The sequence below is a fragment of the Balaenoptera acutorostrata genome, chromosome 8 (genome assembly GCF_949987535.1).
Source record: "Balaenoptera acutorostrata chromosome 8, mBalAcu1.1, whole genome shotgun sequence".
Classification (NCBI taxonomy): Eukaryota; Metazoa; Chordata; class Mammalia; order Artiodactyla; family Balaenopteridae; genus Balaenoptera; species Balaenoptera acutorostrata.
Genome location: NC_080071.1, coordinates 1,622,640 through 1,694,728, shown reverse-complemented (window position 1 = coordinate 1,694,728; position 72,089 = coordinate 1,622,640). Strand labels below are relative to the sequence as shown.

Genomic DNA, 72,089 nt, shown 5'->3' with positions numbered 1-72,089 from the left:
GTTAGGGACATAGTTAGGTCTAGAATCTAGGGCCCCTTCTTTCCAAGTTAGTTTTATCTCCCTGGACCATGGATTCTCAAAGTGTGATCTCTGGACCAGTGGTACTAGCATCATCTGGCACTTGTTAGTAATGAAAATTCTCCAGACCCTTTCCAGATCTACTGAATCAGAAACTTTGGGGGTTGGACTAACAAAGTCCTTTAGGTGGCTTGGATGCCTGCCCAAGTTTGAGAACCACTGCTTTGGATCAGTGTTTTCCAAATTTTTGAAATGGCAGAGACATTTTTTAAAATAGAATAGTGCGTAGGAGCTCAATATATTGATAAATACCGATAAGGGCAACTTACTTTGCTTGAAGTGGAGGCAAGGAGCCCAGAAACCCGCTTGTTCCTGAAGACACATGACAGCGCTTGAGAACATTTCCAAGGAAGCTCTAGGACCTCATGAGTCACAATTCAGACAGAGAAAGATTGGAGAGATGCTATGTTACATCCACCCCAATTCTCATCACTTCAGGGTACTGCCCCATTACCATTTATGCTCAGATTTTCTATAATCCCTGAAGTGCTGTCTTAGGGTGAGCTATTCAAAATCTTTACATAAAAAAGGGGCCTTTTGAATATTTATAGAATCAGAGGGGAAAGCTGGGATTGGGGAGTTCACAGTAACAAAGATCTGCCTTGGGAAGTCCCAGGTCCTGTCCCAGCTCGCCCCAAATCCAAATGTGGACGTAGGAAGTGAAGAGGCAGCAGCTTTTTTTCAAAGAGCTAAAGATCCAAACCTTTGGTGTCTGGAAATGGTGTAGGAAGTGATTTATATTCCCCTCAAACATGGATTGCTGTAAACCTTGCAAATTCAATAGGGCTGCTCCTCGACAAATTTATGAAAAACGGAAATGTGTTACGGAACCTGGCACTCCTTGCCCTGTGCTCGCCCAGCCTTGCCTGGAGGGACTTGGTCTCTTCCAAAGAAAACTGTCTAATCACCCGTGTGTGCTGTGGCCTCAGACACCTGGTGCCCTGCCTCCCAGGGACGTCTGCAGGGGACAGGGCAGTGTTAAACAGAAAGGCAAGCATCTGCCGGGAAATATTTGGGGACAAGGAGATTTTACAGCCCTCCTAGGGACACTGGTAACCGCTTCCGTGTCTTAGCAATGGTTAGTCATTATCCCTGAAATGCCCTGTGATCTTCAACTCAGCCCATTTCCAAAAATTCTTATTATTTTATAAGTTCGATTATAATAAGTTCAATTACCATCTCCCTTATAAAACTATACATGGCTCCCTATCTCCCTGTCTTCCCGACATTCCTTTTTCAATGTTCCCATTGATTCTTGCACATGGCTCTGTTACAACATTCATCATATTATTTTAACACTAACAGCATTTTTTTTTGGTAATAATAGATAACACATTTTATATTTATTACTGTCATTTTGGGGATACATCGCTTCATTACGTGGTAAGAGTAGGGACCATATGGTGTCATCTGTGTATCTCAAGAGCCGGGCACAGCATCTGTCACACCATAGGTGCTCAAAAATATTTTTTCTGTGAAAAAAATAAATTTCTTGCTAGGCTTGTTCTCCCAAGGTCAGCTATGGAGTTCACCAGCTTGAGAACTTAATAACAGCCAGTGTGAATCTAATGCTGAATATAAGCCAGGCCCAGTGCCTGGTGAGTTTCAGATGAGGAAACTTGTGAACTTGTCCAAGATCAAGTAACTCGGGAGTGATGGAGGAGTGACTTAATTCCAGTCTTGTTTGATTCCAAAAGCTTTGCTCTTATCATTATATCTGTCTCGCCCTCTCATTCATCATTCATTCATTCATTTAACTCACGCTTAAGGAGAGCCCCCTTTGCTTCAGCAGTGTGGCTGGATATGTGGATATGCTGAGAGGCTGTCCTCATCCTCAAGGGCCCAGACTTCCATGAGCTCATAGAATGGTGGAGAGAAAGTCCCCAAAACTGCAACAAATAGATGGACAAATACAATCCTGTCTGATAAGGGCTCTTGTCTGGGATATACGTAGTACTTTTCTTCCAAAGAATATAAAACTCTGAGGACATAAGCAGTGAGATCATAAAGAGATTGACCTCGTTTCAATCCTTTCCCCCTATAGAAGTGAAGCCCATTTCTGTACAACATCCTGAGGCTTACAGGCAGACCAGATTAAGCAGGTTATCTTGGTGATGTTCATTATCCCAGGCCTGCCTGCCTGCCCGCCCGCCCGCCCGCCCGCCGGCCTGCCTATCCCCTGCTCTAATTGCTAGCTTTAGAAATATTTCCAAGCTGCGTGCTCTGCACTTTCTCCTCCTTTTTAATATCATCAGATTTGAAATAGACATACACTGCAGTAGCGTTGCTGGAAATATTATAGAAGCCCAGTAGGAGATATGTGCATATTTATGAAAATAGTTTACCTTCTGCTTTGACAATAACAAATGCTCACAGTCTCAGCGGTTTGTTCACTTTGTCCAAGGAAAGAACCAGGAGTATATTAACAATTTGAGGAGAACTTTTGGGGTATGGTTACAAATGATTTTATTTTCCTTAATGTTATTATTCCACGAAGTTTCTGTTTTGGCATAATTTCTCATGCCAAGTACAACCTTCTTCTGGCCATGATAGACATGGAAACTTTTGGAATTCTCCCCAAAATGTGCCAAGAGTTTAGGTCAGACTTTGCCAGACTTACCAACCAGTCTACACTCATTGTTCATCTTTGACAAATATAATTTTGTCAATTTTTATCAGTTTTTTGGATAACTACTTAAGATGGATCTGTTTCGTGAGTCACTTTCACTTTTCTAAAAATCTTTCTGAAGCCATTAAGCAAAGGGGGATGCAAATCTGACTCACTGATAGCTAGTTTTTAGCCTTTTTCCTAGGAAGAGAAGATTCCGGAAGAAATGTTTGAAAACAGAGAGATGAAAATTACAGTGCTTTTAATGACACTGCATCTCTGGCAGCCAGTGTTTGTGTTAGACTATCTCCAGCTACACCACCAGTTTACTGTAATTTTGAAATAGTTTAAAAGAAATGAGCCCCCTGTGGAATAGGCTGAATGACATATTGGAAAGACAAAGGTTTTGACGTTAGACAGACCTGGACACAAATCCCCACTCTCTCACCTACTTTGTCTTGGAAAGACAAAGGTTTTGACATTAGACAGACCTGGACACAAATCCCCACTCTCTCACCTACTCTCTCACTCTCTCCCCTATTAAGTTTCATCAGCTGTATTATGGGGCTGGTCTTGCCCACCTGCATGTTTCTATAAGTTTTCAATGACAAAGAAATATGGGAGAATTCTGAGTACGAAAAGCTCCAAAAATATTAGTAGGTGTTCAGTAAGCTTACTCTTGTTCAATAACCATATTCTTGGAGTATGTATTCCATCTTTTACTGTACTTGTGTTAGAGCTATTGTGTAGTTTCAGTGCCATTACCAATTGCTTTTGTTTCCTATGGCTACTGTGACAGACTACAACAAACTGGGTGGTTTATAACAATAAAAAATGATTGTCTCACAGTTCTGGAGGCCAGAAGTGTCAAATCAAGATGTTGGCAGGGCTGTGCTCTCTTAAGGCTCGAGGGGAAAAGCCTTCCTTGCCTCCTCCAAATTCTGCCAGCTCCATGTGTTCCTCGGCTTATGGCTGCATAACTCCAGTCTCCATCTGTCTTCATATGGCCTTCTTCTCTTTGTCTTCTCCTATTTTGACTACTATAAGGACACTTGTCCTTGGATTTAAGGTGTACCCAGATAATCCAGGATAACATCATCTTGAGATGCAAAGACCTTTTTTCAAAATAAGGTCCCATTCACAGGTTCTGGAGATTAAGGCACGGATGTATCTTTGTAGGGACCACCATTCAGCCCACTACACTAGGATACTGTGGAACTACAGTGAGGCAACTTAAAAGGTAAATTCCCTTAGTTGCATAAGAGGGTGGAGCAAAGCCTTGAAGTGAACTACAACCTGAGTGGACCCATGAAAGGTAATGGATGTGACGAGATGATAATACTGAAAAGTTAGGCAGGAAGACAGAAGAGAATGAATTTAGGTGAGACAGTCCCAGTTGTGAAAAGGCAAGTCTGGCTACTCCGAATGACTCTCTAACTCACCTGCAGTAAGCTCGGTCTTTCTAGAATCTCCCTGGCTCAAATATTTCTGAAATCCCAGAGTAGGAGTAGGGCCATGGCAGTGAGTTAACTAACACAGTGAATCAGTCTTACACTTTTTAAAGAACTGCTAGGGAATTTCCCTGGTGGTCCAATGGTTAAGACTCCTCGCTTCCACTGCCGGAATCAGGGGTTTGATCCCTGGTTGGGGCACTAAGATCCCACATGCTGCGTGGCCCAAATAAATAAATAAACTGTTTGGATCTTAAAAGAGACAGGGGGCTTCCCTGGTGGCGCAGTGGTTGAGAATCTGCCTGCTAATGCAGGAGACACGGGTTCGAGCCCTGCTCTGGGAGGATCCCACATGCCGCGGAGCGGCTGGGCCCGTGAGCCACGGCTGCTGAGCCTGCGCTTCTGGAGCCTGTGCCCCGCGACGGGAGGGGCCGCGATAGTGAGGGGCCCGCGCACCGCGATGAAGAGCGGTCCCCGCACCGCGATGAAGAGTGGCCCCCACTTGCCGCAACTGGAGAAAGCCCTCGCACGAACCGAAGACCCAGCACAGCCAAAAATAAATAAATAAAAAAAAAAAAAAAAAAAAAAAGAGACAGGGAAATTTATAAAAAAATAAATAAAGAACTGCTAGTTAAGCAGGAAATCAGACCCTCTTGAGACTCATTTTCATAGAGAGAGTCCCAAGCAACTAGCAGCTGAACTTCATAAATATTGGCCTCCATTATAGTTCCTTGGGGAAATTGCTAAAACACAATTCCTGTACTCAAGACAGTCTGTTACATCTCTCGATATAGAGCTCCGGCAATCTGATTCCCTTCTTTTTTTTTTTTAAATGATAGCTACTATTTTTTTTTTAAATTTTTAATTGATTAATTAATTTATTTATTTTTGGCTGTGTTGGGTCTTCGTTTCTGTGCTAGGGCTTTCTCTAGTTGTGGCAAGCGGGGGCCACTCTTCATCGCGGTGCGCGGGCGTCTCACTGTCGCGGCCTCTCTTGTTGCGGAGCAGGGGCTCCAGATGCGCAGGCTCAGCAATTGTGGCTCATGGACCTAGTCGCTCCGCGGCATGTGGGATCTTCCCAGACCAGGGCTCGAACCCGTGTCCCCTGCATTGATAGGCAGACTCTCAACCACTGCGCCACCCGGGAAGCCCCCTGATTCCCTTTTGACCAAATCTTTCTCACCCCTTATGCAAAAAGAGGATACAAATAGACATAGAAAAGTTAAATGCCCATGTCTACCCACCAGTATTATCCAAGCTCCAGACATGACCCAGACATGTTGTTAGGATTTTACACCTGAATTTTGGAGCAAGGGGTTTATACCTTCACTTAATGTCATTCTCCCGACCACATGCCCCCCACACAACTTTTATAGGGACAAAAAGGAGTACCAGGATCAGTGGGTGAGGAGCCGGTGGGGAGGTGTACTCAGGGAGAGAGTCAGAGACTAGGCACACAGCCATCACTTCTCCCCTAAATGTAACCTTCTGGAGACCTTTTCTGTGGCAATACTGAAGAAGCTGGGTCTCTGTGATTGTTGTTAGTATAGAGGGGAAACTTACAAACCTTGGAATCAGAGGAACTTGGATAAGAATCCTAATCTACCACTTACTAGCTTTGCTTTCTCAAACAAGTTGTTTAGCTCTCTTAATCATTTGTACCGTGATTAAGTCGAAGAAAATACCACCTAACTTAAAGCACTGCAGGGGAGATTAAATGAGAATTGAGAGCTTTGAGCTTTGTCATCACAAGAATCCATTACTTTATAATTTGTATAAGCTTTAGTAATTTACAGATTAACTGTCCATGATGCCTTTAACTCAGAGCATCTTTGCTGCTGGACCTACCTCTTTGGCTTATCTTTTCATCTTCAGATTCTCAGCCCTGCCATAAACTTTGCTCCCTGATAAGTTAATTGATGGGTGCTGAAGATTTAGATGAAAATACTGTCATTTTCAGAAATCTCTCCTTAAATAAATACATGAAATTCATATTCTTATCTTTCATTTGCCTTTAAAAATAAACTAATATAGGGACTTCCCTGGTGGTGCAGTGCTCAAGAATCTGCCTGCCAATGCAGGGGACGCAGGTTCGAGCCCTGGTCTGGGAAGGTTCCACATGCCGCAGAGCAACTAAGCCCGTGCGCCACAACTACTGAGCCTGTGCTCTAGCGCCCACGAGCCACAACTAGTGAGCCTGCATGCGAAGAACCTGTGCTCTGCAACAAGAGAAGCCACCGCAATGAAAAACCCTCACACTGTAACAAAGAATAGCCCCTGCTCGCCACAACTAGAGAAAGCCTGCACACAGCAACAAAGACCCAACCAAAAATAAATAAATAAATTAATTAATAAATTTATTTAAAAAAACTAATATAGATAGAACTTTCTGGCACACTTAAATGCTAGTTTGAGCTCACTCAGCTCATTTGCATGGATGACCTCTACTTGAATTCATTTCTCTGGAAATAAAAGTTTAGTGCACTACTAATTCAACTTAGTAATTGGAAGACTTCAGCAAATGAGGAAAATTCTAATTTTATAGGGACTGGGGACTTCATTCAAATGAAAAAAGCTTCACTGATGACATGAGTTAATTGTGCAGTTAACATGAAATAACCTTACCTAGCATTACAAAGATTTTAAAAGCATCAGTTTGCAGGTATCAATGATTAAAAGATTCTTTAATGGGAAATGGCATTTCCTGAATTTTCTCTGTGTTGTATATTAAAAGAGACAATCACTGGTCACTCGAGCGTCTAATACTCTCCATAATATTATATAGTAGAGCCCTATTATGTCCCCAAATCTAGGCCTAAAGATAGGGTTTCTTCAGATTCCAAGATACCGTACTCTTTCTTTTGTGGAATCCTTACCTTCTGCCTCTAAATGTTGGCGATCTCAGGGCTCAGTTCCAGACCCTGTTATCTAATTACATACCTGCTTGGAGATTTCATCCATTCCTCTGGCTATGAATACCATTCGTATGCTACTGATGCCCAGATACTCCATCTCTCTGAGGTTGAGACGTATATCAACCTGCCTACTTAACATCACCACTTGGATGCCTCATAGTCATGTCAGATGTAACATGTTCAAAATTAAATTCTCTCTCAGGTTGGGTTCCTTAGAAGCAGAGCCTCAGGCAGGAATTCTCAAGTGATTTATTATATTGATATTGATTTAGTGATATTCAGGTGATTTATTTGGTCAGTGTTCTCAGGAGAACGGGGCGTGGGGGGGAATAGGAGAGGGCTGGAGAAAAGAGCTAAGTGAGACTAGCTTCAGTATCATCCCACAGGGAAGCTCTGGAGTGCAAAGTGTGCACTAGGTTGGTCTCACCTTGAGGCAAGGAGGCTGGCCTTTTATAACCACGTGTCAGGTTTCTGGCTCCCTAGGAGTGGGAGGTTGGAGGACATAAGTTCCCAAGCACCGTTTTACTGGGGAAATTCTCCAGAAAAGGTGGCAGCTGTGAGCAATTAGCATCCAGCACTCATGGCAGCTGGGGAATGGGTGTATCTGCCAGTGGAGAGGGGAAGAACAGGGTAGCAGTAGCATCCACTAAAGATTCTTAATGGACCCCTCAATATGTGGCTCAAATTCTACCTACAACTTTTATCTGAAATCCACCCACTTCTCTTCAACCCTACGTCTAATACCTAGGCCACGCTACTATCATGTCTCACATATCTGGCACCCCTGGGTCTACTCTTACTCACCAGCAATACATTGTCCTAATAGAAGCCAGAGTTGTTTTCTTTGTTTGTGTGTTTGTTTAAAACACCAGTCTGATCACCTTCAAATCCTTTAATGGATTCTTATTGCCTTTGTAATTAATCTTGAACTCAAGGTCAAGATCCAAATTCACCAGAGAGTCAGGCCTCTGCCCCCAATGCCAACCTCAGCAGCGGCCTCTCTCCCTCTGCTGCTTCTGATGCTGCCCTTTGGTCAACTCCTCGATCATTAAAAGCTTCTTCTGCCTTGTGGCCTTCCCTTTTGTTGTTTCCTCTGGTGAGAAAGCTCTTTCCTCATCTCTTCATTTGCTTGGCTTCTCATCATTCAGGTCTCTCAAGTGTTCGAGGACACTTGTCTGAGAGAGGCCTCTCCTGACCTGTTAGCTCATTCACAGCACTAATCTCAGTCTGTGGGGTTATTTATTTGTTCTCTACAAACCTGACTATTGAATGAGCCAGACTGGTGTATGGAAGCAGAAAACAACTTTCTATTAGCCTTGATCTCTTAACTCATTATCCTCCACAATAGATAATCCCATAGCGTCTCCTGTTCCTCTCAGGTATTAAAATTCTAATCGAGGGAGACATCCACACTTCAATTCCTTAGACTTATACTATTTAAAGCTTTTTAGCTTCCCCAACTTGGGCCTGCCTCAGGCTGGAGAGGCTGCATTGGATAAAGAGGGCAAGATCAGCCCTCTTTACTATTTCCCTTAGTTTGCATCCCCCTCTCGCCCTCACTGAAGGGTGTAGGCTTCCTGTGTCTTCTTCAGGTTTGAAGCAAGGGCAGGGCCAGGTGGGGCGTAAAAGGACTTACTTCACTTGGATAATTGTAACCTGGCATCAGGGCTGTCTATGAGTTGTAGGCCTGACTGCTGATTCTCCAGCTGAGACTCCCCCCTCTGCAATTTTCTGATACAGTAAATGCCTTAGGTGCTGGTTGATTACACCTCCTTCAACTCCTGGGTTCCTGTGGCCTATTCCCCCAAGCAGCCATGTTGGTGTCTCCTCACTCCTTTGACCAATCCACTTTTGAGATAACCCAAGTACAGTTCCCTTTTGCAGAGACCATATCTGGAGCAGAGGAAATAATTCAGCTTTGTGTGGCCCACCTCAGGGCATGCAAGACTGTCTCAGTCCATTCAGGCTGCTACAACAAAAATACCATAAACTGGGTATCTTATGAACAACAAACATTTATTTCTCAGTTTTAGAAGCTGGGAAGTCCAAGATCATGGGGCTGGCAGATGCTGTGTCTGATGAGAGCCCACTTCCTCACTGATGGCCATCTTCTCACTGTAACCTTATGTGGCAGAAGGGGTGAGGAATCTCTCTGGGAACTCTTTTATGAGGGCACTAATCCCATTCATGAGGGCTCCACCCTCATGACCTAGTCACCTCGTAAAGGTTCCATTTCCAAATATCACCGCACTGAGGATTAGGTTTCAACGTGTGAATTTTGCGGGGACACGTTGAGTTCATCGCAAAGACTTTCCAATGAAACCTGCTACCAAAGGTTACACAGGGTTGGCTAGAGGCATTCAGCTATGAGTAGTAAGATATCAGAACCTATATCTCCCAGACTTCTGCTTTCTGAGGATTAAACTTTCTGAGGATGAAGGAATCTGCTCCCCTACCCTGGGCTGTATTCTGACAACACCTTGTTCATCACTCCTTACTCCCAGGCTTCTCTTATTTCCTGTTCTTTATAGCCAGGAGGTGAGTGTTAAAACAGTTGGCAGAAGTGATTCTATCCAATCTTCTTGTATAGCCAACATAGAAGATCTAACCCTACATTTAGAGTTTGGAGTACATTACACCTGCTATTCTCAGCTTTAAGGCCTCAGTTAAAACTCCAAGATAGGGAAAGCCCCATTTAACACCCTGTTATTTTTTTCCCTTTTGTCTGTAACTCTCACTAGAATATATATACTATGAAAGCTGATATCCTGTCCATCTGGTACTCTGATGATTCCTCACCACCTAGCCCAGTTCCTGGCACATAGTTTGTGCCCAGTAAATATTTGGTGAGTAAACTAACAGTGCTGTATATATAAACCTTTTTTTCTTAGTTCCTTTATGTGTAAAATCTGTTTAAAACTTAACTCTCAGGAAAAAAAGAGATGAGAAAAAATTATGCAGCACACAGAGAAAAAGTAGGGCACTGATGTTCAGATTATAAACTTTATTTAGGATTTGAAGGGTCCCAGAAGTCAGTATCAGGGATTTACAACCCCCGACGGATTCCCCAGGGGTCTTTTGTTTAAAATGTAGTATTTAAACTGTTTACTACTGTTTTCCTACCCTAGTTCTTGGTAAATTCTTCACATCACTCATCTCCACACCTGTTCTCCCTGGAAGAGCTCTTCAACAACAGTTAGTCTGTGTAGTTTCGCAAGGTAAGAGGCCCTTTCTTCTGCCACGGAGGCATCAATCTCACCAACCGTGTCCCACTTCAGCTGCTCCTGCCTCCTTCCCAAGAGTTCAGAGATCCACATTGAGAGCCCTCTGTCTTTATATGAGGCAGGAAAAAGAGAGTTACCTGGAAAATTTTCTCTATCATTGGGTGATCAACAAATCACAGTTATTGTAATAATTATCACATCATTATTATCATGATATGTTAGTAAGCCATCCTGCCAGAGTCTTTTATGTAGTGAAAGTAATGAACTTCCTTTCATCACCACTTTCCTTTGTCAACATGTATTGTTTCTGCAGCTAATTAAGCAAACCAGTGTGCATTTTCATGGTCAGAGTGAGCAATAAATTCTGCAAAAAAATGTTCAAAAGGAAGGGGTATCTGTCAAGGAGACCTGAGGATTTCACCCTGGAAGGTCAGTTGTCTAATGAGAGGGCATCTAGCTCCCTAAGGGGCTCCTTGTGTGTCAGGTAATGATTTTGCAGGGTCAGTGCAGGTGAAAATGCCGTGAAAGTGAAAGGTAAGTGTTGAGAGCAGAGAGTTGCAGTTTTAAACAGGAAAGTCAGGGAAGGCCTAATGTAGAATGGACTTTAAGTAAAGACCTGAAGGAGGTAAAAGAGTCATGGGGCTTCTGAGTAAAGAACATTCAGGCAGAGAGATGTAAAGGACTAATAGCATTACATCGGGGTGATTAAAGAGGGACTCAAGAAGGAATATAAAGTTTCTGGCCAGAGCTTCTAGAAGGATGGCATTCTTATTCATTGAAATGCAGCAAAGATGAGATGGAGAAGGTTTGCTTGGGGGTGAGTTTGGAGAGATTAGGAGCTTAATGTTTAGGTGTATTAAATTTGTGTAAAGCCTATTACACGTTTAAGAAGAGATTCCACAAAGGCAGTTATGTCTATAAATCTAGAACTCAGAGAGAGAGAAATCTAAGAGTTGTCAGCCTATCAAGAGTACTTAAATAAATTAAATGAAAAGCCCCAAGGTAATAAGAGTAAGCATAGATTAAAAAAATAAAAGACCCAAGATTGAGTCTTTGCCACTCCAAAAGTAAGAGGTCAGGGAGATGAGGAGGACCTCAAAAAGAAGCTGTATTAGTCAGGGTTCCCCAGAGAAACAAAACCAACAGGATTTATGTAGCAATATAGAGATATATAGAAAGAGATATATTATGAGGAACTGGCTCACATAATTATCGTGGCAGAGAAGTCCCATGATCTGCCATCTGTAAGCTGGAGGCCCAGGAAAGCTGGTGGTGTAGTTCCAGTCCAAACCCGAAGGCCTGAGAAACCAGGGGAGCCAATGGTGCAAGTCCTAATCTGAGTCTGAAGACCAGGAGCACGGATGTCTCAGGGCAGGAGAAGATGGATGTCCCTGCTCAAGCAGACAGCAAATTTGCCCTTCATCTGCCTTTTTGTTCTATTCAGGCACTCAATAGATTGGATGATGTCCACCTACATTGGTGAGGTGATGATCTTCTTTACTCAGTCTACCAATTCACATGCTAATCTCTTCCAAAAACAACATCATAGAAATAAAGTTTTGCCATCTATCTGTGAATCCCTTAGCCCATCTATCTGTGAATCCCTCAGTCAGTTGACATGTAAAACTAACCATCACAAAAGCCTTAGAAGGACTTCCTTGGTGGCGCAGTGGTTAAGAATCCGCCTGCCAGTGCAGGGGACACAGGTCTGAGCTCTGGTCCAGGAAGATCCCACGTGCCATGGAGCACCTAAGCCCGGGCGCCACAACTACTGAGCCTGTGCTCTAGAGCCCGTGAACCACAACTACTGAGCCCACATGACACAACTACTGAAGCCTGCTCGCCTAGAGCCCGTGCTCTGCAACAAGAGAAGCCACCGCAATGAGAAGCCGGCACACCGCAGTGAAGAGTAGCCCCTACTTGCCACAACTAGAGAAAGCCCGTGCACAGCAACGAAGACCCAACACAGCCATAAATAAACAAACAAACAAATAAATAAATATTTTAAAAAGGCTTATACTTCCTATTAAAAAAAAAAAGCCTTAGAAGTAGTGGCAAATGAGGTGTGAGGCAAAACCTGAGAGGGGGTGTCCTGAAAGTCACAGGACTGTGTTTCGAGATAGAATGTGACAAATGCTGCTAATAGACAGAATAAGGTGAGGGCTAAGGGTGTACCATTGGATCCAGTCATCTGGAGATCACTGGAGATGCTGAAAAGAGCAGGATCAGTGGAGTAGCATGAAGTAAACAGAATGGGCTCAAGGGAGAATGAAATAACATGAAAATGAATGACAGTGAGTGTAGAGAACACTTTTGAGGAGAGTTTCTGTAGAGGGAAAGACAGAAATTACTGGTAGCTGGAGGAGAAAGTAGAATTAGTTAAGAAATTTTTTATGTAGGAGAATAAACAGTAAATTATAATGTTGATGAGAAAGATCTAACAGAGAAAGGAAAATCATGGTTCAGGAAAAAGAGGGGATAATTGCAATATCTTTGAGCAGACTGGAGGAATTGGCACCCAGGGCACAATGAGAGACATTGGCATTAGCTAAGAGCGTGGACAGTGCATCCAGAGTACCAGGAGAGAAGGCGGAGTGTACAGGGACAGATGCAGGTAGGTCAGCAGATGTGGGGGGAGTTTGCAGAAGTTCTTTTGGTTGCTTGTACTTTCTCAGTAAAATACGAAGTTGAGGAAGATGAACCAAGTCATCAACTAAGAAAGGAGGATGGGGGAAGAGGTAATTGGAGATTTCAAGTATGAAATAGTCCACTGTTAGAGTGGGAGAGAAACAGATATGGAAATATAATTTCCAGTTAGCATGAAGAGCCCATTTGAGATGAGTGGTCATGAATTGAAAATGAGGCCATTTATCATAGTTTATGCTTTTCTTTAATCATGTTGAGTTGCACAGTTGCAGGCATGGAGTAGACAATTGAATTTAACTAGGACTGTGCTTTTCCCTATGATGAAGCTAGAGAGGGGCAAAGAAATCATGAATACCTGCAAGGGAAGGCTTATAATTCTTGGTCACAGAATTAAGGCTGGATGAGAAAGGGAGTGAATCCAGAATGGTCAGGAAAAGTGAAACATTGCTATCATTGATAGATTTTAGGTTCTGATGGGTTCAAAGGGAGGTTGGAGAGAAGATACTGGAAGGAGTGGGCTGGAAAGATAGCAGGTAGTCATCAGAGAGTGCAATGCTGGAAACAGAAAATATGGAGGGGACGTAGTTCAGATAATGACAAGGTCTGTGATATATTCATGAGAGCAAATGGCTGAGGAACACAGAGGAGCAGATCCTAGGAAGAGAGGAGCTCTGGGACTGAGAAGCCGGGTATTAGAAGGATCGTGTTGGACTAGAAGGGCGTTGATATTACCAAGAAGCAGGAGTGGTGCAAAAGAAAGTGACAATGAGCCAGGATCAAAAATCTTCCAAAACTCAGAAGTAGCCTGAGTCTGAGCTGACGACTAGCACAAGGAGCACTGGTGTGTGGAAGCACCTGATCCTCTGAGATTCAAAGTGTTTTTGTGGAGAAGGAAGAGAAAATACAAAGGAAGGAGCAACGAGGGGGTAAGAGGACATCCATCCCTCCTGCAAGCCCAGTGTAGGAGACTGCAGAAGGGCTAACAGATATCATCTGAAAGGGCTTTCTCAAGAGAGAGTCAGGGTCTGAAACATAAGGGGTCTTTAATTATAATAGACCAGGAGTCCTATAAGTCATAGTGGAAAAGTTTTAGGAATTGGGTACAGTTAGAAGATGTGATCAGAAAACAATTTCATGGGGTTTAGCCTATGGAGTACAGAGAATGAAAAGTTCTATGTGATCTCTTTAACGATGGAGACCAGGACTTCTGGGGTGGCTTTCTTTTGTTGAAACTTTGAGTTTCTTTAACTACTGACTGATAGTTTTGTCTAATTACGGAGGGACTAATTTCTTCTCATGGGGCAAGATGCACAGGCGTGAATACATATGTATTGGGCTGTGTTTAAGAGATAATTTTCCCTGTGCTGTGATGCACTGTGCCTAAGAGATAACGTATGGAAATTGGGCGGAAAGCAGAGTTTGGCTCAGGATAGCAAGATCTCTACAGATTAGGAGACATTTGCATGGCAGTGGGAAGAAGGGGTTATTAGAGTGTAAAACAACATATCTGAAATCAAGCCTATCTTATTGTTATGGGAACGTTCCTTCCACTGTCAACAGTATGTCATGCCCTGGTATCGGTAATATAGATTTCAAAGGTGGAAGGAGGAAGAAACTGACTTAAATAGATTTTGAGTCCTTACGTGAGTGATAGATTACATATTTTGAAAGTTACAAAAGCAGAACTTTATTTTTTCACAAATTGGACTTTGTTTTTGTTGCTTTCAATTTCATTTCCACCCAATGGTGGAAAATATAATCGAATTACTTTTAGGTAAATTCAGACAAATGATGGATTACTTAGCCATTTTGAGTAAAAGTTCAAATTCAGAAAGTCTTTCTCTACCCATCCTTCTCTGTAAGTTTCGGGTAGGGAGAGTTTGGCTGTCACTCTAGGGGAGAGCCAGCACTTACATTTGGTCTGTATAGTGAGAGTAAAGTGAACAAACACAGTGCCATGGCCTGTCAGCAATGAACGCTACGTGACCACTGGCATCCACCGTGCTCTCAGTGTCTTCCAGCCCCCTGCCCAAGAAACCCTCTCTGATTGCATCTCCTCATCATGTCTCAAATAGCTGATGAGGACCAGTGGCCATTTCTTGACCCTTGCACACTCATTTGGGTATTAGAGGGCAGAGTGAATAGGGATCTCAGGAATGCTTTTTTGTGCCACTCTGGAGCTTATGAGAACACATCCTGGGGTATGGTGTCCTCTGTTTCCCTCTCTTGCCCTTACAGGTTTAACCATGCTATGCTAGAAGTGACAGTTTTACTTTGCAGTAGCGCCTCATGATTAAAGAAAGATTGCTCTATGAGGTTTGCTGTCTCCCTTGCCGTGGCCCAGGATGGAAGACCCAGATACACTATACTATCAGATCTCCAAATTTAAAATGTATTTTTTTGTGTTACCTCACATATTTGACATAGAGTCGGGCATATGTGTTTCTTCTCCATCCCCCCATAACAAGAATTCTCTCTTATGTCTATCATTCCTTTTTTGCCAATAACCATATTTGCTATTCTGGGTTTAAACCATCTTTAGCTTATGAAGACATGGGAATTTGGTCAGGGCAGAGAGGAAATCATTCCTTACTGAAGTCATATGCTTTATCCTTGGAGTAAGACATTTGATGTCCTTGTTCTTTGGTTCCCCACGAAGAGAAAACTTTGGGCATATCATTGGATATGACACATAGTAGGTTTTTACATTCTCCTGAAATATCCATTTTTATTTTAGTGAGAAGCTTGGGTTGATAAATGAAATAATATACCTGGAAACTGGCAGACTCTTTGCAAGGAAGGTGCTATAGGAATGGGAATAATTGTTTCAGATTCTTGGGGATGGTAAAGAGAGAAAGAGCCGGTGGCTCATCGTGCTTTCATTGGCTTCCAGGTTGGTTCCAAATGGCAAACTATTGCCTGGGCAAATATTTGGAATCAAAATGACCCTACTCCATTTGTTCAGAATATTTCAGTACTCTGTGTACTATGTAAGTCATGTTCACCATTATAAAAGGACATAAAACTTGCTAGGGAAAAAAATGTGATTTATTAGAACACTAGGATGGAGTTTGAAAAGGAAGCAAGTGAAAGAACAGATATCTGTCACCGAATGACAAAGATGCTAACAGAGGAAGTAAAGTCTGAGCACATGGAGAAATTTGAAGTTAAGATGGCAGAACTTTTCTCTAGGAGTGGGGCAAACTCTATGTGCTTCATTGTGATAGAGACCAAAAGTATTTTCAAATGAAAAGTAGATCTTGAATTGTGGATTTTGTTCTAAAAAAGTCAGAGAATATTGTGTAATTTTGATAGAACTAATCATTTTTATTGAGGAAATAACATTATTTATTTATTTATTGCCTTTAGTTAAACATGAAATCACTATATTTTGGAATAGCTCTTGAGAATAAAAGAGCAGAATGATACCATGACTGAGAGCATCAATCAAATTAAGAGAGAGGGAGGAAAGAAGGAAAGAAAGAGAGAGGGAGAGAGAAAGAAAGGAAGGAAGGGAGAGAGGGAGGCAAGAAGGAAGGAAGGAAGAGAAAAGCATAGTTATTAAGTAACATGAATTAAGGTTTGGCGGGTGGAAACTGGCTCTCTGTTGAGCTCTCTCTAGTTTATTTCATGAGATTAATTTTAAAAACAACAATATGGGTGGTATAGAGCTAGTGTGTGGCAGAGTTTATGCTATCAGATAGGCCTTAATCTGAATTCCCACTGTACCACTTAATAGCTGGATATTAGGCAAATCTTAACCTGCCTTAGTTTCCACAACTTACCAAAGTATCAGTTTTTCCCTCTGTAAAATGGAAACATTAAAACGTACTTCATGATTTGCAGGAACGCAGTGAAATACATTGATTGCTTAGCATAGTATCTGGGACATGGGTTTAGGATTTTGCATCTAGTCCTTCTTAGTGCATTTGCTATGCAGAAGACTGCACTGATACCGTCTGAACTATTTGACTTTTCTTTCAAAGACATTTAGGAATAAGTTCAATAAAAGAGCCCATTTGCTCTGCTTTTTCCCACTTAATGACTGACTAAAACTGAAGGCCCAATGTCCCATTGAAAGAGGCTAGAAGGACCTAGATATTAGCGTTTCCTTGAAATAAAAAAGATTTATTCCTTCTGGCTACAGTTTAGTTGCTCACCTGCCCCCCCCCCCACCAAGCAATTGGTACATTCTGGCTCCAAGTTGGACAAGCATAAATTAGTCCGCCCCACCCCAAGCTAATGGTCATTCCGGAAATAGGAATCTATTATTCTCCTCTTGTTGTGACTTACCCCTGAAAAGGACATTGCACTGGGGGATGGGGTAGGGGAGGAGTCTCTAAAGAAAAGGAGGAAAAAAAAAAAGATGTAATTCTTTAAGATCCTTCTCAGGGCTTCCCTGGTGGCGCAGTGGTTGAGAATCTGCCTGCCAATGCAGGGGACACGGGTTCGAGCCCTGGTCTGGGAAGATCCCACATGCCACGGAGCAACTAGGCCCGTGAGCCACAATTACTGAGCCTGCGCGTCTGGAGCCTGTGCTCCGCAACAAGAGAGGCCACGATAGTGAGAGGCCCGCGCACCGCGATGAAGAGTGTGCCCCGTTTGCCGCAACTAGAGAAAGCCCTAGCACAGAAACGGAGACCCAACATAGCAATCAATCAGTCAATTAAAAAAAAAAAAAAATCCTTCTCAAAAGGGTCCTGTCCATGAAATCTGTTTCTTTAATCCTCTAGTGAGAATTGTGTTACATTCCCCCAAGTACTGAGAGTTTCTACAGCTAATTTTGCATTTCTGTCTCACTTTATCATGTATTATATTTTTCTTACTTGTCAGTTCACCGGAGCAGTCAGGAACCGCTGTCAGGGCCAGGCTGAACTTCTCCTTCGCCGTCACTTTCCCATCCTACCTAACTTCCGGTCTTGCGCGCAAGTGTCTAAAGTCAGCCCCTATCAATCACTCCCTCTCTGCAGAACCCCAAGACGTGAGTTTCTTGGCTACTGTGATCGTAGTCATGGAAATGCATGTTCTTAATTTGGGAATTGGGGAGATTTTTCAAGTAACCGTAATTATCTAACACCCCATTTTAAGGTAAGAAAGATCGAAGTTTGTGGAACCAGTTGCCCTTGTAATGCAGAAAGCCCTATTCTGGTCCTGCGGGCTTCCATCTCCTTGGCTGAGAAATATCACAGACTGGTAAAGTTCACCTCCAAGCCAAAGGCACATCTGTTTACACAGTTGTAGCTATTTCTGTTTCAATATTACATTTGCTTCTCCCATGCTCCTCTCCCTTCTCAGTAATGTTTTCTCACTGCTCCATATAAATTCTTCTATTTTTCAAGTTATTAATATGAAAGGGGCAGGAGTGGCGGCTCTTGCATGAAAGGAAAAATCACTTGGTATATGTCGTTAACGTGAATGCCTGACATTTGAGTTTAGTTGTTACCCTCCTAAAAATTAAATAATGTCTTTTTAAGGCACAAAATTGGGACTGCTATAAAGTCTGATCTTAAATAGTCTTAGGTATCTGGGCCAGGTATAAACATATTTTTCTTGGTGGGAAATGATTATGTCTCACAGGTCCCTTCAATACTGTTGTGCACAGGCCAGCAGACCACTGTTCTTTTTGATTGGAAAATGTAAATCATACTTAAGAATTGTTCCAAAAAGACTCTTGAGCTGAGTCCTTGGATGCAGAGTTGCAGCTCACTGCAGATTCTGATAGTTGAGTTACAACTCACTGAAAATCAGGGTTTTAAAATGGAGGCACTGACAAACCTTCAAGCCAGGGCAGCACAAATGGCGCCTTGATAATTTATAATCTACAGGTTTATTATTACAATGACAAATGCACTGTCATTGTTAATAGGATATTTCCCAGCAGGGACTTCTTGTTATGCAAGCCAGGTTCGGTATGTCATGCAGCGCGATAGCAATAAAGTCTACAAGAATTTGTAATGAACTTCAATTACTAATAGATTATGGTTAATGGGAAATATGTGCAGTAAAGATATGGGTTTTTATATGTGCCTTCTGGTATGCTACAAGGCAATGATTTATGCAACAATTTATGTTAACATTTTCCACTATGAAAAGGCCCAATTTGGTAGAAAGCCACTACATCCATAACAAATATTTAAGATAATTTTGCACATAATATAAATGAAGGTGTGAAATTAGATATTAACCTATTTAATTTTAGCATTTTTATCTTTGTTGAAAATGGAGACTTTTTTCTTTCCTGAGAAGTACCGTTGGTTAAAAATTCTTCCTATAAAACAGAAGCATGAGATTTATTGATGTCTTAGAGTTAAATGTAACATTTTGTATGTTAATTTCTTTTTTTAACTTCCTGCTGTAATTAGAGACCCACTTAAGATTTGATATATTCTGGTGTCTTACTTATGTAAGTATTATTTTAAATTAAGAAAACCCACAAGCATACATGTTAAATTAACATGAATTTTTAATCCACATCATGATTCCTCTTTCTACAGAGATTGATAGCTGTAATATGTAGACGTGCATATGTAAATGATTTATGTTTGTGTGTATATGGGCGGGGTGGCATACACACAAACACACACACACATACAGTTTATATACATGTATATACACTGTGACAAAAACTGACAAAACTGAAAAATTCTAACCACAGCTTAGTCAAGTATAGACCAAAAAATATATATATATAATTAAATTACAAAAAATGAAACAATTCACTAAAAGATTTTGAATTAAATGATAGTGAATTTAAAATTATGAAAATAGAGTAAGCACAATCTTCGGAAATCACTGAAAGCATTTTTATATCTATCAAATGTGCATGTAAGTGTGTTAACAGCTAAGATGGATTATAAAAAGCTTGGTGTTTAAAATTAGCACAATATGTTTTAATGCTCTTCCTTTTCTTTTAATTCCTGAATTCATTCTTTTCACGAGTCCTATATGATATCTTGCAAATAGCATTGTAGACTAATGAACACCGATGCACCTACTACTGTCCTTACTTGAATAACCTTTGAAACATGGTTTTTTCTGCCCGATCCATGATAGTGCTAAGAATGAGGAAAGGCCTTAGCATCTCAGAGTTACACTCTTGGACTTTGGAGCAGAGACCCAGTTCTGCCATGTCTTAGCTTAGATACTATGCAAGTCTATCTAAACTTATCAAACGTCATTGTCTTCATCAATAAAATGAGAAAAATTAGTAAAAAATGCCTTTTTATTTTGAAAATTAAATGAAATAACATGTCAAAAATTGTACATGGTGCCTGATACATAATTAGTTCTCACTTCATTTACATATTATTAAATAATAATGCAAATGCAACGTTCAGAGGATACTGGTTCAGATATGTCAGTGAATGATGTAATATTTCTATAATTATTCCTATTATTATTACCAATATTCCATACAAGTTTCCATATCTGGTGAGCCAGAGAATCAACTGGTTGATTCATACAAAGACAGAATCCTGGGCCTCACGCATGGTTCAGACCTAGGGTGGAACCAAGAAATTTGCATGTCTAATAAGGTGCCCAGGTGATTCGTCTGCCCATTGAAATTTTAAAAGTAGTGAGCGACTATGATTTACAGAATTTGTTGAGGTTCGTGTCTCCATAACTTGTTGAAACAGAATTAAATACTATGATGAATGACTAATCTGCTAGGTGGGTATTTGACATCATGCAGATTAAACATCTAGAATTCAGGTGATTGATAAAATAGGTACACTTATCTTGATATTTTAGCACTATTTGGGGAAAAGAAGTTTTTTTCTCAAAAATAGTCACCTACTCTCCTAGACCCAGTATAACATGTGTTGTATTTTTCAAAGTTTTTTCTTATTTTCTCAGTGTTCCTTTTGGCCTGCTTTATACATTAGAAGAAGAAAATAAGATTCTGAAAAAGATGGGAAAGACTTGGTTAAGATTAACCTACTTGTGGTAGGTAGGGCATGGATTCAGCCACTGCTACTTCAAATAAGTCAGCATTGTACATGGAAGGTAGAAAGTTATTTCTGTCTTTTGTAACAATCTGAAGGTAAGCAGTCCACCCCTAATGTGGCAACTCTGCTTCACCAGGTCTAGGGACCCAACTCCTGTTGCTCTGCATTTCCTAGGGCATTGCCACTCTTGTCTGCCTGGTCTGAGATTAACTCACTGTCACATCCACATTCCAGCCATCTAAAAGGAAGAAAAGCAGATGAAGAGAACATACGTCTTCCTTTGTTGGCATATCCCACAATGTTACTTCTCACATCCCATTGGCTAGAACTTAGTCGTGTGACTATATCTGGCACAAAGGGAGTATGGGAAATGTAGTCTTCATCTGGGCAGCTGTATACCTAATTAAAAATTAGATATTACGTTGTCACAGAAGAAGGGGAGAATTGCTACTAGGAAACAGTCTCTGCCATATTACCTTCAACTCTCTGGCCAGCTGGAGCTACACAGGCCTTATGGTTTGCCATTTCAAAGTCTCTTGTGTTATGGATACTCACTAAGTGAAAATATGTGTACACAAGATTAAAATAATAAATCAAGTCACTGGGATTGTCCTTCTCTGCCCAAGAGGGCAGGCCAGTCATACAGGAGCTGCCATTTGAGGATAATACATTGTTGGATCAAAGTTGATTAAGTCAAACAGGTGTTCTTTTTTTTTACCAGAGTCAGCAGTTGAGATCAGTCCCCAGGAAATAGAATGAAAATTCGAAGCTAGGAGATAATTCCTATAAGGAAGCTTGGATAGTTAGGATAGAAAGGAACAGAATCAACAAGGATCACCCTTAGGCAGCAAGATGTGATGGTTAAGAAAATGGTGTCTGTGGTTTATCGCTATGGCTTGGCATTCGCTGTGAGAATGTGGGGAAAGTTACATAAGCAACTTAAACCTCAATTTCCTTCTTTGTGAAATTGGGATAAAAATAATAACTATCCCATAAGCTTGTTACAAGGATTAGATTAAATAATGTGACACAATACCTAGCACATCATGAACACTCAATAAATATGAACTATGATTAAAGTTGAGTCCTTAAAATTCCTTAATGTCTGTTATTTAGCAAAGAATCTCCATGATCAACTATTTTTCAGGCTGGAAATCTATAAACTAGAGAGACCAAAGAAAACACAGGGAAAACAGCTAAGCCTGGAAGCTAATATTTACTCCCCCGTTCTGAGGACACACAGATGGGAAACCCATGGGTCACCAACCTTGCCCAGATAAATCCATCCCGTGAGGTGTCTCCTGAAGCAGTAAGCCCTAGCTAATTTCCTTGTCCCATTTTCTAGGTGTCTTTTATAAAATGAGAAAGAAGTCCAAACTCTTCTCCCAGTCAGACCTGGAGAAATAAAAAACCTAATAGATAATAATAAACCACAAAGACTGTTACACTTCTCCCATTAAAAGCTATTGTAGGGTAGATGAAGCCACTTGGAAAATGTGCAGAATGGTAGCAATCTCTTGATAAATAAGCCACGGTTGCAATGTGCTTGTGCTGATAATAGGTAGCATGGAACAACTGCCTCTTCTACAAAACTCTGGGATTTATGTCCAGTCCGCCTGCATCGGGGACTAGAGAATTAACTCATGAAATCCATCCATCAACATGTAGAATAAGGAATCACAGTATAGAAATGAAATTAGCATAAAATTAGTTAGCTGTAGGACATAAATAGAGGTGCTGACATTTTCCTGCCTCTTCTGTATCAAATGTCTTTGGAGAATTCACGAAGCTTGGACTGTAGTTGATAGCCCCTGTGATTTATTTCAACATTTTCTACCGTAGGTAGGTTGTTTGCAAAGTCCTTCAAGTATCATTAAGACAAATCAGGAAACACAGATAATTCTTCAGGAGAAGAATATGATCATGGGAAGACACTGCTTATATAGGGTAGCCTCCAGGACAGCACATCACTGTATTTATTAACCCATCGCTACAGAGATTACAGCAATCTGACATGGAATCCTAATGAATTTTTGGCACATTTGGAAATTGTGACTGTTGTTGCCCAGGGAGCCTCTTAAATCAACCCCCCTTTTACTGCAGTTGCCTTTTTACGGTGTATATCACGTTGAGAAATGGATTACATGATCCACAGCTTTAACTACCCTGCATTTGTTGATCGCATACTATGAATGCATATCGCACAGTGTATGAATCACGGGGGAGCTAGGATAGGGGTGACAGATAATTTAAACATGAAATGGGTGATGCTTGGGACCTGGTAGGAATAGAGGTAGAGAAATAAAAGCAAAAGTCAAGGCAAATGGATGAGAGAACCCAGGTATTTGGCAATAGATTAAAACTACCTTATTACTGAAGCATAGTGTTCAGAAAGAGTGCCATTTCACCATTCAGTGAGGTAATTTTTTTTTTTTTTACTACCCTTTGACCATCCTATTGCTTTTTCTTTTCTGCAATCAGATCCCTTCAGTTTGCAGATGGACATTTGGGGGCAAAGGCAATTTAGTCTGATGAAGTCTTACTCTTTAAGATAACCTACATCTATGATGACAGAGGATCATAAACTTAATTTTCCCAATGTATAGAGGCACAGTGTGAAGTCAGAATGTGTAAGGGCTAGCTTACCTTCTTTTACAAACTTATTTTGAGAGCGGAGCAAGTCATTTAACTTAGTATCTCAGCTTCATCACCTCCAAAATGGGATAATAATAATCAGTCTTTCAAATTCATTAAGTAAGAATCAAGTGAGATTGTACACGCTATTCTAACAATGACATTTGGGAGGCAAGAGGCAGACACCCACACAGACACCTTGGGGAAAGGGGTACTTGTTTTCCGGCTAAACATAGACAGGAATTGGAAATGGTAAGGAACATTACTCGAGACAACCAAAGCACATCTCCTGTTCCAAGGCCATGTGGTCTTATTCTCTCTGTAGGTCTGCTCCATTCCTCCCTTTCTAACTGTGGCATCCTAGTGAGGTCCTCCCACGTATGGCCACTGTGTTGGCTACTCTGGACTAGAATTCATCTCATGACTTTTCAGCCCACCTACTGTAGAAAGCCACCTAACCTCCTGACTGTCCTTCAAGTGTGTCAAGCTCATTCCCACATCAGGGACTTTGTACTTGCACTTCCTCCTTTCTGAAATGCTCTTCTCCCAGCTCTTTGCATGGCTGCCCCTTCACTTCATTTAAATCTCTGTTCGAATTTCACCCTTTTTAAAAAAAAAAAAAAAAAAGCCTTCCTTGACCATTCCAACTACTCTTATTATCCCCTCTAGTACTCTCTTCTCCTTATCTACTTTTGTTTTCTTAATCATGCCTATCATTATCTGACAAATATTGATTTTTCGGTCCACCCTCCCACTAGAAATCAGGTCACTGACGTTGGGAACTTTGTTTTCTTTACTACATTATCACCTTTGCTTAGAACAATGTCTCACACAATCAGTAGTGGTGGAATGTATATTTCATGAATGAATGAAGAGATGAATGCCTAATTTCCCCAGGTTTGGAATTCTAAATTAGTAAGAGAATTAAAGGGATCCCTTTTATATTTGTGAAGAGAACCCACTCCAGTCAATCTCTGGCCAGCCTGTGTATTGCCATCCTTGTGTCAGCTGCCCACCCTTTCTTTGGTCTACTCAGGGTTGAGATGGGGCCACTTTTCATAGTATGGAGCGCTGGTACTTATAGCATCAGGCAGGCAGATGCCCTCACGTGGGATTTGAGTGGCTCAGCCCTGGTGGCACTTGGGCTTCGTGAAGCACCAGTTCAGCAATAACAGAGAGGCCATCTACCTGTGGCTAGAAATGTCAAGGTCAGGAAATAGGTTGCTTCTTCCAGGTACTATCTCTCTCTCTGGCCTCAGTCATAATTTTCCTTAATTTTAATTTTTTAAAAATGTGTTCTGCATTTTATACTGAATTTTTATGAGCAGTTAATAATAATTATAGTTAATATTTTTGAAATTCCCTATGAGCCTGTCACTTTATGAGCATATTTCTGTACCTTAACTCCTAGAATCCTCATGACCATCCTCTAAGGTCGGTACTGTGATTATCATCTTCATTTTGAAGATGAAGAAATCTGATAATAGAGAAAATGAATTGCCTGAGATCTCTCAGTGAGTAATTAATAGAACCAGGATTTGAACCCAGGAAATCTGGTTCAAGCTGTCCATCTAACAAGACTATTTTAGGTAATCAGTCCCTTGTGGGGCTTATCAAGAAGTCCTTATTTTCTTAGAAATAACATGCTGATGGGGTAAATATATGTAAATATGCTTTTAAAATGACAAAGTACTCTGTGTAAGCTATTTTTATTAAGCAAACATTTTAAATACATTAAATATACATTTGGGTCTGTGCAATGTCACAGACTTAAGATCTAGTATTTTCTGTGACCTTTGCATCTGTTTTTTATGGATGCTCACCAGAAATTTAAATTTTTTCTTTTGCCCAGATTGGCAGAGTTTTCTTTTTTTATTTTGTTTTATTTTTTGTTTTAATTTTTTATTGAAGTATAGTTGATTTATAATACTGTGGTAGTTTTTGGTGAACAGGAAAGTGATTCAGTTATATATATATATATATATTTTTCATATTCTTTTCCATTATGGTTTATTACAGGATATTGAATATAGTTCCCTGTGCTATACAGTAGGACCTTGTTGTTTACCTATTATATACATAATAGTTTGTATTTGCTAATCCCAATCTCCCAATCCACCCCTCCCCCTCCCTCTCCCCCTTTGCAACCACAAGTCTGTTCTCTATGTCTGTGAGTCTGTTTCTGTTTCGTAGATAAGTTCATTTGTGTCATTTTATGGTTCCACAAATAAGTGATATCATATGGTATTTGTTATTTTCTTTCTGACTTCACTTAGTATGATAATCTCTAGGTCCATCCATGTAGCTGCAAATGGCATTATTTCGTTCTTTTTTTATGGCTGAGTAGTCCATTGTATATATGTACCACATCTTCTTTATCCATTTATCTGTCAGTGGACGTTTTGGTTGCCTCCCTGTCCTGGCTATTGTAAATATTGCTGCTATGAACATAGGGGTGCATGTATCTTTTTGAATAATAGTTGTGTCCAGATACATGCCCAGGAGTGGGATTGCTGGATCATACGGTAGCTCTGTTTTTATTTTTCTGAGGAACCTCCATATTGTCTTCCATAGTGGCTGCACCAACTTACATTCCCACCAACAGTGTAGGAGGGTTCCCTTTTCTCCACACCCTCCCTAGCATTTGTTATTCGTAGACTTTTAATGGTGACCATTCTGACTGTTGTGAGGTTGGTACCTCATTGTAGTTTCGATTTGCATTTCTCTAATAATTAGCGATGTTGAGCATCTTTTCTTGTGCCTGTTGGCAATCTTTGTGTTATCTTTGGAGAAATGTCTATTTAGGTCTACTGCCCATTTCTTGATTGGGTTTTTGGTTGTTGTTGTTATTGAGTTGTATGAGCTGTTTGTATATTTTGGAAATTAAGCCATTGTTGGTCGCTTCATTTGCAAATATTTGCTCTCATTCCATAGGTTGTCTTTTCATTCTGTTTATGGTTTCCTTTGCTGTGCAAAAGCTTGTAAGTTTGATTAGGTCTCATTTGTTTATTTTTGCTTTTATTTCTATTGCCTTGGGAGACTGACCTAAGAAAACATTGCTATCTATGAATTATGTCAGAGAATGTTTTGTCTATGTTCTCTTCTAGGAGTTTTATGTGTCATGTCTTATATTTGTCTTTAAGCCCTTTTGAGTTTACTTTTGTGTATGGTGTGAGGGAGTGTTCTAACTTCATTGATTTACATGAGGCAGTCCAGCTTTCCCAACACCACTCCCTGAAGAGACTGTCTTTTCTCCATTTTATATTCTTGGCAGAGTTTTCAATTAAGAAAGTTGCCAATTTTTACAATAAGCAAGGATCAAGGCCCTAAAATACTTTGCTCCACTCAATACTTTGTCTTTGGATTTGGCAGGACTCTAACAAATGCAGAAAAGTGTCAGAAACACTTTAAATAAGTTAAGGTTTATACTAAGGGCAACAAACAGTTTTGTTGGGTTTCTTGAGCTGTGGTTACAACAAGAATATAAACACATAGGTATAAGATAGGTGCTTGAGAAAGAAAGTAATCCATTACTTAGCATCTTCTATACGCATGGCCCCATGTTAAGCACTGGGAGATGTACAATGATGTATAAAACAACATTCCAAATTCATGTTGTGGGCTTTTTTTCTGAACCACAAAAAAAGACTTGAATATTCAATATGTGACTGCCTCAAGTCCTTTGTAATACCATGAAGTGCAGGCAGAAGCCAATAGTTCCATCCCTCGCACCTGTTGTACCCTTGTATCTTTCCACCACTGACTGGTAGGTAACTCCTAAGGATTTTCTCTTAAAAAAGGCTTGACTGTTCACATTACATTAAATTGAAGCAGGTGAGAATTTATTTATCCTCTTATTTTATAGTAAGGGCTGTATGAGAAAAAGGCCATATTTACAAACATCCGTCTATAGACTGCTAGTCTTCTTCATCTTTAAGCAGCATGTTAGTTCTATTCTTGTTTTGTTTTGCACATGTGCTTTTTAGAAAAGACCGTAATTTGCTCTGTAGTCTTGATTTCCATTTTTTTGGTGAAGTTGTTCAAGGTCGTCATGGTCCATATCCATCAATCATGCCTGCTTCACAGATTTCCTTTGTCAGTAGTACATATCAGTATGATTAATGGTTCAGGGTTCATATTCAGGAATCTGATTGGATAACTGTCATTTCATTTGTTGGAACTGACAATTCAAAAAACATTGATAAAGTTGTCCAAGAAAAGAGAGTAATGCAAGTCAGTTTTACTTATTATGAACAGTAAAGCTTGGTAATTTGTTGGTATAAATAGGCTCTATACTTCAGTGTATTTCCTGGGCCTGAGGGAAGGCATTAACCCTTTTTAAGTGACTGTACCACAGCATTAAGTGGTAGCTCTGTGATGTGAAAGAGTGAATATCATACTATGTTGAAGGCTTCATCACTGGTGAATCAGGGTCCGTGACCTCTTTAGTAAAACCTTACTTTTGTTCTGTTTCTAACAGGGAGTAGTAATTATTTACTTACTTTTTTAAATATATGTATTTATTAATTATAAAATTACTTAACTACTTAAGAGGTGTGCTGTTTTTTTAAGAATGATAGCTGTTTATTATTAAAGATAATGTAAAGATTATCAAAAACTTTTCAAAAATCCTCTGAAATACTACTGTTAAAGATAATTTTTTTAAAAATATATTTATTTTATTTTATTTTTGGCTATGATGGGTCTTTGTTGCTGCGAGCGGGCTTTCTCTAGTTGTGGTGAGCGGGGGCTACTCTTCGTTGCTGTGGCTTCACCTGCTGCAGAGCACAGGCTCCAGGTGCGCGGGCTTCAGTAGTTGTGGCTCACAGGCTCCAGAGTGCAGGCTCAGCAGCTGTAGCACACGGGCCCAGCTGCTCCGTGGCATGTGGGATCCTCCCAGACCAGGGCTTGAACCCGTGTCACCTGCATTGGCAGGTGGATTCTTAACCACTGTGCCACCAGGGAAGCCCTAAGGATGATTCTTGATCTTAGAGGAGATCTTAGACAGAGGGGCATAGGGATGATGGAGTACTGAAATAGACTCAAGTGTTTTCTAGAAATTTAGTGAATGATAAAAGGTGTATTTTAAGTCAGTGGGTTTTTTTTTTTTTTTGTCAATTGTGTTGATATAGATGGTTTTCTTTTTGAAGAAAATCAGCTTGTTCTCAACTCACTCTTGATACTTATGTAAACTTCAAACATATCAAAGATTTTTTTACAGTGAAATTATAAAATTATTATGATTAAATATGTTAATATTCTAAAACCTTGGTTTTAGGAGGCCTTTTAAAATGTGTCAGAAGTCCAGAATTAAAAAAGGAAAAAACTAAGTTTGACTGAATAAAGTAGAAAAACTTCAGTATAGCAGAAAACAAACAAAACACTACAAAATCATAGACAAAATTAAAAGAGAAAACAAAGTGGGAAGAAGTGACAACACATGACTAAGTTAATTAGAGTAATCAATAAAAATAAGAAACTACAATAAACAAATGCACATAGAGAAATACTTCTTCACAGAAGGGGAAAAATCAATAAACATATGCTTTCTTAATGTCCAAGGTATCAATAAGCATATACTTTACTAGTATTTTAAAAATCCATAGCACATATTTTATTAGTATTCCCAGAAATTCCATTATAATCAACAAATGGAAAGGATTTTATTGTCAATAAAGCCCATGAAACTTAGTTGTCTCATTTTTCCAGATTATGTGGTATGTAGACAGCATGTAGTCTCTTTACCGATAGAAGGGATGGGATAAGACCAGCAGTGTCATATATGATTCCACATGGAAGTCCAAGAATATCTTGGGATTTTCTAGATTTTACATATCAGAGAAAATGCTCTGTTTATGTTATGAGATATATTTATAATTTTAATACACAAATAAGTGAATGATCAAAATTGTTCAAACTATAGCTTTTGAATACATTCTCATGGTGGATATTTATGCCTCAACCACTATGAAACTCAGACTGTTATTGAAAAGGACCTTTCCCTCTTTCTTTACACTGAATTCAGGCTCTTGCAGATCTTTCATAATTTCTGCTTTGAGATCAGGTGGTGCTGTTGTACTAAAGTTGCAGGTTTCTGTCAAAAAATCCCAAAGCAGGTCTCCATTTTCATTGCCGTCAATAAAACAGTCAGATATGTCTATGGTGGACAGAAGGTCATAACACTCATACTTAATCCCCATCTTGTCCAGCATCTGCATGAGGTCAGATGACGTGACATACTGGCAGAGCTCATCCCGGTGTAAGTGAGATCCGTACTTTTTCCACAGCTTGTTCCAGCTACTGGTTCCTGTGCAACAGAACAAAATTCATGCTTTCAGTTATTCTTCTTTTCCTTTACCTACTCTGCCAACCAGTACACTAGATGCTTGGAATAGAGCAGTCAATTTAAAAAAAAAGAAATTCTTGCCTTTGTGTAGCTCAGTTCAAGGAGTGACGGGGATGGGAGGAGAGAAAGTTAAATAAATAAGTAAATAAATCATATATCAGATGGTGCAGAGTGCTAATGAAAAACAAATCAGAGCAAGGAATAAGGGGGATCGAAGAGTTGGATGGGTTGCTGTTTTATATCAGGTGGTCGCAGACAGTCTCTCTAATAATGTGACATTTGAGCAGAGACATGACAGCAAGCCACACAGATATCAGAGAGGAGATTACTCCAGGTAGAGAGAAGAGCAACTGCAAAGGACCTGAAGCAGGAACAGGCTTGGCATGTTAAGAACTAGCCAGGAAGCCAGTGAGATTGGAATTGAGTGAACAGAGGGGAGCATGGAAGGAGAGGAGGTTGTATGGGTGATGGTGAGGAGTAGATTGGGTGCTAAATCATATGGAAAAAGATGAGAAGCCGTTGTAGTGTGGTCTAATAGAACTTTCTGGACTCTTGGACATGTTCCATATTTGCATTGCCCAGTATCGTAGCCACTAAGCACTTTATGGTTATGGAACATGTGAACTGTGGCTAGTGTGACTAAGGAAGTGAATTTTAAGTGTTACTTCATCTTAATTCATTTCACTTTCAGTAGCCAATTGTGGCTTCCATATTGGACAACACAGTATTAGAGTGACTTAACCTGATTTGCATTTTCATAAGGTCACTCTGGCCACACAGATGGACTATTCTCTATTGAGAATAGACTATAGGGGCGTAAGGACAGAGCAGGAAGAACAGTAAGAAAGCTACTGCAATAATCTGGGTGCTAGATGATGTTACGTTGCACCAGCAAGATTGGAGGTGATGAGAAGTGGTTGAATTTTTTATATATTACACTCCTAGATCCAATGCCATTTGCCAATGATTTGGATATTGTTAACAATAATAATTTGGATAGTGAAAGAAAGAAAAGAATCAGTGATGACCCCAGTCATTTTGGCCCAAGCATCTGAAAAGAGAGAATTTCCATAATTGGAAATGGGAAGAATGAGGGAGGAACGTTTTTAAATGTGTTATCAGGCATCTGGTTTTGGAAACATAAGGTTGAGATACCCGTTGGACATTCAGGTGGTGATAGGAGGGAGGCAGTTGTTTATGTTAGTCTGGTTCAGAGGAAAGGGTCTAAGAGTAAAAATTGAAATAGAAAGAAAGAGCACAGCAAATACAATGATAGTTTACCCCAACCAAAGATGGGGTAGCCTCTCATGTCTGTACAATTACAGGATGCTGCCTTGCACTGCAACAGCTAGGCTGAGTCCTAAAAATTTTGTCCCCAGCTTTAGAAGATACATTAGCAGTGTATGTTGTATTTAATTGAAAACCTGGCCCAGTGTAGAAGCTAAGAGATACAGCATCTGTGGGAGAGATAGGTTGGACCGTTCTGACACTTCATGAATGAGATGAGGTTTGGTATTTAGTTTCTCAGAAGCTCAGTTTTCTCATCTATACGATAGAGATAACCATACTTACCTCAAATGCAACTGCAAGTATTAAATGAGATATTTGAAGTGAATCATTGCTCAGTGGTAAGCACATGGCAGATGTGTAATAAGTACTTACAAAATAAATGAATATTATGTGGAATTACTTTGATAATGTATTTCCACTGGTTGTAATCTTGAGAATGTGAAAAGACAAATTTGCTGTTCAGAAATCTGTAATAATACTAATAAATCAAAACAAAAGAACAGCTATTTATGGACTTTCTAACATATGCATCTAATACTGGGCTATTACAGAGATAGTGGATATGTGCAGCAATTAAGAGTGGTCTCTAAAGCCTGACTTTCTGAGTGTGAAGCCTGGCTTTTCCTCTTACTAGCTTTATGAACCTGTGCCTCAGTTTTGTCATCTATAAATCAGGGATAATAGCAGAATATCTTCATAGGATTGTTCCAAGGATTCACCAAGTTAATAAAGTAAGGCACTTAGAACCATGACTGGCACATAGTAAACACTGCTGAAGTGTTATGAAATTAAGTTGGACTTGGCCGAAGCAATATAAGAGAGAACTTACAACTCAATGAGTTTCCAGGATTAAAAGTTAAGATTTCAAAGGCATGAACTATTTTGGTTCCGAAAGCTCCTTTATGATGTAATGAAAGTAATCGGACTCTCCAGAAAACTATACAAACACTATATAGCCACACAATTCTGCATATAATTATAGGGCGTTGGCCTCATGAATAGGCTTGGCTAAAGTCTCCTGATTTAACTCAACAAAAGAGAATAACCAATGGTAAATGAAAATAATAAATAACCAATAATAAATAACCAATGGTAAATGAAAATTATAAATAATAAATAAATAAATAGCCTAGATAATTGATGTTCCAGTAACATTTCAGAAGAGGGAACGATAACTACAGGATAAGCTCTAGAAGAAGGTGGAATTGGAATGAAGCAGAAAAAAATAAAACCTCAGTTCAGTGAAAAAAAAAAAAGAGTCCTGAGCATGTACTACAAAAATCTTTCATTCCAAAGACAGTGACTGTCTAAATAAGAATTTGCCTGCAAACAAGACTACAAGAAAATAAATATTTCAGTGGTTGAGGAAAGGCTCTGTTATCATTCACCCTGGCAGAGAAAAAAGAACCAAACACTAATTGCGGAGAATTTGCTGGTGTCGGTGTTCTGTGACTCAGTGCAATTTCTGAGCTGAGCAATTAGAAACTTTCTGACTGATACATTATCATAATGGCTCCCGGTGGGCACAACATATGGTGTTACTTTTGTTTTCAACATGATATAAACCAGGTCCCTCACCCCCCCCACCCCCCCACCCCCGTATTAAAAATAACACACCATGATTTGCCTCCTTCCTTAGATAAGGAGAAGGCAGGACAGAAAATGTCACTGATCTCCTGGCTAATCTCCTGTAGCCAGATAAGTTGCATTTTAATTAGCAACTCTCTCAAGGAAAGCCTGGCTACGACATTTGCAGAAAAACATGCCACTAACATTATTTTAGTGTGGGATACTCCTCATTTCAAAAATCCACCTCTTCTTATTTCTCTTCGTTTTCATCCCCAAATCAAATCGTTTATCATTATAATCAGGAACTTCTGTTTGTTATAAATAAATAAATATTTACTGAGCTGGGCTAACTCTTTAATGGATACTTAGGAACCAGAGGAAAGCCTCTGTTCCCTCCAGCAGCATGTATTCAAACGGGCTGACCAGAAAAATACTGTCATTTAATTCTGATTTCAATTTCTCTTCCTTTTCCTAATTAGTTTCACTTGCCTACCCTTCATTGCTTTTGTCTGCCTATTTTGGTGTGCACTGTATGCGTGTGAGTATGTGTATCTTCTTTATTGAGTCTTTTATTCCTGTTTATTAAATCCATCTTCAAATCTCCAGAACTTTCTGTATTCTCTGTTTCCATGTCTATCATGTTAGCTAAAACATGGTATCTTTTCCTGAATGGACATTCAGAACTAGTTGTAGTTGGGATAGTATAAGGCAGAAATAATAAACAATTATTCAGTTCAATTCAAATACATTCACTGGGTGTCTTCTTCTAGGTGCCAAGGGTTTTGCAAAGATCTGGAACTAGAGATAAGAGGCAGAGCCTCCTGCTCTCCAGGACCTCTCCTTAAACTCCCTATCTGCCTCTGATCAGAAATTAGCACCTTTTTGAAAGTATGTACATGTCTGAATCCTCCATTAGATTAGGAGCCTTTCAAAGGCAGAGGAGTAACAGTCATCTTTGCAACCCCAGAGCCTAGCAGTGACCAACTAGAGGAGCTCAATAAAAGCTGAATGAACCAAATCTACACGACTATCCTATGCAGCCAACTTGGGACCAAGAGTGTAGGCTGTGTTTGAATATGCTGAATACATCTGTCACCTTAACCAAGCTAGGTGCCCTGCATAATTAAATCTAGAAACTGACCCCGTATTTCATTATCTTAGAATCTAATAAATTGCAAAAAAAAAATGGGTGTCCATATGGTGCTCAAATAACTGAGTAATTTAGTTTATTCAGAGAGAGAGCGCATCAGTTCAGTAACAGGTCAGTGTCTGACTTGGATGGACGGGCAGGAGCCTTAGCTGTGGGGCATATTTAAGATGACCTTTTAGAGCAAGATGTTAATCCAGACATACCATTATGTGCTTAGGTGAGATACTGGCTTGATGAGTGTTCTTAGAAATTTAACTTAGTGACTAGTTCTAGGCTTGCCGGACTCTGTCGGCATCGAGTACTCAGCTTGCTGTATTGCAGTGAGGCTATGGATGACCATATTGCCCCGAAAGAAAGGAAATACACAAACAGGCTTCTTCACTTCTGGGTAATTATGAAGCAAATTCCATTTAGAAAGTGACTGCAACAAATGTGATTAAAAACAGAGCCTAGTGTGAACCATTTTGGTGCAGGTGTTTCAAGTTTTAGGGTAATATTCAAGTTTAAGGAATGTTTTCTTTGGGCAAGTATGAAGAATGGGGTTTCAAGAATTATAGTTGGGGCTGAGAAAGTAGTTTAGGGTAATGGTTTTTCTACAGCGGTAAGGTAGGAAGTTGATCAGGCACCTCAGATGACCTGGGGAGCTTTCCCAAACTTGCCTGCTATCCACAGACTGGTCTGGCAGATAGGGATTTGCAGTGATATCATCAAATGAAAAAGTGAGTAATAAAAATGTGGATCAATTCTATACGTGTTAATTGACAACGATATAAAACAAATCTGATTAGAAAGTTCTTGTGATTAACTTTGTTTTCACTGTTGGAAATTGACCATGCTCTATTTTCCTGAAAGTTGACCCATATATTTGTATCCGCTTTATGAATGCGACAAAGCAGTTCTTGCTATTTTTACAAAAGAAGCCCATAGGCACTTCCGTACACCGAGGGGCCAACAGAATTTATCTCAGAGAAATATACTGTTGTTAAGATGGGTTTATAGGTGCACAGGTTTATCTAGGTCAGAGAGGCAGAGCAAAAGGGAGTTAAACTGCTCTAGGTAACAAATAAGAGGGGTAGAAGGGGGAAGTGAGGAGCTGGTATCTTAGGAAAAGCACGGGAGTTAAGAGGGTTGTGTGTTACCAGTGTTTTCCTCTTTGGGATACCTGCCTCCCACGCTGTGCGCAGTAATGAAAAATTGTAAGCTGTGTGCTGAAAAAGTTAGTAAAACATCTCCACCGTCAAACTACAGAAGGAATAAGTTTTGACTCAAAATACCTTTTTTTATGGAGGCTAACTGGTTTTTGCGCTTTTACTCCCTTTCTTTGATTTTTTTCCCCCATGAATGTATATAGACATAGTACATGTGAACTACATGTATGCATAGTTGCCATATTATGTAGGTATGATTATCTGGAAATAGTCCTTGCATGAACTAAGACTCACAGACCAAGTTCACACAGCTAGGAAGTGCCTCAGCATTCTTGATTTTATGTATCATCCTGCATTTCACTGGGCCTGTTGTGGTTTGCACATATCCTGATGCCAATAAACCATGGATTCTATTAACGTATTCATGATGTAGCCAGCAGAATACTGTATCCATAAGGGCACTTAGTCCATTCTCAGTTGCTTGTAGACTGCTCATGCCACTTTCTAAACCTTAGGCTGGCTTTTTCTTATTGGTAGGCGTATACTCATAGAGAGCTGCCTTCTGACACTCAAATACTTGACTTCTGAAAATATTTAAGCATAAACCAAATATATATAACAGTGGATCTGCATTTGATATGAAATATATCCTAAAATCAAACATATATGACTACTGGATGAATTGCTATTTCTGCCTGCAACACTGTTTCTTTATTATTGATACAGATTATCAAGAATAGACTGCCCTCAGTGTTGATAACTAAATTTACTTCTGTATTCCTAAATGCAGTACAAAGTGCTTTACCCAAGTGTCCTAATTTAGAGAGAGGTTGGTGGGAAACATCCAGTTTACAGAAGCCCTTCTAAATGGTAAGATAGAACTCTCCCACACAAATGAGTATTTTTAACTAACCTGAGATAAAAATAGTATATCAAATGTTCCCTTAGAGAAGAGGTTGTGTACAGGAACTCTCATTTGCCAAACTCCCACATGAGTTCAAACCCAGGATTACAGGCAACAGCTGTGTTTGCCATCCTTAAAGCCATTCCTCATATTTAAGAATACTTGGGGACCTCCCTGGTGGCACAGTGGTTGAGAATCCGCCTGCCAATGCAGGGGACATGGGTTCAAGCCCTGGTTCGGGAAGATCCTACATGCTGGGGAGCAACTAAGCCCACGCACCACAACTACTGAGCCTGTGCTCTAGAGCCCATGAGCCACAACTACTGGGCTCCGGCGCCACAACTACTGAAGCCCGCGCACCACAGCGAAGAGTAGCCCCCGCTCGTAGCAATTAGAGAAAGCCCACGGCCAGCAACGAAGACCCAATGCAGCCAAAAATAAATAAATAAATAAATTTATAAAGAAAAAAAGGAATAAGTGAATTTTGCGACATATGGTTTCTGAGTACGGGGTCTGGTATAAGCTGAGGGAGATAGAGGCTGCTGTGTACGTGGAGTGAACCTGCCTAGCAGTGTGTGGACAATCCACAAAGCCTGCTGAATGAAAGAAGTAATGAATTAATGAATGCAACAATGTCAGTGTTTCATTTGCTGATCTGTTTACTTATGTTCTCCGTGTGGTACTTATTGTATCATTGGAAACAACATGACATGATCAAGTGCCTTCTTTGGAAAATAACACGACAAAACAAAACAAGTGGACCATTTTTGATAGTTATTTGAGAAAACCTAAATGAACAACATTGATAATGGCTCTAGAAATGCAAATTAATCAAATATGATAGTGTCCCAAATATTTAAACCTTTACTTTATTGATATTTATTAATAAACATCACAGAAGAGAAAGAGACATTCCAGGGACAAAAAGGAGGTAAATAGATATATTTACTATTTTTAGTCTTGTTAAAAACATTCCTATCAGTTGTATCTGCTGTATGTTAAATGAATATTTTTTATATAGAGACAACAAGGATATATTTTCCCGAGAGAAAGAAGTAAACAGACATTTAATTCCACTGGAACTCCTAAATTGAAAGCTGTTGTGAAGGACTTTCCTACTACTGTGTTAATTAATTGACCCTGATCAGAAGCCAAATCAAGAATTTCATAATGAAGATGAAATATACCAGCTGCCTTCAAACACATCCATCCATGCGCTATCACTGTTTTAAAATTCAGGCTGAAGGAAAATAACTTACCGGACACAACAGTAATGAGAATCTTAGCACTGGTAGCTAAGAGACTATGGAAGAATTTCAGGGTGGCTGGGATGTCTTTTACGTAATACAGCATCTAGAAATGAAGGAAGAGAGAAAGGAGATGCTTTTCTATGTCAACGTCTTTGTTGCTTGGACTGAATACTCACTAGAAGGTTTGATGTTCAAGTTGAGTGGATTTTTATTCAACAAAACACTTAAGAAATTTAAAAATTAACGATGTTACATATAGAGATAGAATAATAGTGTGAGAAAATATTTGGGGAGGGGGAAACTATGGTATTTACTCAACTAGAGTCAAACAGCTTAAACTTTACTCTTTCTGGCTTCATTAACACAGACATTTATAGCTCGAGACAGTCTGCATTCCACATGGGGGCAGTGAATTCTAATGCTCACTCTATATTTTGTGAGTTTTAGTAGTTCTGGGCAAAAATGGTGCTGGAACCGTAAAAACATTCCATTTCATGGAGCGTTGCTTTAAAATTAAGCCCTTTGCACTAGCTTCACCATAGGCTCACAGATGCTTTTTTTAAAATCATGGAAAATGTGACAGGCTTTGATGTTGACAGATTCTCTAGGGAAATGGACTGGATAAAGCCTAAAGTTACATGCATGGTCCCAGGGTGCTAGGAGTCAGCCCACCCTTTTTTTTTTTTTTTTTTAAATCTTTATTGGAGTATAATTGCTTCACAATACCGTGTTAGTTTCTTTTGCACAACAAAGCGAATCAGCCATACGCATACATATGTCCCCATATCCGCTCCCTCCCATCCTCCCAATCCCACCCCTCTAGGTGGTCACAAAGCACCCAGCCGATCTCCCTGTGCTATGCTGCTGCTTCCCACCAGCCAACTATTTTACATTCGGTAGTGTATGTATGTCGATGCTACTCTCACTTCGCCCCAGCTTTGCCCTCCCACCCCGTGTCCTCAACACCATTCTCTTATGTCTACCTCTTTATTCCTGCCCTTCAACTAGGTTCATCAGTAGCTTTTTTTTTTTTTTTAGATTCCATATATATGTGTTAGCATACAGTATCTGTTTTTCTCTTTCTGACCCAGAGTGAAGTAAGCCCACCCGTTTTTAATAACTGAACCGTCTCTGGTGAAGTGCGGGGAGAGGTCTTTCCACCCAACACAGATAGAGCTTGGAATTAAACATTGGCAGTAGAAAATTTTCCCTAAGGACTTACATCCCTGGAATCTACCCCCATAGACACTTCTTAACGTCTCATCTTCAGCTCTCTTAAACAAGAATTCAATGTTTTATGTAGATGCCATGATAGAATTTATTGCATAAAGCAAAAGCAACCTAAGCTATGCCCCTCTCACACAAATGAACGCAATACAACGGAGCTGCACACGGCTTGTGCAGCATCACGGGCCATATTTAGTATCATGTCACTCCATGCTGTTCATCACAGGGACCATGCATAGACAGGCACCCAGATGCAGCTAATCCACAGGATGGCTAACAATCCGTGACATGACCTGGCTGAAAAGAGGAGGTGGGTCATAGCAGATGCTCTGAAATTTGATCTAATAGACATAGAATCTCTGCAGTTGATTATGAATATTAAGTTGAAGGATGTCATGAGAACGCTAGGACTGTTAGGAGCAATGAAAAGAGAAATAGCACAGAAAAGTGCAGAGTAGATGGAGAGGAACAGAGCAGTAATGCAGAGGAAGCAGAGTTGCTATAAGAAAGAAAGAACAGGGCTTCCCTGGTGGCACAGTGGTTGAGAGTCTGCCTGCCAATGCGGGGGACACGGGTTCGAGCCCTGGTCTGGGAGGATCCCACATGCCACGGAGCAACTAGGCCCGTGAGCCACAACTACCGAGCCTGCGCAACTGGAGCCTGTGCTCCACAACAAGAGAGGCCGCGATAGTGAGAGGCCCGCGCACCGCCATGAAGAGTGGCCCCCGCTCGCCGCAACTGGAGAAAGCCCTCGCACAGCAACGAAGACCCAACACAGCTTAAAAAAAATAAAGTAAATAAAAAAATAATAATTAAAAAAAAAATGATAGTGTCTATTAACTGTCGCTAAATATAAGCACTAATCCATTCCTAATTACTGTGTTTTAAAAGCCAACACTCTTCAAACACTGAGATATCTAAAGAAATGGGTTAAAATAAATAAATAAATAAAAGAAAGAAAGAACAAACGTGGAGCTTTTGACAGAAACTGGAGAATGATCTCTGAAGCTGCAACATTATATAAGAATTCTATAAGAATGGGATCCAGAGCATATGTGGAGGGATTGGCTTTTGATAAAGGGAGGCTTTTGTAATAAGAGGAAAGAAAGACATGGTGCGTGCGTACAGGTGCAGCTATGTTTGTAAATTTGGAGAGTGAAAGATGATTTTCTATCTGATGGTTTCTCTTTCTGCCACAGAATGGGAAGTGAGGTCATCAGTTGGAAATGAGTGGTGGGGGAGGGATTACAGGAGGTGTAAGGAGACAGAGGGAGGTATGAAATAGTTATACAGGCGACCCTTGAACAAGGCAGGGGTTAGGGGCAGCAACACTCTGTGCGCAAATATTCACACATAACTTAGAGTTGGCCCTCCCTATATGCAGTTTCTCTGTTTCTGGGGTTCTGCATCCAGTCATGTAGCATTTATTATTGAAAAAATCCACATATAAGTGGACCCATGCAGTTCGAACCTGTGTTGTTCAAGGGCCAGCTGTATGAGAAGGTGGGAAAGTAAGTCTGGTAGAGAAACATAGGTTTGCTGAGCAATGTTAAGCACTCCCTTATAGGTAAAAGATTTTGTCCGCTAAGAAAGCAAAGATGTAGGATTGCCTGGGTATGCTGATCTTGGAGTCATTTCTTCCTATGATTTTAAAAACTTTATTCCTGTGGGATGACTGTGCTTGTGGACTATAGAAAGCAAAAAGCATCTTGTTGTTCATCGTGGTATTTCTAAAATATACACATCTTCTAATGGTAGCCAACACCCAAAGCCTATACACCTATATGCTATCCAGATACGTTAGTGACCTCTGGAAGTATGTCCCCATACCACCTACTGAATTGTCTCCCCCTTTCCAAGAAATACACTATCGTATTTCTAGGAAATACACTATCAGTGCTGGACCATGGAAATAAATTCCTATTTAATGACTGACTAATGTCAGTAACACTTTGTTGACCTGAGAAATCATCTAGCCTGCCCTTCTGTCATGTGCACACGAGCCAGGTCATCAAAAGAAGGCAAAAGCAAGAGGATTCAGAAAAACTCTGGGATGTTGGTCCATCCAGACCATTAGAGTTACTGGAGAATTGTGTTAGGATGTGTTACACTCTACTATCTATGAACTTTCAATCCCACAAAAGTTAAGCCAGCATTGAAAAAAAATCAGTAACTATGGGGGTATTTTGCATAGAGAAAACTGGCTTTTTAAATATTACAGAGAATCTCTTAGTATTGTCAACATCTTTAACTTCAATTTGGACAGATAATGGTCACTTGTAAAATCAGAAATCAGATTTTCATTTTTCTTTTTAAAGTTAAAATATTAGGTACTCTGAAATATTTCTGAAAAATCTTTCTTCTGAGAGTATATAACAATAAATATTTCTTACCTGAATCATATGAATAAAGTCCCACTTCTGAAGTTCTTTTTTCTCCATCATTCTATTTTGATATTCAGATGATGTCTCCTTATGCCAAGTAAACTTTATGTTCTCGAGGTTTGATGTCTTGGCTACAAGCTCTAAAATACGGAGAAAAGGTGGCACACCATCAATTTTAACTGCAAATTCGGAACCCATTTCCATTCAGAATTTTAATGCAATCAGTGTTATATACATAACAGATATAAAGCACATTTTTCTTCTTTATAAGTCTCCAGAAGACCAAAGAGTTCATCCTAGTTTTTCCATTAGTGTTAAATGAAATTAGAGAATGGAGTCAATAAGAAATAATTATGAGAATCCTGATCAGACATAGGTACTATTATCTCAGTGTTAATGGGAAATCAACTGGTGAATTTTATCAATGGAAAATTGATGTAAGACAGGTGATATGATTCTGTAACTCAGGAATCAGCAAACCATGGCATGGGCCGTATCTTCCCACCACCTATTTTTAAATAGACTGCAAGCTAAAAATGTACACTACTTTCTGATTTCATGCTTCTTTCATATCTTGTGCCATTACACTTTTAAATGGGTGAACAAAATCAAAAGAAGAATAATACTTCATGATAGGTAAAAATGATATAAAATTCAAATTTTAGTGTTTATAAAGTTTTATTGCAACATACTCATTAGTGTATGTATTGTCTATGGCTGCTTTTGGGCTTCAGTGGCAGAGCTGATTAGTTGTGACAGAGACCATGTGGCCTTCTAAGTCTAAAATACTTACTATTTGGCCTTTTTTAAAGAAAAGTTTCCTGATTCCTGCTGTAAGCAATGAAACGCAAGCTCTTTAAGGGCAGGGATTCTGTTTAAATACCTCTGAATGAATTAATGACTCTGTCTCTAAGAATAAATATCAAAAATAATAGTTGATGACCAGGGGAGGGATGGAGAGTCAGTAAAAAAAAAAAAAAAAAAAGGGGGGGGATTCTAATCACTATTTATATTCTGAGATGTTTAGTCATTCCTGCCAAGAAAACAAATTAATCAGGTTCTTCTCTCAATAAGCTTACAAAGAACATACCACAGCAGCTATGTTGTTAATGATTGAAGGGACGCATTTGGGATGACAGGCCTTTCAGAATAGAATTTGATATACAGCACCATGGATTACAAGTACCTTTGTACTTGGTGATTTGTTCAGCACTTGGTTCAACAACTTCATTGTTGATACTAACTCCTGGGTATTGAGCCTGCACTTTGGAGAGGATATGAAGATCAATTTCACCTGGAAGAAAAGCATAGGGAACAGATCACCTCAGTCCAGAAAGAAATGATTAAGAATAATCTGAACGAGTTTATTATCTCTAGGAAAGCCCAGCGTAAATAAAGAATACTACTCAGCTGTTGCCCTGCCGCAATGTCTACGATGCAGAACAGCTAAGTTGTAAGTAGGAATAATAATGTGATTTGAGGAGGGCTATGATTGCTATTCATTCATTCATTCATATAGCCTTTATTTAATATCTATTATTATATTACAGTAAGTCTAAGATGCCCTTCATTATAGGATGCAAACAGCCCTTCTTTTTATATCCCTAAATCAGAAAAAACACCGTCAATTATAATTTTAAGATTTCATCAACGGGAAGATGTATATCAATTTCAGAGATGTTAAGTATGAAAAAAACATGCCAAAGAATTGATAAATTAGGCTAGGCCAGATGCATACAAAAAATATGTCAAATACAAAATATGTCAGGTATAAAAAAGGATAAAAAAGTATATCAGACATGTGCCCTCAAAAACACCATGCATGGTCTAGTGGTATAGACAGACATGGAAAGAACCCTGGCTGGGTTGGACCAAGGTGGGAAGGAGAAAGGAGACAGCGAGGGGGAGGATAGGAGGAGAGGCCAGAGAGAGGGAAAGCTTCATGGCAGATCACTCCTGAGCTCTTTGTTACAGGGTAAGTGGAAGTTAGCCCAGGGCCTTCTGGGGAAGTGGGAATTGCAGGTAGAGAGGACAGGAAGTCAGGAAACAGAATCGTATATGTGGGACTACTGGCAATTCAGAGTTTTGCAATGTTAGGCAAGGCAGTGCCTCCATGCAAGAGGTGATCCCAGAGAGGTAAATGGAGAGGAAGTTATGGCAGAATAGATATTTATGCATTAATTCATGCACCAATGATTAATTGATTACTTATTATGTACCAGGCACTACACTAGGCTCTAGCAAATGATGGTAAGAGGAGCAAATAGATACCTGCCCTGATGAAAATTTAGTCTGCAGGTGACTATGTAAGAGAGATAGATGATGGTAAGTTGGATAGACTTGAGTTCCAAACCTGTCTGATTCGCTTACTTGGTATTATGACCTTTGGAAATTTGCTTTATCTCTCCAAGGTGCATTTTCCTCATCAGAAAAACAGCAATATTAATAGTACATAATTTATTGGGTGAGAGGATTAAATGAGGCAATGCATATAAAGCACAGTGCAAAATAGAGTTGGCACCTAATAAATGTTAGCTGTTCATTATTTTTATTGTTATCATTGAGTCCCTCTCTTTAAAAATCTCTCTTCTTTCCCTATTACTGATGCCTCCAAATTAAGTTTGCACTTTTATTCTCTTAGTTATGATGTTGACCTTCACTAAAACAGACTTATGTGCTGGCAAGACTAGCATATGAAAATGACATTAGTCTTTAACATTTTGGCATAAATGGCATTAACAGAACCTTTCCAAGGTTAGATATGGCGGGCGAAAAAAGCATAGGTCATAAGACTGAGAGGTCTGAAAAGAAGGAGATGAGGAAGATAAATCAGGAACAAAAGATGCTAGGCTAGGGAAAGAGGGCCGTCTAATGGTATAATGAGAGTCCCAAGTACTGGTAATGGGAGACTGTGGGGATTAGGGGGGAGAAGATATGGGAAGGAAGCTGAAACAGAGGATGAAGAAGCCTATGTGACAGTTTTCTCCAAAGCCGGCCCCACCAACCTGACACCTTTTAGTCCTTCCTTAATCATTATTCTAGCCGTCATTTACCGGCCACCTATTATTTGTCAAACACTGTGCTAGGCACTTGACTTGAAACATCTCACTTAATCCTGACCACAATGCTATCACAAACGCCACAGTATTGTTCCCAACTAGATAAGGTGATTTGAGTAATTTGACACTGAGGGGACATTAATGTGCCTAAAGTTTAAGGCATACTTGTCTGACTCTGAAGTGTTTGTTTTTCTAACAGTTTCATACTAAGAAATAGGAAAACACCAAATACTAAAAGGACATAGGAAGTTTTTCTCTACAGTAATTATTTTTGGAGGGTACAAAAGATAACTAAGGCAAAAGGTTGATAGGAAAATCTGTGGGCTAATGAGAAATAGATTCCAGCTTGCCCCAAAGGCCCAGAGGCCAAAAGTTTTGTTCTTGCCTCTATCAGCCTAGCCATATATTTTATTTTATTTTATTTTTTCTATTAACATGCAATGATTTTATTATTATTATTTTTTTAACATCTTTATTGGAGTATAACTGCTTTACAATGGTGTGTTAGTTTCTGCTTTATATCGAAGTGAATCAGTTTTATATATATACATATATCCCCATATCTCTTCCCTCTTGCATCTCCCTCCCTCCCACCCTCCCTATCCCACCCCTCTAGGTGGTCACAAAGCACCGAGCTGATCTCCCTGTGCTATGCGCCTAGCCATATATTTTAGATTAAAAAAATCATTAATTCTGAGGCTCCCAAATCCAACATTTAAAATTCAGATAGTGGGATCTACCCAAATGGAAGAATGTATCTAGCACATCCCCAGGGCTTGTTCCAATCTTGTCCCTTTCCCAACCTGCAGAATGTTCTACCATAGAGCCACCCAGTCCCGCCTCCTATGGCAATGACAGAGGACACAGTGCTAGAATTGCAGTGGAGACTCGGAACCCATAGGTTCACGTAACAACCTCTATAGAGCGTGAGCCCACGTGTGGACACGAACCTTCTGTGCATTCACTGCTGGGTCCCTAGCAGAAATGAATGAACAACAAGAGGAGATAATGAAATTATTTCCTCAGGGGGTAGCACATAAAATGCAGTTCTGACTCCATAAGTCAGGTGACCACACTTCTTGTTTGCCAGGGACAGTTGCACTTGCTCCTGGTGCTAATGTCCCATCTGGTTTTGTTTCCCAAGTTTCTTTAATTTTTAACAAAATATTATCACTGCAATTTTATTTTTGAAAATACTTTTTAAAAAATAACTATATTTTAAAGTTTTTTGTATTGAGATATAGTTGATTTACAATATTATATTAGTTTTCAGGTGTACAACAGAATGATTCAAAATTTTTATAGATTATACTTCATATGTAGTTATTATAAAATATTGGCTATATTCCCTGTGCTGTTGTACAATATAGCTTATTTACTTCATACATAGTAGTTTGTACTTCTTAATCCCCTGTGCCTATCTTGCTCCTCCCCCCTTTCCTCTCCCCACTGGTAACCACTAGTTTGTTCTCTTTGAGTCTGTTTCTGTTTTGTTATATTCATTCTTTCATTTTATTTTTTAGATTGCACGTATAGGTGATAACCAAGTATTTGTCTCTCTCTGTCTGACTTATTTCACTTGGCACAAATACCCTCTAGGTCCATCCATGTTGTTGCAAATGGCAGAAGTTCATTCTTTTTTTATGGCTGAGTAATATTCCATGGTGATATATGTATCACATCTTATTTATCCATTCAACTGTTGATGAACACTTAGGTTGCTTCCGTATCTTGGCTATTGTAAATAATACTGCTGTGAACATTGGGGTGCATGTATCTTTTTGAATTAGTGTTTTTGTTTTCTTTGGCTATATACCCAGGAGTAGAATTTCTGGATCATTTGATAGTTCTAGTTTTAGTTTTTTGAGGAATCTCCATACTGTTTTCCATAGCGGCTGCACCAATTTACATTCCTACCAACAGTGTACTAGGGTTCCCTTTTCTCCACATCCTTGCCAACATTTGTTATTTGTAAACTTTTTGATGACATAAAAGAACTATTTTATAAATTGACTGATATAATAAAAACAATTTGTTCAATAAATAAATATTTTAAAAAACTGTAATAATTTTACTGCTTTTACTCACTCCCTCCCACTCTCACTCTTAAAAGTATCCTGGGTTTGACAATAAACAATGTCACCATGCTCATAAGGCACTTATTTTCTGTGTTATGTTTGTTATTTATAACAGACTCTATTATTTCTTATTGTGAGATTATATATATAGAGAGAGAGAGAGAGAGAGAGAGAGAGATCTCCCATAAGACAATATATTCCTTGATCTCATACCATATGTAGTTTGCATTCTTGTATCACTCAGAAATAAGAGAAATGCATTTAAAAAAATGATTTATATGAGCCTCTTTCCCCCAAAAAAGAGAGTCAGTAGAGAGGTAGTTCGGATGTTCTGTAGTATTACAGTCTAAACATTTAGCATTCAGTTCTAAATAAATTTAGTTACAAATATTTTCTTGATACATCACCTATACTGTTTACTTTCCATCCAGACATCCAAGCTTTGCTCTTTTCTTCATCTTCCCTCCCTGGCCACCTGTAAGTTTTCCTGCTATATGTTTCATTACTTTCTCTTTTCCATCCATACTAGCAATGTCCTTGTTTAGGCCCAAATTACCTATCTCTTGGAATACTAAAATAATAACCTAAAAATTCAGCCTGTCTCTGCTGAACTTGGTCTCCCTCAAAGCCATCACTACAACAACCATTTAAAACCCTGAGCTAATAAGCAAGCCCAATATTTCTGAGGTTAAAACCTTCTAATGACTAATCAACTGGATTAAGTCCAAACTCCTTAACTGAGCACAGACCACCTTGTCTGCTTTCTTATTCTCATCTCTCACAACTTCATATTTTGAAACTCTTGTCTCTAGGAACCCTGAATTTCTTGTATTTCTAGGCTGCGCTCTCCCCCTCGCCCCCCCATCGACATCATGACTCTTCCATACATTTTGCCTGCACTCTCTCCTCTGCCAGGAAGACTCTCCCCTCACTGCCTCACTTCATCTGACTGACTCTTAGGCATGAACTCTTCCACACGTCACTAACTACCTTGGTAGTCTTTCTCACAGAGCCTAGCAGTAGCATCAGAACCCATCAGACAGAAGCTGCCAGTTATTTGACTGGAGTTGGCAACACAGATAAAACCTTGTGTTCCCTGATCCTGAATTAGTGCTTTAATTCACTTATTTTATTCACTAGCAAAGGCTTGATTCCAATGAGTTTGTTAAAAAGTATCAAGGACTCTAAAATGCTAGATTAAGCAACTGAGCAGGTTGGTCATTAATCACTGAAAAGCATGTGAGGGGTTATCAGACCCTATAGTACCATGAGCCAGCAGTAAAGAGATTCAAACAACAAAAAAAAAAAAAGAAAGAAAGATCATTTGTTCTTTCTCGGCTGAATCCTTCTGAATAGGAGCCATAACATTATGAATGTGTTCCAGTATCAGACATTAAGTGCCCTGTAAAGGCTTTTAAAGAGCACCCAAGCCAAACTAATATGCCAAAAGAATGGGGGAAAGTAAACTAGAAATGAATCAGTCAAATAATTCAGAAATTCTCCACAAATTCAGGGGTAAACAAAAGAAACGTGGAAGCCAGCAGTCTGCTGCTTTTATTGTGCATCGCAGAGCCTTCTGGAAATCTTAACTTTCAGGTCCAGAAAACAACATTTAAGAGGAATAAGGCAGTACTTATTCATTTTATAGTCAGTCTCCTTTCATATATGATCTCTCCTTAGGCATTGCTTGATCATAATTCTGGCAATTGTAGACTACTTACTGATGACATCCGAAGCCTTTAGGCCAGCAGTTGTTTGAGTTAACTAAAGCCTTATTATTACATGTTTCCCCCTAAAGCTTTGGAACAAAATCTGCAAAGTTTCCTGTGACAAATGGAAAAATTATAGGGATTAAGCAAACTCTTTCCAATATATACCATCCTTCTTTTTTTTTTTTCTTTTCTTTCCTTCCTTCCTGCACCCCCTTTTGTGACTAGCAAAGCAAATTAATGATTTTGGAGTCTGGGCATTTTATGATGATGTAACTGATTTTCTCAGTTGATCAATATGTGGAGCTTGGGCTTCCCTGGTGGCGCAGTGGTTGAGAATCCGCCTGCCAATGCAGGGGACATGGGTTCGAGCCCTGGTCTGGGAGGATCCCACATGCCCGTGAGCCACAATTACTGAGCCTGCGCATCTGGAGCCTGTGCTCCGCAACAAGAGAGGCCGCGATAGTGAGAGGCCCGCGCGCCGCAATGAAGAGTGGCCCCCGCTTGCCACAACTAGAGAAAGCCCTCGCACAGAAACGAAGACCCAACACAGCCATAAATAAATAAATAAATAAATATTTTAAAAAAAAAATATGTGGAGCTTGAGCAAAGTTAGGAAAATCCAAACATGTGTCAGCATGAATCAAAAATTATTTTCTGTTAGGCTGGGTTGTGGGTTGTTTTTTTGTGTTTTTTTTCTATTAGGCTGGGTTGTGGGTGTTTTTTTTTTTTTTCTGTTCTGTTCACTCCTGTGTTATTTTCTATCCTGACTTTTTGATTTGGGAAGTTAAATGAAAACTAAATTTTTAAAATCTCCTTCCTTGCAAATCTCTTTCCTTTGTACTACTCCATCCCTCAAATCAGCTACAACTATAGAATGACTTCCCATGTCTCCTTTCTGACCTAAGTTGAGTGTTTTACTTAATTTCACAGTCAGATATTTTTGTGGTTATAATATCTTGCTTTCATATGGGCCATATTTTAAATGCATCATACCTATATTTGAAGAGCGACATATAATTGAAACCTCTGACAGTGGAACTTAAAAAGTTCAAAAACAGGGAAAAGGTGGGGATATTCTCTTCCAGACAACTTTTCTCCACTCCCTGAACTTCAAGGATATATTTCATGAGATAGCAGAGAAATGTTGCCTTTTTGCTTAAAACCCGAGGTCATTTGATTAAAAAGGAAAAAAATATATATGAAAAGGAAAAGTTAGAGGCTATAGAGAAAATTGAACTCAAATTTTGTATTCACTAGAAATATCTTATGCAAATTTGTTAATATCTCTGCCCTTTAAATTGCATATCTGTAAATTAGGGATAATATGGTCTACTCTTCAGGGTCACGCTGAATCTTAAAGGCATTATATGGAGATAATTTACCACAGTTCATGATATATAGTAATAATTCCATAAATTGAAGTTATTATACATTAAGTCAACAAATATTTTTAAGCACCTACTAAATGCTAGGTTCTAATCACTGGAGATACAGCAATGAATAAAATAGACAAAAACATCCAACCGTTATGGATGATGATAAGTCCCATGGAGAAAACCAAGGCAAAAAATAGCTAGGGGAAGCCATGAGGGGAAGCTCTGTGATTTTCAGTTAGGTTGTCATGTAAGCCTCCAGGAAAAGGTGACATTTAAGAGAAGGCTGAAGGAGACTGGGAAAGAAGGAAATGAAGATTTGCCTTTCTAAATGGGCAGCTCCATAATAAAATGACACTGTGAAAGAGCACTCATCATGTATTCGTGATGGCTTGTCTTTCTGACTGAGCTACATTCAATGAAACACAAAGCCCAGCTTGAGAACCCTGGGGCTGCCCCAAATAAGAACATCCTCCAGGCCAAGAAAATGGAGGATTAAAGACTGGTCAAGTTATCTCCAGCCATTTGATTTCCGTCTACTCTTGCTTCATTTCTAATATCAAAATATATGTGAATTCTTCAGATTATCAGCAGGAAAAATTTTATTCTATTACAGTTGCATTAAGATTACGATCTTCCTTTTTCCCTCTACTAGAATATCAGGCACAAAAAAATTGTTTCTAGGGAGAAAAATTGCCCAGATAACTCTCTGCTTAGTGATGAAAAATAATTTCAGCTATGGGTTTGCAACCAGAACAAGAACAATCTGATTCTGAGCTGTAGTGTAAAAGATAAAAGATTCTTGACGAGATCCCTTCTCTTTCCTTTCTCTCTCAATCTCTCTCTCTCTCTCTCTCTCTCTCTCTCTCTCTCTCTCTCTCTCTCTCTCTTCCTTCCCCCCTGGGAGCCTCAGTATGGAGGCAGTTCTGTCAGTATGCAAAGACAAGAGTAGAATATTAAAATAGCTGGAGAGTCGCAGGAAGGGGATTATAAATATAAATTCTGAGCCAAAAGGGCATTGCCATTTACTCTCGTGTGTATCCTGGCTGTTGGCCCAGGAACAATACTGCCTGATTGCTTTGCAACTTCAGAAGAAAAGCCATGCTACCAAAATGTTCTATGAAACACAAACATAGAGAAAATGTCCCAAAGGGTGCTGAACACTGAAGTGTAGAGATATTTGATAAACAACTCAAAAAAGACTTGCGTTTTGCCTTACCTTTCAATTTATACATTTTAAACATAAAGATATTTGCTACTTCAGCACATACATAGAGAGGTAAATTCTATACCTACCATATTATGATGTTTATAAGTCATATTGAATTACCCTTAATAAAGTACCAACTTTCTTCTACCTTCTTCATGCCCAAAGACAGGATTTATAAGATGAAACTACTTGAGCTGGCAAAGGTAGTCCAAGATAATCATGTAGTTGGTGTGATTTCATCAATATCAGCGTGCATGCGTGTTCTTACGCACTCTTAACCTTCACGATCTCTCATCTGACCCTTACACCATTGGCCCGCTACATTAATAGTGGTTAAAACACAAATGTTGCTGAGGAGAATTATCAGCCCTAGTGTGAGCAGAGTCTGAGAGCCTGTTGCCCTTGTAGAAAAAAAAGCAGGAAATAATCAACAGAAAACATCAAGGACCTGAAGGACCAGAGAGCCGACAACCACCATCCTCTTGATCCACATCACCCTCACTCTCATCACCATGGCCACCATGTCCTCGCAGCAGCCATGGGAGAACAGATGGACTCTGAAGAAAAGCTCTGCTAAGCTACAACACAAGCGAGATTGTTCTTAAAGTATTCATATGGGTGCAATACTATTACTGGTGAATCAGAAATAGCCAAAGGAAAATTGTTATGAAAACGTGTGTCAGAACAGTGCTTTGGGTGTCAGCCAAACAGCTGAAGGAACTGTCAGAAGTCAGTGAGTCTATTCGTTACCATCATCTCTCATCAACTATAAAATTATAATTTAAATTGGGTTTATTTTTCCTGTCCCTGGCTGTAAAATTAATACTATAGAAAACTCAAGACATAGAAGTGTAAAGTAAAAATAAAATAAATATCTCACTACTGGAGAAAGCAAAGGTATAATGTTTTGGTTTATTTTCTCCTAAGTTGTTTCTTTCCCCTTTGAGCAAATAATTTTCTTTAGTTTACCCAGGAGAGATTATTATGTATATGAATTATTTTGACTTTCCCACTTGAGAGTTAAACCATGAATATATCAAAATTTATTTGAAAGTGCTATTCGTATTCTCAAAAACGGATATGTGGAATAATCAATTTCATTATTAACATTTATATATAATATAAATAAAAGTATATATCTAAAAAAAATATAAATGTGTGCATTTATATGTGGAAATATATATGAATATGTATTTATACATAGAAATACATTTTTATATATAGTTTTATATGTATAGTTATACTTAGTTTTAAGTTTTTTGCTATTCTGAGGCATCTGACAATGAACCGTGAATTTTTAGGCAAAAATCTTTTTGCAGATTAATTGCAAGAACGAGAATTAATGATTAGAATGAGATCCTTGATCTTTGGTGATATAAAACAAAACAAAACAAAACAAACAAAGAAACAGGTGTCAGACGCTAGCTGCTGAGAAAGGATGCAGGCTAAAGAGCTAAAGAACATTCTTAGAGGCCCTCTGAGCAGTCAAGACCAGTCCAATTGTTGGGACCCTTGGAGGTGGGGGGCTGAGGTACAGGGTGGGTGGGGAGGATATACAGAATCTATGAGGAGAGGCTGAAGCAGCAGCAGGGGCTGTGTTGGGACATCAGGAATTGGCTATTTACCAAGTATGCCAGTATTTTAACAACCAGCATCACAAGGGCCTTGTGTGATAGATGAATATCAGAACTGTTCTTGATATATAATGCCACGCTACTTTCAGGAAAACTTCGTTTCATTTCAAACTCTTACCTTTTGTGCATGAAAGCTTTCATGTCACTGTAACCTCATCACTATTGCATATTTGCTTTTTAAATCTTCTCAAATTGTTCTCAGTAAAAATTTGAACTTTTCTTCAAATAGTTTTCTTATATTTTGTACTGAATATATTAGTAGCTCAGCCATCCAGTATTTTTTTACCATTTCTATCAGTTTGTTATTGTTAATAGAGACAAAGCCTCAGAAGACCCTGGGCATTGACCCCAATGTCTAGGACCCCCAATCCCCTTGTGGCATATATGATTAGGTTCACCATATATAAAATGAAGATGACAGCAGACACCCTACACCAGGGTTACGTGACTGTGTGTATTAAATCGCAAAGTTGTATTCAATAGTGTATGTCAAGTAGAAGCATATTCACCGACTAAGAGACTGTGTCCCAAGCTGGCACAAGAACTGGGAAGATACAAACTTGTCCTTCAGCAAAATTACACATAACCACATGCCACAGACTTTCTAGTACATTGTAAAATAATCAAAACTGTAAATGAAAAACACTCAGATGTTGACCAAAAAAGAAATGTGGATCTACCGTATTGCTTTCTTCCTATTTTACCTTTATCAGGCCATTACTGCATTCTTATTAATTTTAAGGCTATACAACTGAGTTTATTTGCTTTTCTAAGTATACAGTCATTTAATCTGCAGATAATGATAGCTTTGTCTTCACTCTGCTCTTTATCCCCATTTTCCTGTTTCAGGCCTTATTGAATTAGCCAAAACAATCTTGTTTATTTTGGTTTTAATGACAGTGGCTCCAGTATTGTAGCATTGTGTTCACGTCTCTCCATTCTGTACTGTATCTGTCTTTAACAGTACTTTCATGTTCACTGAAAGTTTTAAATACAATACAACGAGGTAAACTATTTTGGTAAATTTATATATGGAGAATAGTGTTTTTCAAAATAACATAGTTATGAATGCCTTTAACAATCCTTTATATCTGAGGCCCCAAAGTATCTGAAGTAGACAGTCCTAAATCCTACAGGTTAATAATTGGCTAGGGTCCATATCCTTCCGGTTATGGAGTAAGTGCTAGCATGCTGCACATAAGTTGAACAGTTCTTACTCATGTCAAGTTATAAAGCAATTAGGATCCAGACAGAAATCGTCTGCATGTCTACAAGTCCTGTTTAAACTCTGCTTCTTCAAGATAACCAAACGTGGTGTTAGCCACACCACTCTGAAGAAATGCCTACCTCTTTCTAGAAGGTTACTCATAAGATCATAGATTTTCTGGACTGAAAGCACCTTTAATGGCCCAAACACCCAAGAAATCAGTGCCTGATTCCTTTCCATAGCATATGTGCAAAGTGTTTTTCCAGCCTAAGCTAGTACTCCTAGAATGACTGCTCTTTATATCCCAAGATGTGTGCTTTCATTTCTGAACAGGTTTGATCATCAGTAAATTCTAATACCGAACAAAGAAATCTCTCTCTTTTAACCACTGACCCTTTAGGGGCAAATATTCTGTGGTTTGCTCAATAGGAAATATCTGCAGATGGCAATAAGCACATTCAAATTCTTTTTTTCTAGGCAAAAAAAAATCCCCCAATTCCCTGTATTTCCCCAGTCATTCCTTAGTTGCTGATACAGACTCTTGGCTTACTCTAGACCATTGGAAACATTAACCTTTGCTTCCTACCAGCTCCTGCTTCTCAACTGGATACACTGGCTCTTCCAGTTCTTGCCTTAATTACATGTTTCTACTTCTATCCACCTAGCTTAAACTTCAGGGTCACCTTAACATGTCATTTATGAAAGGAAACGAGATTCATAATCTGATAAAATTAGATTTTCAAATAGCTGGTCATTACTAAATACCGAATCTCTCTTTTGCCAGGTCGATAATTAACTTTTCTATCTGTTTAGTACAGTTTGTTGGACTGGACTACAATCAAGAGACCTGGGTTTTATTCTGCCTGATGGTTCTCAGGCTTTTTGTTTGTAGAATGAGGGTATTGATGGTCTCTAAATTCTCTTCTATTTTTTAATCTCTGTAGTAATGTTGGTGTCTATATGTTACAGAATAAGAAAACAACCTAACTCAACATATGTCAGCATAATTATTTTCCAAAAAATGTTATAAAAGGGTTTATACCACCTGTGTTTCATATGTGAGTTGCTTCAATGGATTAAAAATTTATCTATAAATATATACACTATTATATAAGTTATGACACCTGAGTTGGTACATAATAGGTTAATAAAAATAAAAGTAGAGAGCTGGATAAAATGAGATTATTTGAGTCCTGTCGAAACCTTATAAAATTTTCTGGCATTTGAACATAAGAACTGAACAACGCAGCAGATAAAATGATTCTCCTCGAAGCAAAGCCCAGAGCAAGGAGAAAACATTGCCCATTACTGCCTTCTGGAACCTTTTTCCATGTATAAATGTGCACTGTAAATTAACAGCATTCTCCCTTACCAAAAAGAGTATGGGTTTCTTTTTCTTCATGTACCATCAAACATAAAGACAACACTCATTAAAAGTTGAATAATGAAGAAGCTCCATTGGGTGGTTTAATTTTAGGAAGCATCAGTGTTGAAGATGGACCAAAAAAGCATGTTCTCTGAGACTTAGAATACAATGCAGTTGCTCTCAATAGCTAAAAACAATTGGGAATTCCCCAGCGGTCCAGTGCTTTTACTGCCGAGGGCCTGGGTTCCATCCCTGGTCAGGGAACTAAGATCCCGCAAGCCGCACAGCCAAAAAAAAAAAAAAAATTGTTGAAATAAGCATAATATGAATACTCTGAGACCTCGAATAAAGCATTCCCGTTGCTCACTTTGTTTCATGAAAGCATACAAACTTATGCACATACACATATAGCTTTACACTTCTCTATTTGGCCTTTGTAAAAACTATATGGTCTATATTTCTGTACATGATTTGTTTTTCTCCTGATTTCCTCTCTTTCTTTTGTGGATACACATAATATTTATTTCAAACATTCTCCTAACATTAAATATATAACCTATGAATAACAATGCTGCTTATCAATTGTATTTCACTGATGTAGTAGATCACTTACAGAAGACATGGAAAAGTTTTCCATCAATTTCCTTTCTTTTGAACTGCTCAGAGCCCTAATAATTGCTTGGCTTCTGAACTGAATTGCCAAACACCTTTTTCTAAAACCTTACATTCTCTCTTAAATTATGAAATCCCTCTCCACCCAAATACCAACCTCTACAGAAGAGACAGAAGACAGATAGGGTACATAGCAGCCCCTGCTCATGCTTCTGAGAAGAAAATCAAACAGGCCCCCAAAGAATATGAACATTAAGTGATATAAACGCAGCAATTTGATTTAGGGAAGTTTTCAGTTTGTTTGCTTTTGGTGTGTTTTTTCATCATGATGGTGAGAATGGTATCACCATTACAAATACAGAGATAGTATTTGCACCAAAGATATGCAGAATAGGATCTGTAGGTATATGGACATCCAAAAGAAAACATCTAGGAAGTGAAACCAGAGAGGCCCATAAGCTAAGACCAGAGTAGAACCCTGTAAGATGCATTATGGGAGCCGAGCACAAGGTGTCAGACGGGGCCAATGGCCTCATTTGCCAGGGACTGGAGTTCAGACACTGATTTGGAAGGATACCTAAGCCACAGGATAATGCAAAAGTCTCAGGCACACTGTAGATTGTGAAACATGCGGCGAACCCATTTCTCTAAGGCAAGTACAGGAAGTTCCTCACTATATAATAATATATTTTTCTTCTGTGCACGCAGTCCTTGCAGTTAGGCAATGACAGATTATTAGATAAGCATCTCCCAGTTGGTATATAAGCACTCAGACTAACTGAGTGAGGTGTCCTTTCCCCCCAAACACTACTCTTTCATGCCAAGGACCTCTAGACCTAGGGGTTTTAAGTGCCTTGCTTTTGATTTCATGTAACTTGCTTGAGCAGTGAAGACTAAGTATTTACAGCTTGAATTTCTCTTGCAATTCTTATGTTTCTGATCAGTTTCTTATGAAGAATGAGCTTAAAGGGCACCCATATTCTCCCCAAGGCAGAGCTTGTTATTAATACAATGTTAGGGCTCAGTCAGAAGAACACCAAGTGCTGCTCCCTGTGTTTGGAAAAGTTCTCTATATTAGCCCCTCTGTGCACCTTTATGTAAGGAATCACTGTGTGGGGCAAATGTTCCTTTCTCTAGATAGCTTATAAGCATCTTGATAAATTTACATTAGAAATTCAATTAACTTTATATTAAAAGGTCAATTAACTTGGCCACGGTAGAGATTGTTTTTAATTACTTTTCCTTCTAGGGCTTCTTTTCTTGTCCAAGCACAAGTGACGCTATCAAATGATAGTCTCATTGCTTGTGGTTGTCTGAAATTCATTTGCAAAACACACTGGAAATGACTGTCTTGGTGAAATGAATTAATAGGACACTCTTTGGGCAATTCATCACTCTTATAAACCTTAGGACATAAAATATCACAAGCAATAATAGAGTATTTTAGCTTAAACACACTGTATTAGATCATTCATGACAGTATCTTTCATTACCTGTCCTTGATGATTTCTGTTTTCTTGGTGAAAGATAATAATGTAAAATTATTTTAAGAGTCAGTCCTTATTACATTATATTACAGTGTATTTTATGAAAAATGAGCAAATGATGACATGAAAAACTAGCTATCCTATTCCATTAGAGGGTTCTTGGTTATCTTTGTGTTAAGATGGGCGCAATTCAACTCATTCATGTAGGATTAGAACACTTACACTTAGAAGACAGAAGAGATTACCATTTGGCACTATGTGACAAGTGGTAATGTAGTGTCCACTTGTTACCAAGTTGTAACCTATACTAACCATCACTCTGTGGTTACTTCAAATGAAAACAATAATAAGGATATAAACATATGAATAATATGTTTAAATATTATATATGACTATATATTATTATATATGGATATATTATATAATATAAATATATGACTGACTATATTATATTATTATAGTATTAACATATCATATATATTATATAGTATATATAATATATATATTATTATTATGTTAACTCGGACCTCCAGATGACTAGCAACTTAAAAGTAAAGCAAACACTACTCAGGAGTTTGATATGAGGCAAAGTTTGGAGATGAATTTTCTTGTTTTATTTTTGCAGAAAGGACCTACCTCCACCTTATAGAAGCACTTTATAAACTAATCTATATAAATCTCACTACAACCCTATGAGACATAATTCATTGCTCGCATTTTACTGATGAGCAAACTGAAGCTTATGTTTCAGCCAAGTTCACACAGTTCATTAGTGGCAGAGTCAGAAACTACACCCACATTAGCCTGTCTTTCCAGACTTCCCATTTCCCCTAGGATAAAAGCACTGGCTCTAAGTAATGAGAACATGAACCGCTTACGAAAGGGAGTTGGGGAGTGTGCTGAATTCTTAGAGGGCAGCTTTAGAACTGAGCCAGAGGAAGGGAATGGTTTAGGCCAGTGCAACTCAAAAAGAGTGGGGTTACAAGAGTGTAAATTAACTATGTCATTAAGCATATTTTTCCCCATAGCAATGCTTTCTCAATGAAAGGAGCTGTGCATTGATTTACATTCCAGTGCACACTTATCTTCTCATGCACCAGCAATAGTTTGTGAACCATTAACCAGTCTATGGACCTTGCTTTAAGTGGCACGAGCTTAAGGAATGTCTTATGAAATTTCTCTTTACTGTGAACAGTTAAATCATTTTGGATCAAAGTTATCCTTAAAGTTATCCTATATTTTTTCCATTTATATTAAAAAAAAATAAGAAAGCCACACGTATCCGTATCACAGATAATAATGAAGGCCGATGTCCTAAACCCTATAAATCTATGTGGACATTAATCTTAGTTGAAGTGGTATGTCTCTTACTAGTTTTAGTAAACTAAACTCTGCCAAAAGCAAAGGAAAATGGCTTTCCTAAAGAATGAACAATATTGCTGTCAGACAACATGATGTTTGGAGTGAAATACAAATTTTAAAATGTGTTATTCATACCTGCACCTCCGCCAATGCTTAGAATCTTAATTTCAGATTTTGTGTCTCCAATCCTGAAAAAAAAAAAATTATGTAGTTTAAGAAAAATGTGCCAGGTGGTTTGTAAAATCTGATTATCAAGTCTAGTTGAAGAGAACAGACTAAAATTACAGTGAACAAAAACTAGGCCAACAAGAAAGGCCTCGATCGTTTCAGTGGTTATATTGCTATCTTCAGAAATCTTTAGAAGTAAAGGTTCCATTTATTACCAATCTTGAACTGGGAGACTTTTAGAAACAGCACTATAAACATCTCAGAGGTAGGAAATAGCATTTGTTTGAAGATTGTTTGGAGAACAAAAACAGAAAATGTGGGCCTTTGAGTCTGGTAATATAATAAGCCATTCATTGTAGATGGGAGAAAAGCTAAGGTGATTCATACTATCTCTGATATTTGCCTTCTTTCCTTCTTCTTGCTAACTTCCTTTCAATAAACAAATGTTTATTAAACATTTATTATGTGCCTATCCTAAGCACTGATACATAAAAATGAAAAGACCACTTTGCTCTCAAGTTGAAATGTGAGACAATAAAGCCCAGTATTATGGCTCTATACAGAAATAGAGTGGAATTGATGGGCTGGGATGCAACAGTAGGACTTTCTTTAAACTGATGTAAAAAAAAAAAAATAAGGGGTCAGAAAAAGGACGAGGTGCACGATGACTGCCACGTTGTAAATTTGGATGACTGGGTGAAGCGTGGTATCGAAAAGGAAGCTGGACAATGTGTTTTTATGGCAAGTTTATGTTTTGTCAGTTTTTTGTTTTTGTTTTTGTTTTTGGTTTTTGATAAATCTGAATTCAACAGACATTTGGATATGCAAGATTGATTGATGATGTGTTCTGGAGAATTATCATATAGTAATGGTCGAAACTAGGAGAATAGATTCTATCACCCAAGGGTATTGCAAAGAGAAGAGCAGTGGGATTATGACACGATACCAACTTTGAAAAGTCATGGGATAATGGGGAACACACAAAGAAGACAGAGAGGAAAGCAGTAAAGCTCAGAGAGATGCTAAGAGAATTAGAGAAGGAAAAGGCCATTGTACGTGTCTGACTGTATTACTAAAACATAAAAAAAGGACAACTCTCCATTGAATTTGGCAATATGAATATCTTTGATAATAGCAGCTTTAAAAGGTGGTTGAGGGCAGGAGTCAGATGGCAGTGGGTTTAAAAGTGAACTCAATAAAGAAGAAGAAGATCTAGAGATTTTTGAAAAAGGATGAAAGAGTGAGAACGAAAAAGGGAGACTGCTAGAGAGGAAACATGAACTGAAAGAATGGTGCTTGTTTGTTTGTGCTTCAGGATGGTAAACAAGCCTAGTTTTTGGCTAAAGTGAGGAGCCTGCCCAGAGTAATAGGAAGAAGACAGATTGAAGCAGAGTTCTTAAGGACACTGGGAAACACAGAGTCAAGGACACCTATGAATGAGTTGCCTTCCTCAGTTCTAATTATCTTCCAATTCATAATCATGAGTCCTAATACACCCATCCTTGTCTGTGCTCTTGGTTAATTCTTTTTTTTTTTTTTTTTAAGATTTAGTGTTTTTTTTTGGTTTTTATTTTATTTATGGCTGTGTTGGGTCTTCGTTTCTGTGCGAGAGCTTTCTCTAGTTGCGGCAAGCGGGGGCCACTCTTCATCGCGGTGCGCGGGCCTCTCACTATCGCGGCCTCTCTCGTTGCGGAGCACAGGCTCCAGACGCGCAGGCTCAGCAATTGTGGCTCACGGGCCCAGTTGCTCCGCGGCATGTGGGATCCTCCCAGACCAGGGCTTGAACCCGTGTCCCCTGCATTGGCAGGCAGATTCTCAACCACTGCGCCACCAGGGAAGCCCTTGGTTAATTCTTAAAAATGCTTCTATCATTAGCTAGCATAGTGAGGTTACGGAGCAGAGCACCTAGGTTGAAATCCTAGCTTACTAATATGTAACCTTGAGCAAGTTATTTAACTTCTCTGTGCCTTTATTATTGATTCTAAGAAATAGGATAATAGTACCACCTACCTTATAGGGTTGTAATTATAGTATCTGCCTTATGGAGGAGTTGTGAGGATTAAATGATATAACTGATGTGAATCTTTTAGAAATGTGTCTGCACGTGACAAGCACTCAACTTATTATTATTATTCCAGGCACAGCTAAGTGATTTATACGACTTAACTCTTTTTAAAAAAATTTTTTTATTGAAGTATAGTTGATTTACAATGTTGTGTTAATTACTGCTGTACAGCAAAGTGACTCAATTATACATATATATACATTTTTTTAATATTCTTTTCCATTATGGTTTATCATAGGATATTGAATATAGTTCTCTGTGCTATACAGTAGGACCTTGTTGTTTATTCACTCTGTATATAAAAGCTCACATCTGGGACTTCCCTGGTGGCGCATTGGTTGAGGGTCCGCCTGCCGATGCAGAGGACACAGGTTCGATCCCTGGTCCGGGAGGATCCCACGTGCCGTGGAGCGGCTGGGCCTGTGCGCCACAACTACTGAGCCTGCGCTCTAGAGCCCACGAGCCACAAGTACTGAGCCCACGTGCCACAACTGCTGAGGCTGTGTGCCTAGAGCCTGTGCTCCACAGTGGGAGAGGCCACCGCGATGAGAAGCCTGTGCACCGCAATGAAGGGTAGCCCCTGCTCGCCTCAACTAGAGAAAGCCCGCACGCAGCAACGAAGACCCACGGCAGCCAAAAATAAATAAATAGATAAGTAAGTAAATTTATTAAAAAAAAAAAAAAAAAGCTCACATCTGCTGACCCCAGCCTCCCACTCCACCCCTCCCCCAACCCCTCCTCCTTGGCAGCCACCAGTCTGTTCTCTGTGTCCGTGATTCAGTTTCTGTTTCCTAGGCAGGTTCATTTGTGTCACATTGTAGATTCCACATATAAGTGATATCATATGGCATTTGTCTTTCTCTTTCTGATTTATTTCACTTAGTTTGATAATCTCTAGTTGCATCCATGTTGCTGCAAATGGCGTTATTTCTTTTTTTTTTTTTTTGGCTGCACTGGGTCTCAGTTGCTGTGTGCAGGTTTTCTCTAATTACTCTTTGTTGCAGTGCACAGCTTCTCACTGCAGTGGCTTCTCTTGTTGCTGAGCATGGGCTCTAGGAGCACAGACTTCAGTAGCTGCAGCACATGGGCTCAGTAGTTGCGGCACGTGGGCCCTAGAGTGTGCAGGCTTCAGCAGTTGTGGCTTGCGGGCTCTAGAGCACAGGCTCAGTAGTTGTGGTGCACAGGCGTAGTTGCTCCACGGCATGTGGGATCTTCTGGACCAGGGATCAAACCCATGTCCCCTGCATTGGCAGGCAGATTCTTAACCACTGCGCCACCAGGGAAGTCCCACAAATGGCATGGCTAAGTAGTATTCAATTGTGTATATGTACTACATCTTCTTTATCCATTCATTTGTTGATGGACATTTAGGTTGTTTCTGTGTCTTGGCTATTGTGAATAGTGCTGCTATGAACATAGGGATGCATGTATATTTTTGAATTATAGTTTTGCCTGAATATATGCCCAGGAGTGGGATTGCTGGATCATATGGTAGTTCTATTTTTAGTGTTCTGAGGAACCTCCATACTGTTTTCCATAGTGGCTACACCAACTTACATTCCCACCAACAGTGTAGGAGGATTCCCTTTTCTCCACACCTTCTCCAGCATTTGTTATTTGTAGACTTTTTAATGATGGTCATTCTGACCAGTGTGAGGTGGTACCTCATTGTAGTTTTGATTTGCATTTCTCTAAGAATTAGCAATGTTGGGCATCTTTTTATGTGCCTGTTGGTCATCTGTAGTGAATTAACTCTTTGAATTCTTACAACTCCTCTATGAGTTAGATACTATTATCATCCCATTTCATATATTATGATGATAACTAAGAATTATTGAAAACTTGCTATTTTCCGGGCAAGGATCTAAATGCATTATATGTGACAACAACAAACTTTACTATTTACAGCTGTATGCTATAACCATCCTCACCCTGCTTACCACCTCCAGATAGGGGATTGAATAATTCCTCCGTGAAAAAATAATCCATTTCACTAAATAAACTTATCTATATTGGCATCTGAGAATCTCCCATCAAGTGCAAAATCTACATCGAATTACTACAGTGAGCCAACTGCTCAACAGACTGTTCCTGTACATACACAAAGAGGACCTGAACTAATTTTTAGTGCCTTATTATTTGATTGGATGGACAATCAAGACTCATCAGTAGTTGGGGAGCTCCCCTAACATGAGAGAGACCAAAAGAAACAGAAGAGGAGAATTCAGAAGAAACATGCAGAGAGCAGAGGAAAATTTTATAATAGATAAAAGATGGTATTATATCTATGAAAGATAAACAGGATGCTATAAAAAAGGAACATTCTTGGAAATTAAAAATACAGTAGCAAACAATAGAGGGCTGAAAGATAAAATTGTGAAAACTGGAAATATAAGAAAATTAGAGAATCAACTGAGAAAGTCTTCTGTTTGATGAATAGAAGTTCCAGAAAGAAAGAAAAAAAACAAAAAACAAAAAACAGAGGGCAGGAATGATTAAATAATACCAAAGCTTCCCTAAACTGAAGGATCTGAATCTTAATTGAAATGGCCCAGGGACTGCTCACAAAAATGGGTGAGAAAGACCCACACCATAACTCATCATCTTAAAATTTCAGAATATTAGATATAAGAGAAGATCGTAAAAAACAAAAAACAACAAAAAGGTCACAAACCAAAGATGAAGAATTTGAATGGCATTAGATTTCTCAACAGTAACTACAAGACCATGGAAAAATATCTTTAAATTTCTGTTATAAAATCATTTTCATCGTAGAGCTTTATACCCAAACTATCTAACTATCTAACAAAGATGAGCAAGGAGTGAAAGCATTTTTAAACACACAAAGTCTCAAAAAATTTACCTCCCATGCACTCTTTCTTAGAAAGTTCTTAAAGGATTAGCAGGGAAGAAAAAAAAAAAAAAAAAAAGACTAAAGAAACCAAGAAAAAAACAGCATGAGATCCAGAAGCCGGGAATTCAGTACTGGAAAGAGAAGGGAATTTCTAGAAGATGAAATAAATTCCTCATCAATACTTGTATAGCAGGCCAAAAGCAAATCAGCCCAGACTGGAAAAAAAGAACAGAGAACTCCAGAAAAGATGTTCCCATGAGGAAAAATCAGCAGGTTACTTGATCTGTTGGAATATATTGAGAGGAGATTAATACTTCTGCTTGGGGTATAAGTAGTGATAGGTACATAGGAAGCTAAGAAAATAAACTAAAATCAAGACAATAGTTAACTCTAGGAAAACAAAAGCCTGTACATGAAAGGAGATATAATGATAGTAGTAATGATAGTATAAATGCATTGTTCAATTATGAAAAATATTTACACAGGCAAAATGATATGATATAAACAAATTAACCAAAATTTAGACATATATATGTATATATTTATATATATATATACATACACGTATATATTATATATACCCACTATATATATATATGTTGTATTGACATAATGGGGAGAGGGATGTGCATGTTTATGTAGCTACTTTAATACATCAAAATTAAGAAAGAGAATAACATGTTATTTAGAATTAGGAAAGAAAATTCCATAAGCAACAACTAAATGATTTCAGAGTGTTGAAAGTGGTTGTCTCTGGAGAGCCCAAATCAGGAATGGAATGGAAGTGGGTAAGGCAAGGAACCACTATTTTTGTTGTTACTCTAAGCATCCATAGTATGTCTTCAAACCAAACGGATGGCTGAAGTAAACCAAGGATCTGCATAAGCCACAGACATGAACCCAGATGCTTAGTATTGCGAAAGAACTCAAAAATTAACTCATTACCTTTAATTTTAGAAATGAACAAAAAGACTCAAAGAAGTAAACTATAATTAGTTCCTAGATAAGAAATTGTATTTGCTGTCTGCTTTGACTTTTGCATTGTTATCCTATTACTTATTACTTATTAATATATGATACTTAATTTAAAAAAAACATTTAAAAACTGAACCATGAAAAATAGAAGATAGAAAGGGAAATAAAATTCCATATACATCCAACAATGCCTTCTCTGGTCAGGTGGAGTTAACTATCCTGGTGAAAGAATTACAGGCCTACAATAGAAAAATCCAGCAAAAGATAAAAATATCAGTTTCCTTTGCTGATAGGAAACTTTCCTTTCCAGTTGCAAATTGGATCCCCAGCCATTTTTCCCAGTTTTCCATCATTATTTCCTGAAGCGCAGAGTAAGTTCCAGCAATCCACCCCCAGATAGGTGATTTGATTATCATTGCCATGTGAAATCTCTTACTCTCATAATACTTATCAGCTCTGGCACAAATTGAACACATTAATCACTAAAAAAAAAAAAAAAAAGGAGTCTGTGAGAAGGATAGGCACTAGTGAGTTTCACTGATAATGGGAAAATGCTTTTTTAGGGCCACATTGCTAATATTAAGTTGAAAGTAAAAGACAATTATTATTATTTTTTTTTTCTGGAGAGTGATAACTATAATAATGGATAAGGAAAATGAATTTAAATGGGTATTAAGAGAATTGAGAGGCACCCACTCAATCCTCAGGGGTAAATAGTATTTGGTAATTACTCGATTCTAATGCAAAAATACTAGACTCCGTTGGGGATTTTTTTTTTTTTTTTTCGGAAGGTAAAATTTGGAGGAGGGCTGAAAAATCTGAGCTCAAAGATTGGGATCTTATCTTTTCCCAAAGGAACGTGGATTTGTGCCTTCCGATGGTTAACGCTAATCTCCGAGCAGCTGGAAATCCAGCACAAATCAGAGCCTTTGAACGTTTCAAGGGAGCGTCTAACTGAAACGCGGCAGGAGAAGGGGCTCAGGGCGGCGCGGAGGGTCGAGCGGGGCGGCTGTCAGTACCTCGTTCTTATCCCCGCGCCCAGCCTCCCGGGATGGCCTTGAACCATCTATCACTGCACAGAACGAGACCGAGGCTTGTCCCTGGGACAAAAACGGCCTTTTTTTTGTTGTTGTTGTTGGTTACCTTGCTATTATGCCCGGCAGCTTCTCGTCCATGAATTGCTGCATGCACTGATGCTCCGTGGAATTGTCGAGAAACCTCCGGAAAGATTCAACATATCTGCTGTGGTCAGAAACCAAGCTCTTCATGGAAGATGCCATGTTTGGTTTTCTGAGAAAGACAAGGAGGGAGGGGAGGTCTAACTTCCCTTTTCTCTTCCCAGTTCCTTCTTTCTCTCTTCACCCGCACCAGTTTATATCCAAAAAAAAAAAAAAAAAAAAAAAAAAAAACACAAAAAAGCCCTGCTTGGAATTTAACGTGCTGGAGAGGCTGGGTTTGCAAAGATCGTTACTAAGTGACTAATTTGTACAGGACTTTGCCCCTGAGACTTTAACCCCGACACGGGCGTTTTGGAAGAAATGAAGTAGTAAAGCAAAGCAGTAAATCCACTGCTGAAACTTGTTTTAAAACTCTTGAAGTTCAGAAAGTCCTAAAAACAGACGACATTCAAATCACTTCCTGTTTTGGCAGCAGGGGCCAGCCGGTAAGTTCCCAGTGGGAAAGTGGCTGCTTTCAGGGCCAAAGGCGGCAAAGGCAGGAATAAACAGGCCAGCTCCAAGGTTACAGACCGCTTCCAGAAATTGACAGCTGCTGAATCTTTGACAGAAGATTGTCATCTGCCTCCGGGCTTTCTGTTAGGAGAGTTTCATGCCTTCACATCCCTAAACACTTGAACTTTAAACTCTGCTGCGTTTCTTCATATGCTGATTGATTTGTTGTGATTCAGGAACAGAGCTATTAACTGAAGGGTCTGAGAAGCCTAGTTGGGAGGTGAAGATGGGGGAGAGGAGGAGGGGGCAGAGAAAGAAGTCTCAGGGAAGAATGCAGGACACTGGAATCCTTCAATCCATAGGAAGCCTTCCCTAAGTGCTTCTGAAAGTGGGATCCTAGAAATGTAGGATTGGATGAGCCTTTGGAGGCCCAGTGGTGTCACCCATCAAAAGAGCCAAAGCGTTTGAGTATCCACATGCTGGGCCTTTTACCTGGGAAATGGTCTTTAAGAAATCCACCCCTTATCCAACATGGGATGTTAATAATAGTATCCAAATCATGAAGGAGTTAGGAGAATTAAATTCATATACCTCTCTTAGAAATGTGTCTGCCTAAACCATTCTCTTCCTCTGATTCAGGTCCAAAGCTGCCCTCTAAGCATTCAGCATACTCCTTAACCCTCTTTAATAAACATCTCATGGTCTCACTACTCTTAGAGCCAGTGCTTTCATCCTAGGAGGAAATGGAAACTCTGGAAAGGCAGATTACTGTGGATGTATTGATAGTTTCCGACTCTGCCACTAATAAACTGTGTGAACTTGGCTGAAACATAAGTTTCAGTTTGCTCATCAGTAAAATGGGAACAGTGAATTATATCTCATAGGTTGTAGTGAGAATTATATAAATAACATTTTTAAAGTGCTTAGCACATTATTAGTGCTTAATAACTGGCTCCTTCTGCAACAGTAAAACAACAAAAAAGCAGTGGTTTTATGTATGGACACTGAAAATTTAGTTTTATATTATTTTCACATGTCACAAAACATTACTCTTCTTTGGATTTTTTTCAATCATTTAAAAATGTAAAAGTTATTCTTAGCTCATGGGCTGCACAAAATCAAGTGCTGGCCTGGATTTGGCCCAATGGCCGTGATTGGTCGACCCCTAGGCCTCTATACATGTGCTACTTAACGCCCATCTCTATGCAAAGAGCCTCGCCTTCTTCATGCTGACTCTCACAAGCTTTTAATTCTTATATTACCATTTTCCACCCTTCTCTTTAGAACTTAATCCAAATCATTCATTCACGTATTCATCTACTGAACAAATATTTAGTAAGGGTGTACTGTGTGCCATTCTGCTGAGAAGAAATAACCTTAACCTCTGTCTTCCTACTAAAAACTACCTTTAACTAAAACTCAGTCTTCACCCGAGGCCCTCACCTGCCTCACTTGTTCGCACGTCTTTCCCAACAATCTGCTCTTCGTGTGTGACTCGTTAAGGATTTCCTCTCCATTCTTGTTGCTTCCATGATACTGAGATTCTCTCTTTTTTTTTTTTTTCACCCACTTTCCTGCATTAGGAATCACACTTTCAGCATGACTTGCACTTGACTAAATGCTGGTTTTAGCAATCACAACTACCTTTTAAAATTGCATTTAGAATATCCATTTCATAATCCATAATGCATCTGGAATGTCCCTGGAGATTAAAACATCTAGCTGGCTGGTTGGAATGACGAAGTTTTCCCCTCTTTTTTTGAAAATTGGGGCAAACAATCCAGCACATCTATCATTTGCCATGACTTCTCAAAGGTTACTGGCCATAGCATCATTATTGCTTTTATAAATTATTTTAGTACATTGGGATACGATTCTTCTAGGCCTTGAAGGATTGTCAAGTTTAGAATTCTTAGGTATTCTCTTACTTACTTTGGGCTTCTGTTCCCTGTTACCTATCACTTATTAGGCTGTTACTGTGTCAAAGTGCCTTCCACAAATTATCTCCTTTAATACTCCTAACCCTCCGGGGATGAAACTATTGATATCATCAAGCAAGATTCAGAGCAAATAAGTTGTACAAGATCATATAACTCATGAGAGAAGAGTCTGGATCCAAATTCATGTTGTTGAACTCCATGGACCATTTTTTAAAAATTACATCCTATTACCTCTCACCACTTTGTAGCTTTCCAACATAAGGATTATTTTCCATGGTAGAGAAGACTAGAACAAAGCAAAAGTGCAGTAGTTCTGTATTGATCCAATCACCTATGAATATAATACTACCTGTGCTAGGTCAAAAAGCAAAGGGTTTCCCTTGTTTATTCTTATTGCTCTTATATTCTTATTCCATTGCTTTATTCTTATTAGGCTATGTGCTATTCCAAAAAAACAAACAAATGAACCAAAGAGAAAAATATACATTAGCAGAATTCTAAGGACCCATTTTTATTGTACATAGCATTTTTTGGCTCTCTCATTCACCCTGGTATATAGTCTTCTGAATACAGTTCTTATTGGACTGGCTTCTTATCCTTAGTAATATGCCCCATAGCATAGCATATATGTATATGACAATGGTAATATTGTTAAATTATCATAATCAAATAGTTAGAAGAGTTCCATTTTATTTTCTCTTAACAAGAAAAGAGAAGGAAGATGTTTTTATACAAATTGATTGGCTCACTTGGTATGTTGGTTTGTTTGAAATTTAGTAAGTAGGTGACCACAGTAGTCTCGAAGGGAGGTTTGAAATCATAGTACATAAGATTTTAGAGCTCAATTAGACTGGCAATTTCAGGCAAATATAATAGGTATCAGGAATCTTAGTTTCAACAGGACATTTGGCTAAGTTTCTCATGAGTGTAGAAACAAGCCAAGAAGCAAGAGACCTGAATGCTATACAAGCTTAGCCTCTTACTAACCAAACAACATTGGATAAACAACGTAAGTACTCTAAGCTTCCTTCCCCCGCATCCATGTTATATGTAAATATGGGGAAAGAAGGTAGACTAGATGATCTTTAACGTTCCTTGAAGTTCTGATTAGTCTTCATCTTTTTAAAAAATAAATTACTGTGAGCTTGTGAAACTGAAAATAGATAGATTCATACCTAGGAGAGCCACTGTATTCCAAAGACTGCCAATAATTGATAACCTAAAGATAGTCTCTGGATAGGCAGCCCCTTGACTTTATATGAAATGTCACTGGCCATATTTTATCAATGTAAATTGCTTAAGCTCACATAGGTGATGATATGCCATATGTCTTGTTTTTAATGGCATAGTTGTTTCAATTGCACTTTATTGACATGCAGTTTATAATGGTTTTGTTTTAATTAACTTATAACAGAAAAAAAAGGCCCAAAATACCCAGAGAGGAAACAAACCAAACAAAATAATGCCAAAGAAATATTTGTGGAATCATTAGTTAAGAGGGAGAGGGGTGGATGGGTAGATGAATAATGTTAAAAGCTGTAGAAAACAGTGATATTCTAGAGATGTAAAGCTTATATGAAATGTTCAAGGGTGATTATGAGACAAGACAAAGAAGAAATAGTCTAAGAACTTAGTTCCTATTTAATAAGCCAAAAATTTAAAAAGTCACCTGCAAAAGTCTAGAATCCCTTGCAAAGATAGAGGTTGGTAAGTATTTAGAACCTGGTAAATTATCAGGAACTGGACAATTGTCAAAAAAAAAAAGAAAGAGAAAAAAAGAAAAGAAAAACATAAAATAATACAATTCATCAAACAACCTTTGCCTGAGTCTGTGATACAGATCACCTCGGTTACTGACTCAGTGACCCTAAGGAGTAGGTCTCATGTTGAATTAGGGATCTGGTGAAGGTTAAGGGTTCATGTAAGAGAAACTTTTATAAAGAGAGTGGTCATGGTAAATAAACTTCTCTGGCATTTGGTACAGGGGCATGTGCTCAAGAATGTGCCAGGCTAAAACATCCTTCCACCTGGGACCTTGCCTGTGAATGATCCAGAGAATGAAAGGATACACATGCCCAAGAGGTCGCAAAATTACTTTTATTAAAAAATGAAAGCATAATTTACATACAATAAAATACATAAATCTCAAGTGTACAGGTTGCGGAAAACTTGCACATGTATACATCCTAGAGATTAACTCATGTCTGTAATCAGTAATACTGCCCGCCCCCTACTCCAGAGAGCCACCATTCTGACTTTTATCCCCATAGATTAGTTTTTCCTGTTCTCGAACTTCATGTGAAAGCTCCACACAGAATACATTCTTTTGTGTCTGACTACTTTTGCTCATCATCATATTTTTGAGATTCACCCATATTTTTGGGGGGGGGGGAGGCATCAGCAGTTCATTCTTTTTTATTGCTAGACATTATATTTTATAAATATTTCATAATTTTTAAACCATTTTTCTCTTAATGGATATTTGGGCTATTATGAATAAAGCTGGTAGAAACACTTTTGTACATATCTTTCAGTGGATATAGGCACTTATTTTTGTTACCGTGAGTAAAATGTCATAGGATAAGCAAATGTTTAACTGTAGAAGGCATCGCAAAAATGTTTTGCAAATGTCCACAATCACCAGCAAAATATAAGAATATTAGTTTCTCCATATCTTCACCAATTCTGGTATTGCCAGTCACCTTTGCTTTAACTCTTCTGGGGTTATATAGCAGTATCTCTTTGTGGTTTGCATTTGAGTAATGATTTTTTCCAATACTTGTGGGCCATAAAAGTTATGTAGTGTTTTATGAAGGGCCTGTTAAAATCTTTTGTCCGTTTTTTAAACTGTATCATTTGCCTCTTTTCTTATTGATTTATGTAAGATTAATTTTTATATTCTAGATATCCTGTTATATATATGTAAATGTCTGTGTATGTATGAAATGTCTTCTCCCAGTCTGTGGTGTGCTGTTCATTTTTTGCTGATGTTTTTTGAAGAATAGAAATTCATCAACTTGTCCTTTTTAAATCCCGACTTAATCTGGAAATATATGTGTTTAATAGAACCAAGTCAACTAAAACTACGCTCGTGCCTTTTATACCTTTAGCCATTGGTGTGATGGAGCTGATTGTTAGAGTTTCAGGAATCTCATGAGCTGGTTGATATCACATTAGTAGCTTAAAATCACCCATAGTGGGACTATTTACACCATGGAAATTGGCAAAAGAAAGGAATCAAGACTTTCTTTTTCCTGGAGCGCAGATTGTTAAACCATTAACAGCACCTCACTGCTTTTAGGCCTGTGATTATTTGCACAGCAGCTGTGGAGAGCCTTCTGGTAAACTGCCTGAGCGTGGTAATGCAGCAGAGGCCTCCTTTTCCAGTCTCTAGCATGCACTTCCTGAAGAGCTTGACCAATCAAACTCCGGAAGAGGTGGTACCATCTTCCAGCATCTCTTAATTAATTGGTTGTACCCTCACTGTGATCTAGAATGTCTAGAATGTTACCGAATGCAAATTTGTGTGCCCTATGCACAGGGAGGCCAAATAATACCAAAACGTCAGAGTTTGGAGCAGAGAAAGGTTTATTACAGGGCCGTGCAAGGAGACGGGTGGCTCAGGCACAAAAGACCCCGAACTCCCCGAAGGGTTTCAGCAAAGCATTTTTAAAGGCCAGGTGAGGGAGCAGGGTTGCAGGGTTTGTGAGCAGCTCATGCACAATTCTCCGGTTGGTTGATGGTGAGGTAACAGGGCAGTTAACATTATCAATCCTTAGGCGCCAGTAGGTCTGGCGGCTATGTGGTCAGGCTCGTGACCATCAAGTAGTTACTTCCTTTCATTTGGTGGTGGTTTTTTAGCATGTGAAAACCTCGGGAAACATGCCTGAGATACTATTATTTGGGCACTTCAGAGAGGAGCTACAGCAGAGGATATGGGGGAGGGGGTCTGTCCCAGGCAGACCCCATAGGGTCGTGCTTGGTTATAAGCATAGCTCCTAGGTCTGCCACTAACTATTATGACGTTAGGTAGGTTATTTATGTTCCCTGAGCCTTATTTTCTTGTCTGTGAAATAGGAATAATCACATCTACCTCATAATATTTTTGTGAGGATTAAATGAAATACTGTGTAAAAGTGTTCGGCATAGTGTCTAACACACAGTACTCTCTCTGGTGTGAGACAGGCCTCTCTAACCTTCATGGCCTTCATTTATAGGATGAGGACAATCATGAGATTCAAGTCCAAATGGCAGAATCCACGTCAAGTGGTCCAGAGGGCATTTTTCATAGTGCGAACTAATTGTAAAGGTACTGGGAGAGCTGAAAGGGCCAACCGAGACGGTAAGGCAACCCACCAGGAAGCTCCTACCACCTGTAGGGCTGTTACCAAACCCCTGGAGCCTGGGCTACGCAGTCAGAGCCAGAACAATGGAGGGGACTCAGCCGCTCTTGGAGACGCTCCCTGAAACGGAAGGAAGTGGGCAGAAATGTCCAGTGTCTCTCCTCTTCCTACCTTCTCGTCTTTGTTACTTTCCCTCTTTAC

At 39.0% G+C, this 72,089-nt stretch overlaps 1 protein-coding gene across 1 annotated transcript; it reads right to left on the bottom strand.

The window, feature by feature from the left end:
- Positions 1 to 29,068: 29,068 nt before the first annotated feature.
- Positions 29,069 to 65,313, bottom strand: HNMT (histamine N-methyltransferase). Its single transcript, XM_007183012.2, has 6 exons — positions 65,079 to 65,313; positions 58,009 to 58,061; positions 41,960 to 42,067; positions 40,783 to 40,913; positions 37,172 to 37,265; positions 29,069 to 29,812 (listed from the first exon to the last, which is right to left on the bottom strand). Exons 1-6 carry the CDS (start codon positions 65,213 to 65,215, stop codon positions 29,457 to 29,459), a joined length of 879 nt encoding a protein of 292 aa, XP_007183074.1. The 5' UTR covers positions 65,216 to 65,313; the 3' UTR covers positions 29,069 to 29,456.
- Between the last annotated feature and the right edge of the window lie 6,776 nt (positions 65,314 to 72,089).

Excerpts from the sequence above, each read along its gene's own strand:
- HNMT (XM_007183012.2), bottom strand. The coding sequence starts at position 65,215 with ATGGCATCTTCCATGAAGAGCTTGGTTTCTGACCACAGCAGATATGTT. Across the intron at positions 40,914-41,959 it reads ACAAATCACCAAGTACAAAG|AGCTTGTAGCCAAGACATCA; the intron begins GTACTTGTAATC and ends TCCGTATTTTAG. Across the intron at positions 37,266-40,782 it reads ACTTTATTCATATGATTCAG|ATGCTGTATTACGTAAAAGA; the intron begins GTAAGAAATATT and ends CTTCATTTCTAG.